The following is a 70,553-nucleotide window of genomic DNA, read 5'->3' as shown; positions in this document are numbered from 1 at the left end:
TTCTTCCGGCTGGTTAGCTCGATGATTTGATTATTACTCTGTTTTTCTTTTGCTTATCTGCATCGATTCAGGTACTACTCGACATGGGGACACGTGGCCACTCTCGCGGAGGAGATCAAGAAAGGCGCCGACTCCGTCCCTGGCGTCGAGGTCACCGTCTGGCGGGTGCCGGAGACGCTGCCGGAGGAGGTGCTGGGGAAGATGCACGCGGCGCCGGGGCGCGAGGACCACCCAGTCATAACGGCGTCCCAGCTGGCCGAGGCCGACGGCATCCTGTTCGGCTTCCCGACGCGGTTCGGCATGATGGCGGCGCAGATGAAAGCCTTCTTTGACTCCACCGGCGGCCTCTGGCAGGAGGGGTCCCTCGCCGGCAAGCCCGCGGGCGTCTTCCTCGCCACAGGTACACAGGGCGGCGGACAGGAGACCACGGCCCTCACGGCCATCACACAGCTGACGCACCACGGCATGCTCTTCGTGCCCGTCGGCTACACGCACGGCGCCGGCATGTTCGCCATGGACGAGGTCAAGGGCGGCAGCCCGTACGGAGCCGGCACCTTCGCCAGCAAAGATGGCAGCAGGACGCCCAGCGATGCCGAGCTCGCCTTGGCGGCGCACCAGGGGAAGTACTTCGCCGGCATCGCCAAGAAGCTCAAGGCCGTCTGAACATGACCTGCTCGGGATTGCACGTCGTGTGTGGATGATTTCCAGTTGCACAATTTGTTTATTTAGCAATTACTACACCGTACTGGCTGTTTTTTATCTTGTTTGGAAAGAATAATAATGCACATGGGTGAGTTCTGGTTCCTGTTGTCGATGGTGGCAGCGCTGGTTCACGGCAACATTGTCGAAGAAATAGTGCATGTGTCGCGGTTCATATTGGTCAATTCACTAATTCACTTAATATTGCAACTTGATAATCATCATGTTATATAGTCCGAACGAGCTGCCATGCTGTAGCACGGGACTAAGGGAGGCCATGTACATTCATACATTGTTGGATGAAGCTCAAAGGCAAGTGTCACATCCCTAGCTTCTCGTATTGCACTAGGCTAGCTTCATGTGTGCATCATGTTTGAATTTTGCAGAAAATTGAAATGGGAATTGCCTAAACCCTAGCATCAAAGGAATTCACTAAGTTCAACTAAAATATTCTCGGTGTTTCCAAATGGCTTTTAAAAATGTTCATCATTTCTGGAAAATGCTGGAAACAATAACCAGAGGTGCTGCACATTTTTCCATGACATATTTGGGCTCTGAATTAAATCATATAGTATTTTCATTTGGGCATTTAAATGCTATTAAATATTTTAAATGCTCAAATAATCATAACCTAAAATGTTTACTGTAGGATATATTCTCAACAGTGATCATGAGTAGTTTCATGATTTTTGGAAGTGTCTAAGTATTTTTAATAAAGCCCTAAAGACTACAGAATATTAGAAAACATAAACAAATAAAAAGAGAGAGAGAGGAAACCTCACTGTGCAGCCCACCGCCGTAGTGGCCTACTGGCCAAAGCCAGCCCAGCCCAACTTCTCTCCCCTGTCGTCTTCCTCCCCGCGCCAGTAGGACGCCGTGGGCGCGTGGGCGCCGCGCGCGCGCCAGCTCCTGCTTCCACCGTGACGCCGGCTCTTCTGGACGCGCCACGGAGACGCCCAGAGGTCTCTCTCCCCTCCCCCTCACCCGTGGTCTCTCCCCTCTCCTCTGTCTCACTCTCTCACGCAGACACCGAGCGTGCCCGTCGCCGCCGTTCGCTGCCACCGTGCCCAGAGCCGCGCCCTCACTTTTCAGCCATGCCCAAAGGCTCCGTCTCGTAACCCTCGACCTCCCCGCCGAGCCACGCATCGTCGGACGCCCTGTGACGACGCCTCCGAGCTCGTCACCGCCGCATCTGCCGCCAGACTTCGCCCGTCGATCTGCGTCGTCCAGTGCCTCCCCGAGCTCAACGACGGCGCCGTTCGAATCTCTGTGAGGCTCCGGTCCTTTTCCCCCTAACCACCTCGTCGATTTCATCATGTAGCCGCCGTCCTCATGAGCTCTGAAACTCGCCGCCGTCAGGCCACATCGCCGCCGCGGCCAGAGCTAGCTATGACCGCAACCAAGCACTGCAACATGCTTAGCACGCCGTCAGGAGCCTAGAACACTCAACCGTTGCTCCTGCCGTGCACTGCAGCGTCGTTTCGTCGGTCCCGTAGCTCCGGCCGCCGCTAACCTCAATGCCAGCGCTGCTTCCGGCCACCCCACGGCCTCCCGCGTGTTCCATTGGATGCGCGCGAGCGCTAGCTACCCATAGCACCCATCCGCGCGTCGAATGGACGCCGGAGCCGCGATTCTGGCGTGCCTCCGCCGTGGCCAGAGGTCACCGGCGGCTAAGCGCTGGCCTAACCCCGATTAGGCTAGTGCTAATGATGCCCTGTGCCATTGACATGCGGGCCCTCTGCTTAACTAACCGGCTAACCAAATAGTTTAAGGTTAATCTAATTACCGTGGGGCCACGTGTCAGTTTTGACTACGCTGACGTGTCCGTTGACCCGACCCCACCTGTCTGTGACACTAAATGTCACAGGGTCACTGACCAGTGGGTCCCGCCGGTCAGGTTTGACCCTGGCCAGCCCGTTGACTCGCTGACGCAGTGATGACGTCATGCTGACGCAGTAAAGGAATTTCTGGATTTATTTTTTATACAGGAAATTTCAGAAAATGCCCAAAACTTCTAAAATTCATAGAAATTAATCCGTAACTCCAAATGAAACAAATTATATATGAAAAATTATCAGAAAAATGCAATCTATCCATCTGTATCACTTTCATGCATGTCAAACTAAGTTATACCTGCTGTATAGGTGAAAATATGATAATGACATTTTAAATGCTAAATGTGGAGTTTGCATATGAACCCTTAGTTCATATGGACTTCATTTAAACTGTTGTTAGATGCATTAAGGTAAATCATAACATTCTTGACATGTCATGACCATGCATCATATTGTTGCATTGCATTGATTGTGTTTTCTCTCTGTTGCCGGTAATTGTCCCCTCTCGATAGCCGTAATTCCGACGATGAGTTCGATGACACCGATGAAGAACTATAATATCTTGAGAAGTGCCACGCAAGCAAACCCCCTTGTTCATTCCGATACAATCCCGCTCTCTCGCTCTGCTCTATTTTACTGCATTAGGACAACAACGATGCAACTGTTTCATGATGCGGTAGTTGAACCCCTTATCCTCTAAATGACCTGTCATTGCCACAGTAAATAGATGAAACCCACTACCATGAGTAGGAGTTGTTTGAGCCCTGATGTGCCTACTCATTCATGATTGTTTGTCATGCCTGCTATGCTTAGAGTTGTGTCAGGTCTGATTCATCGGGGATGAATTGGAATGGTGATGAACATGTCCTACTCTGTGTGAGCTAAGTGTGTGAACACGATTTGGTAAAGGTAGCGGTGAGAGGCCATGTAGGAGTACATGGTGGGTTGTCTCATTGAAGCCGTCCTCAGGAACTGAGTTCTGTGTTTGTACCATTGAAGCCATGATACAGTTACTACCACGCATTGGGCCCGAAACCAATGGACCCTCTCGGCTTCTTAATCACCCTTGTCCTCTGTCCAGGAGTTGCAAGTAGTTTCTGGTGTTTGTAGTATGCTGGAAGCCGTGGACAGCGCTGACCCAAGGGGTGGGCTGTGATGCGTCGGCACGTGGCACGGTGTACCGGGCGCCCATTTGGTGTCTCGGGAACCCTGCACACATCGTTCGGGGCCGTATGTGGAAACCTCGGCCAGACTCCCTGCGGATGGAACCTGAATAGGCGATAAACCATTACTAGAGACTTGAGTGTTTAGGTAGGCTGTGGCCGACACCCTTGCTGGGCTTCCGCTTGAAGGTTGCCGAGTACATGTCGTGTAAACGGCGGTAAGTGGTGAGAGCGTGTGTGACGAAGTACACCCCTGCAGGGTTAACATCATCTATTCGAATAGCCGTGTCCGCGGTAAAGGACTTCTGGGTTGCCTATAACAGTTCATAGACAAGTGAAAGTGGATACTCTAAAATACGCAAGATAAGCGTGAGTGCTATGGATGGCGTTCTCGTAGGGAGACGGGAGCGGATCCATAGTGGTGTATTGATATGGTGAATATGTGGACTCGTGTGCGCCACCTCAAAAGAGTTACTTGCAGTCGTAGTTAGGATAGCCACCGAGTCAAAGCTGGCTTGCTACAGTTAAACTCCACCACCCCCTTTCTTGATACCGATGCATATGTAGATAGTTCTGATGTAAGTCTTGCTGGGTACATTTGTACTCACGTTTGCTTATTTTATGTTTTGCAGAGAGACGTCAGTCTCGCTAGTAGTTCCGTGTGGACTTCGACGTTTAGCTTGATACCTCAGCTACGATCTTGTGCCCTCGGCAGGATCTAGTAAATAGTCAGGCTTCTCGGCCTTTTTCATTTGTAGATGTCTGTACTCAGACATGTTAAGCTTCCGCATGTGTTTGACTTGTATGCTCTGAATGTTGGGTCATGAGACCTATGTTTGTAATATCTCGCTCCTCGGAGCCTAATGAATAAATACTTGAGTCGTAGAGTTATGTTGTGATGCCATGTTGTATTTACACATATCGAGCATATTGTGTGTATGATTGAAATGCTTGGTATGTGTGGGATCCGACAACCTAGTTGTTTATCCTTGGTAGCCTCTCTTATGGGGAAATGTAGTCTTGTGCTTCCATGAGCCATAGTAGTCCGCTACAGCCCGGTTCACCGGAGTCCTGCTAGCCCAGCACTACTGCTCCGGAACACTTGACTGGCCGGCATGTGATTCACTTCGTTCCTGTGTCTGTCCCTTCGGGGAAATGTCACGCGGTGACATCCGGAGTCCTGCCTAGCCTGCTACAGCCCGGTTCACCGGAGTCCTGTTAGCCCAGTGCTACAGCCCGGATTCGCACGCTGCTGACCGACATGCTCGATGTTGATTCATTATGCCTGTCCCCGTAAGTTAGTGCCACTTTGGGTTCACGACTAGCCATGTCGGCCCGGTTTCTCTGTCTTATGGATGCTAGCGACACTATCATATACGTGAGCCAAAAGGCGCAAACGGTCCCGGGCCATGGTAAGGCGACACCGTGGGAATACCGTGCGTGAGGCCGCAAAGTGATATGAGGTGTTACAGGCTAGATCGGTGTGACTTAGAATCGGGGTCCTGACAGCGTTGGTATCAGAGCCTGACTGCCTGTAGGATTACCAAGCCAAACTGGTCGAAGTTGTGTCTAGAAATGCTTTAGTTATATAAGGGAATTGATTGTGGGAGGGAACGTAAGGCTCTTTTTACTCCTTTACCTTATGCCCTTCTGATCTGAGTCACCCTCTTCTCTTCTACGGGGATTAAGAACTAGGCCTCTCATCTTTCTATCAGGATCACGTGTTACTAATCCGTAGACTTATAGGATTGTTGGTTTCAAGCCTCAGTTCAGTCTCTACTACTTCCGTATGTTAACTGTTGATCTCGGAACCTTGATATTGTGCTTCTGAGTGGTTACGCCACCATTTTTGCAGGATGTCTCAAATCTTTTGAGCATTTACAGTCGTTATGCCGTCCGAGTCATCCCAGGCTCCTAAATAGTATGATGCATTTGCAAATCCTTTCCGTCCGTTCTCGATGTCCCTTTGGGGCAGTTCAACCACACTAATCGGTGAGTTGGGGTACTCTATTGCCTCGACATATATGTTGGAGCTATTATTATGACCCTAGGTGTTTTAGGGAGTCACTTAGTAATCTAGCAATGCTTGCATCCCCAGTGTGATGATTCTGGCCATTATTCTCGAAAGCATCCCGTGATGCCATTTAGTTAGTAGGTATTCTATTCCTGGGTTTGAACCCGAGATTCACTCCACTCACCTCCTGTTGATAGTATTTGCTAGCTCCCTTAAGATATTAGTAACCTTTGCGATAGTCCTCGAGGTCCGTGGTATCTCCTTCTTCCAAATACCATGAACTACTTATGGCAGAAGTTCTCTTGAACCAAAAGATCACAACCAGAGTGCTCTTGACGAGTTCTCCATTCAAATTGTGAATCTGCCAGTCCTTCCTCCTCTGCATGGGTTATCCGGAAGAAATATGTTGAATTTGTTCGACATACTAATCCATGCATCCACAACTCAGAAAATCATATGTTCTTTGAGTTGTCCCTCATTAGTTGTTCTCTGACCTCCGACTATCAATTTGTAGTCAGGAGCAGCCGTGCATTCGTGTTATCGGTGCCTATTATTCTTGTGGTCCGTCAAGCCATTCTAATCCGGAATGACTAGGAGAAACAAACTCCAGTACCTCATCCATTCCTTGGACTGGTCAAAGTAGTTGTATCTCGCGGATCAAAATGCCAATCCAGCTTTTGATTCTGTTCCCCGAAGTATTGCCCTCTTGATGTCAGGAATGTCATGAAAATTGCACCAACTCTTATGCATTCTTGACGCAGTGATACTCCTCGCCATCATCATTCATTTCTTGGTCCCGTGTTGTTGCAACCGGAATGCCGACAAGTGAACTATGATGTGTGAAATTTATACTCCTAGCAACTCCGTTGCTTGGTAGCAAATGGACAATATTCTCATTCTTAGCATGTTGGCTATTGAATCATCATTCTAAGGTTGATCGTGCTACCTAGTCCTTATTTTCGGTGCACTTTTCGATCAATGAGTTAGGATAGTGTCAGTCCTTGCTTATTCGGTCATATCGTCTTGCCCTCAAAAGCAAGATTGTTCTCGATCTTAATAACATGTCGGTGGTACGTGATTTTCCGAATATCTTCTCGGAAGTATCACCAGGTTGTCACCTGACTGCTGTGTTGAATTCGTGATCAAGTTGGTTTCCTGTAAACCACCCCTTCTCCAAGAATCCGTGTTGGATACCCCTGAGCTAGTTGGTCAAGCTAAACAACAACTTGGAGAGTTGGAAGATAAAAGCTTGCCAGCTTAGTTCATTTCAAGGGATATATTTGCGTGTGTTGAAGATAGATGATATCATCATCGATTGGTCCCTGTGATCAGTTGTTGGACCTATTGTCGTATCAAGACTTTGATTTGAGTATGGGCTATCATCAAATCAAATCAGAACCAACGATGTTCATAATGTTGTCTTACTCGTGGTTGATCCCTCAAGCATACACCATTATATCTTTTGGGTCTGACCAATGCTATCACTTGTTCACATAATTATGGAATTCCATCTCCATGGAAACCTGGATGAATTGTTGTTGAGCCCATCAGCAACACTGCTACCTTCTCCATGACTCGTGTTGAACATCCAGCTAGTATTGGAAACTTTATAAGCATTATCTTCGTGTTCCGTTCATGAAGCATATGTTGGATGAAAGAAGTGACTTACTCTAATTCATGTGCATTAGATGCAAGTTGCCGCCGTGAATTCGAGAAAGTTTGTTTTGCCTCCTCTGGAATCATCCCAAGTCAGTCATGCATATGTGCGAAGTATACCGTGGTTTGGAGACTTGCAACCTTCATTCTATATGTATCCCTAGCACACCAAGCCACTAACCGACTTGTTCAAGGAGAAGGAGTTCCTTCATAAGAGCTAATCCAGACTTATGAAAGAACTTCGATATCCTCGTTGATGGTTCCCAACCAGAACTCGATAGTGTTTCATTGTAAGACTATCATGTGGGCATGCTTGTCTGGGACAACGTGTTCACATGTTTGTAGCAGAACCAGCTCATGTTTTGGAGCTTACTACCGTAGTTCATTCCTCGAGAATCTTGCAATGTCTTCTCGTCGATTTGTGTTGCAAACTTTCTTTTCAGACATGCTGAGTCTGAAGTATCCTATCATCAATCGGATCTGAATCTCAGGCAGATATGATGGTTGGAATATTCCCAACGGTTGCATTTTGTTCCCAGCTTGCACCCCATCGTGCCAATTTTCCATGGGCTGCCCTTCTCAGCAGTTGCTGTCCAGGTCCATCTTCAAAGGTGGACTTACCATGAGTCCCATTCATTTCCGATGATAAGCAAAAATCATCCATTTCGTTGTCTTCAACAAGGTAGTCCACATCATCCATTTTAATCCGGATATGCCATTCCTTTGGACTCCGCCAAACGATCGATTGTGATTTCCTTAGGCTGGTATAAAGAATTTCAATGATCTTTGTATCAAAAGTAATTCTTCTTGCCACTTAAGGTAATAATTCTACGAGTCACCTTTCCCAAGGTGCCCCGTTATGGAGTCATGGCAATTAACTCCTCGCTGCTTTGGAACCCATGCACCATATTATCTAAGCGTGGGATTGTTGCCCACCAAGTCAAACCTCATCGTTTGTTCTTCCATCCCTCTCGATGTGTTTTGTGTCTCAACTCGAGATGTTTCAACATCTCATTCCGTGAGTTGATCGTGAGTTGCTCGATCTTTAAGAAGATCGATTCCTATAGAGTTTCTTCTGTCGTCATCATGTTGGATGAAGATCCCGAAAGCAAAGACGACAAGATCAATTTGAAGCAATGAGTCAACATCTTCAATGAGGGTATTGGATCGAGAAGATTGTGTTAGCTTTTGTGTCCCCTTTTCCTCTTACCCTACGCTTGAATCTCGGGACGAGATTCTTGTTTAGTGGGGGCGAGTTGTCACATCCCTAGCTTCTCGTATTGCACTAGGCTAGCTTCATGTGTGCATCATGTTTGAATTTTGCAGAAAATTGAAATGGGGATTGCCTAAACCCTAGCATCGAAGGAATTCACTAGGTTCAACTAAAATATTCTCGGTGTTTCCAAATGGCTTTTAAAAATGTTCATCATTTCTGGAAAATGCTGGAAACAATAACCAGAGGTGCTGCACATTTTTCCATGACATATTTGGGCTATTAATTAAATCATATAGTATTTGCATTTGGGCATTTAAATGCTATTAAATATTTTAAATGCTCAAATAATCATAAACTAAAATGTTTACTTTAGGATATATTCCCAACAGTGATCATGAGTAGTTTCATGATTTTTGGAAGTGTCTAAGTATTTTTAATAAAGCCCTAAAGACTACAGAATATTAGAAAACAGAAACAAATAACAAAAAAGAGAGAGGAAACCTCACTGTGCAGCCCACCGCCGTAGTGGCCTACTGGCAAAGCCAGCCCAGCCCAACTTCTCTCCCCTGTCGTCTTCCTCCCCGCGCCAGTAGGACGCCGTGGGCGCGTGGGCGCCGCGCGCGCGCCAGCTCCTGCTTCCACCGCGACGCCGGCTCTTCTGGACGCGCCACGGAGACGCCCAGAGGTCTCTCTCCCCTCCCCCTCACCCGTGGTCTCTCCCCTCTCCTCTGTCTCACTCTCTCACGCAGACACCGAGCGTGCCCGTCGCCGCCGTTCGCTGCCACCGTGCCCAGAGCCGTGCCCTCACTTTTCAGCCATGCCCAAAGGCTCCGTCTCGTCGCCCTCGACCTCCCCGCCGAGCCACGCATCGTCGGACGCCCTGTGACGACGCCTCCGAGCTCGTCACCGCCGCATCTGCCGCCAGACTTCGCCCGTCGATCTGCGTCGTCCAGTGCCTCCCCGAGCTCAACGACAGTGCCGTTCGAATCTCTGTGAGGCTCCGGTCCTTTCCCCCTAACCACCTCGTCGATTTCATCCTGTAGCCGCCGTCCTCATGAGCTCCGAAACTCGCCGCCGTCAGGCCACATCGCCGCCGCGGCCAGAGCTAGCTATGACCGCAACCAAGCACTGCAACACGCTTAGCACGCCGTCAGGAGCCTCAAACACTCAACCGTTGCTCCTGCCGTGCACTGCAGCGTCGTTTCATCGGTCCCGTAGCTCCGGCCGCCGCTAACCTCAACGCCAGCGCTGCTTCCGGCCACCCCATGGCCTCCCGCGTGTTCCATTGGATGTGCGCGAGCGCTAGCTACCCATAGCACCCATCCGCGCGTCGAATGGACGCCGGAGCCGCGATTCTGGCGTGCCTCCGCCGTGGCCAGAGGTCACCGGCGGCTAAGCGCTGGCCTAACCCCGATTAGGCTAGTGCTAATGATGCCCTGTGCCATTGATATGCGGGCCCTCTGCTTAACTAACCGGCTAACCAAATAGTTTAAGGTTAATCTAATTACCGTGGGGCCACGTGTCAGTTTTGACTACGCTGACGTGTCCGTTGACCCGACCCCACCTGTCTGTGACACTAAATGTCACAGGGTCACTGACCAGTGGGTCCCGCCGGTTAGGTTTGACCCTGGCCAGCCCGTTGACTCGCTGACGCAGTGATGACATCATGCTGACGCAGTAAAGGAATTTCTGGATTTATTTTTTATACAGGAAATTCCAGAAAATGCCCAAAACTTCTAAAATTCATAGAAATTAATCCGTAACTCCAAATGAAACAAATTATATATGAAAAATTATCAGAAAAATGCAATCTATCCATCTGTATCACTTTCATGCATGTCAAACTAAGTTATACCTGCTGTATAGGTGAAAACATGATAATGACATTTTAAATGCTAAATGTGGAGTTTGCATATGAACCCTTAGTTCATATGGACTTCATTTAAACTGTTGTTAGATGCATTAAGGTAAATCATAACATTCTTGACATGTCATGACCATGCATCATATTGTTGCATTGCATTGGTTGTGTTTTCTCTCTGTTACGGTAATTGTCCCCTCTCGATAGCCGTAATTCCGACGATGAGTTCGATGACACCGATGAAGAACTATAATATCTTCAGAAGTGCCAGGCAAGCAAACCCCCTTGTTCATTCCGATATAATCCCGCTCTCTCGCTCTGCTCTATTTACTGCATTAGGACAACAACGATGCAACTGTTTCATGCTGCGGTAGTTGAACCCCTTATCCTCTGCATGACCTATCATTGCCATAGTAAATAGATGAAACCCACTAGCATGAGTAGGAGTTGTTTGAGCCCTGATGTGCCTACTCATTCATGATTGTTTGTCATGCCTGCTATGCTTAGAGTTGTGTCAGGTCTGATTCATCGGGGATGAATTGGAATGGTGATGAACATGTCCTACTCTGTGTGAGCTAAGTGTGTGAACACGATTTGGTAAAGGTAGCGGTGAGAGGCCATGTAGGAGTACATGGTGGGTTGTCTCATTGAAGCCGTCCTCAGGAACTGAGTTCTGTGTTTGTGATCCATGATACAGTTACTACCACGCATTGGGCCCGAAACCAATGGACCCTCTCGGCTTCTTAATCACCCTTGTCCTCTGTCCAGGAGTTGCAAGTAGTTTCTGATGTTTGTAGTATGCTGGAGGCCGTGGACAGCGCTGACCCGAGGGGTGGGCTGTGATGCGGTAGGCACGTGGCACGATGTACCGGGCGCCCGTTTGGTGTCTCGGGAACCCTGCACACATCGTTCGGGGCCGTATGTGGAAACCTCGGCCGGACTCCCTGCGGATGGAACCTGAATAGGCGATAAACCATTACTAGAGACTTGAGTGTTTAGGTAGGCTGTGGCCGACACCCTCGCTGGGCTTCCGCTTGAAGGTTGCCGAGTACATGTCGTGTAAACGGCGGTAAGTGGTGAGAGCGTGTGTGACGAAGTACACCCCTGCAGGGTTAACATCATCTATTCGAATAGCCGTATCCGCGGTAAAGGATTTCTGGGTTGCCTATAACAGTTCATAGACAAGTGAAAGTGGATACTCTAAAATACGCAAGATAAGCGTGAGTGCTATGGATGGCGTTCTCGTAGGGAGACGGGAGCGGATCCATAGTGGTGTATTGATATGGTGAATATGTGGACTCGTGTGCGCCACCTCAAAAGAGTTACTTGCAGTCGTAGTTAGGATAGCCACCGAGTCAAAGCTGGCTTGCTGCAGTTAAACTCCACCACCCCCTTTGTTGATACCGATGCATATGTAGATAGTTCTGATGTAAGTCTTGTTGGGTACATTTGTACTCACGTTTGCTTATTTTATGTTTTGCAGAGAGACGTCAGTCTCGCTAGTAGTTCCGTGTGGACTTCGACGTTTAGCTTGATACCTCAGCTACGATCTTGTGCCCTCGGCAGGATCTAGTAAATAGTCAGGCTTCTCAGCCCTTTTCGTTTGTAGATGTCTGTACTCAGACATGTTAAGCTTCCGTATGTGTTTGACTTGTATGCTCTGAATGTTGGGTCATGAGACCTATGTTTGTAATATCTCGCTCCTCGGAGCCTAATGAATAAATACTTGAGTCGTAGAGTTATGTTGTGATGCCATGTTGTATTTACACATATCGAGCATATTGTGTGTATGATTGAAATGCTTGGTATGTGTGGGATCCGACAACCTAGTTGTTTATCCTTGGTAGCCTCTCTTATGGGGAAATGTAGTCTTGTGCTTCCATGAGCCATAGTAGTCCGCTACAGCCCGGTTCACCGGAGTCCTGCTAGCCCAGCACTACTGCTCCGGAACACTTGACTGGCCGGCATGTGATTCACTTCGTTCCTGTGTCTGTCCCTTCGGGGAAATGTCACGCGGTTGACATTCGGAGTCCTGCCTAGCCTGCTACAGCCCGGTTCACCGGAGTCCTGTTAGCCCAGTGCTACAGCCCGGATTCGCACGCTGCTGACCGACATGCTCGATGTTGATTCATGTATGCCTGTCCCCGTAAGTTAGTGCCACTTTGGGTTCACGACTAGCCATGTCGGCCCGGGTTCTCTGTCTTATGGATGCTAGCGACACTATCATATACGTGAGCCAAAAGGCGCAAACGGTCCCGGGCCATGGTAAGGCGATACCGTGGGAATACCGTGCGTGAGGCCGCAAAGTGATATGAGGTGTTACAGGCTAGATCGGTGTGACTTAGAATCGGGGTCCTGACAGCAAGCGTGTATGAGAGGACTTGTGTCGATTCTAATTCAAGTATCACTGAATTTGGAATTGATGAATTCGGAAAATTTACTAAACATTCAGTTATCTCAGATGTGATATTTACGTTTGAACTATTGTTGTACTGGAGATTTCTATAGGTTATTTATGAGTGAATTGTACTATTTTCTATAATTATTTTGAGTGTTGCGGACTTAAAAAAACAAAGGCAAACGTTCAAGGGATATAATTGGATGGCCGACTCTTCTGTCTGTATCCACCGACCAGCCCACGAGCAAACAATATGTCCTTTCTGAGAGTTGGTGTTGTTATTAGAGATAGGAAGAAGGGAGAGAAGCTAGGCCACCACTATTTGACCGGATTTAGTTCTTAAACGTATGCTCTCTCTGCTCTTATACCGTATTGCGGTGCCACCATTTGTCAAAAATCATATTTAAGTGTTTTATAAAATTCCAAAAAACGTATGGGTGTTCACAAGACATGTATCCACAAAATGTAAAATGTTCAATATTGAATCGATAACTGAGGCAATATATTTCAAACATAATCCACTCGGTTTCATGTTCTTGCATTTTCGAATTTTCCTTTTCCAAACAAGCCAGCCATAAAAGTAAGGCTCACACACCATGAACTACACAAGCCAACAGCAAACACGCACGCATGCAGCTGTCCCGCCTGAACCAGCACACCTTCCTCTCCCTCCTCAAAGCTGCCGCCGCCGCCGCCGCCTCTGCCTCCGTCTCCTCTCGCCGCCTCCCCAGCCTCCACGCCGTCTACATCAAGCTCGGATTCCTCGCCCACACGCGCGTCACCAATGGCTTCATCCAGGGTTACTGCGCCACGAGGCGAGTCACCGACGCGCGCAGGGTGTTCGACGAAATGCCGCGCCAGGACACCGTCTCCTTCAACTCCATGATCCACGGCTACGCGGTGTCGGGCGACGTTGCGTCGGCGTGCCGGCTCTTTGAGCAGGTCCCGGCGCCGACGCCCGTCACGTGGACGTCGATGGTCGCCGGGCTCTGCCGCGCCGGGGATGTCGGGTCGGCGAGGCGCGTCTTCGAGAAGATGCCGGAGAGGGACCTGGTCTCGTGGAACGCCATGATCTCTGGGCACGTCGGGAACAGGCAGCCCGTCGAGGCCCTCTGTCTCTTCGGGCGGATGATGGAGGAAGGGTTCACGCCCAACCGCGGGACGGTTGTCAGCGCGCTGTCAGCCTGCGCGAGCGCCGGTGCGTTGGAGACGGGGAAGTGGGTCCATGTGTTCGTAGAGAAGAACAGGCTCCGGTGGGATGAGTTCCTGGGGACGGCGCTTGTTGACATGTATGCCAAGTGTGGCGCTGTGGAGCTTGCGCTGGAGGTGTTCACCGGCCTGAGGGCAAGGAACACGTGTACCTGGAATGCCATGATCAATGGCTTGGCCATGAATGGCTACTCAGCGATGGCGTTGGACATGTTTCGCCAAATGGAGCTTGATGGGAGAGTGGTACCGGATGAAGTGACCTTTGTAGGAGTCCTCTTGGCATGCAGCCATGGTGGATCTGTGGATGCAGGTAGGGAGCATTTCAACATGATCTCCAATAAGTATGGCATAGGGTTAATCCTTGAGCATTATGCGTGCATGGTTGATCTCCTTGCCCGGTCTGGTCATCTACAAGAGGCACACAAGCTCATTACAGAGATGCCAATGAAGCCAGATGTTGTCATCTGGAGGGCATTGCTTGGTGGATGCCGGCTCCACAAGAATGTCAAGATGGCCGAAATTGTCATAACTGAAATGGAAGCGACCTGCAGTGGAGACCATGTGCTCCTGTCCAATCTGTATGCTGCAGTAGGGAGATGGAATGGCGTTGAAGATGTTCGGAGGACCATGAGAAGCAAGGGGATCGAGAAGATTCCTGGCTGCAGCTCGGTTGAGATGGATGGTTCCATCCATGAATTCATTTCAGGTGACAAGTCACATCCATCATATGATGACATTCATGCAAAACTGATTGAGATTGGTGGAAGGATGCAACAGCAAGGTCATGTCACAGAGACCACTGAGGTGTTCTATGACATTGAAGATGAAGAGAAAGAGCAGGCGCTTGGACATCACAGTGAGAAGCTTGCAATAGCGTTTGGGCTCATTGGAGGACCTCCAGATGCTACAATCAGAATTGTCAAAAATATTCGCTTTTGTATGGATTGCCACAAGTTTGCTAAGCTAGTGTCCAAGATTTATCAACGGGAAATTGTGGTTCGTGATAGAGCCAGGTTCCATCATTTTAGAGGGGGAACTTGTTCTTGCAATGATTTTTGGTAGAAGAGAATCAGTTAAACTCTAGCATAGTGGCAGTGGTATACAGTATGTCTTTCTCAGTGTGAGTTTCTGCTTTGCTAATTCCTGTTTACTCTTTAGTAGGATATGATCATGCACAGTTGTGTGAGTCAACGTGTGTAGTCTGGGGATAAGTTCAAAATTCTTGATAACGGACCTGAATAAGTCGAGAAACATCATGAACTCCAAACGAACTAATGAAAGCGTTCATTTGTTCATTTGCACGCATGTGAAAAAAGTATTGATGAGGACAAGGAACTATTTTCAACACTATTTATCTTGAATTTACTATTGTTGCGGGTCTCTTGAAACTTTAGAAGTTCTTGTTTTTCAGTTTAAATTCCATAAAAATAAATAAAGAATACTTAGGTTATACAACTCACGCGTAGCATTATGTAAAGTAGCAGTAGGGGAGGGCCCTATTGATAAATATATACTAGAAAAAGTGTTATATGGTAAATATGTACAACACAACTCAACTTGACATTTCTCAAAAAAAAAAAAAAACAAGTCAACTTGACTGAATGTCTTGATGAAACTGCCGAAGGGGTTAAGAAAGGCTAGAAATACCAGACTATTCTCTTTGGATGTGTTAATACCTCTTATTAGCAACATTGCACAAAAATCTGCAGAAGCATCAGTGGTGGAACTTTGCACATCATAATTGTCAATTTAGTCCTTGTAACTGCATTATGTCCTTGAAAACCTCTGAAAATATTACAAGCAAGGCACCCCCCATAACAAATGAGAGGGTTAATTTTCCTCCTGGGACTATTGGGGATATAGGAGCTTCCAAGTCATTTGAGTATCTCTCTGACCAAGACATAGCTGCAGGGAAAACTCCAAAGAGTACTAGAACTGAAAAGAATACATGCAAGGGTCAGTTCATTCCTTCAAGTAACAAATCTAATATTTCCACAATCAGTAAACTATATGAATATTCTGCAGTTCCTATTCATAAAAGGTTACTGCTGTAGAGATGATAGCAATCCATATGAATGTTCTGCATTTCTGTATCCGTATATTATTTTGTGGCTGCAGTCTGCAAGGAGTCCCAAATTTCTCCTTTGGATTAGAGATACTGTAAAAGCATCCTTACCTCCATAAGTTCCTGCAAAGTCCAATGCCTTGAAAAATATCTCTGGATCAAGCAGTGACAGAACAAGTGGAGGGAACAAAGTTACAAGGTATGTCAGAGGTTTGTTCTGTCCACTTGGTAGTTTGAGCACTGCAAAGTTTTATAGAAGAGGCAAAAAAGAGAAGGATAGTGAATTAATAACAGTAAGCTGCAGTCCCAGAAATTTTACTACTGTTTTGCTACCTTCATGTCTATCTCGCATAAAATTGGCGAGGTTCTACTCTAGACCTCTTCCTAGCTTAAAAATATGATTGCTCTGGAGTCTGGACTGAAGAAGATACTTACAGTCTGCGATGAAGTCTGTGAGTCCCAGAACAAATCCGATGTATGATGTGCCTATTGCCAGAAATGAGAATGCCTCAACAATAGGCTGCAAACAATAAGGTGTTTCAAATCAATCCCAATTTATAGCACATCATAAGAACATTTTGAAAAATACTTACCCCCACTGTACCATTGCTTGACCTAAGTTGTTGTAACGGATCAGTAATAGTCCCACTTTCTGCAAACCCCGGGATTGTCCCCAGGATGACAGCATCCCATACGAGAAACAGAGCAAGGGGTATGGCAGTACCTAATACAATGGCCTTCCTGCAAGATTCAGTAAGATTGTCATATGCCTCTGGAAGTCACCAACTTAGGATATAGTGGCGTGATCGCAACATAAATATGTCTGCCCCTTTTAGTTGAGAATTTTTTCTTGTTCTTCAAGATCTTGTGTTTTCTCGAAAGAAGGCACATTATTGTTCTCTTTTTAATGTCACAAGTCACAACTGCTGTACTTATGCAGGTAGTGTCAGATTTATCTTCACAACCTTACCTTACTTTTGACAGGTCTCCCTCCAAATTTGTGCAGAGAACAGGAACTACATTCTGTTCAGGAAAATACTCAGTCAAATGCCAAGAAGATTATTTTTTTGAAGTGAGTATGGTAAGCAAGAATACAAGATTACCTGATATACAAATGAAAGAGCAATTATTGGTATACTTTGGGGAGCAGCAGCAAAATTCGTTTCGAGAAGAGAACTCCACTGTATGTTTCCACTTGCCACCACCTGTGAAGGTTACACCCATTTGTTCAGCGTCTATACTCTGTTTGTAGGATGTTGCTTACGCGAAAGAAATTTCCTAGTGGTTTGCTCATGTTATCTTTGTCAGCGGACATGAGTTTTTTTCTCTACTCGAACCATTACTGAATACTAAAAAAGTAGCAATATTTCCTATCAAACAGGACCTGTTTATCTGTAAGCATATTGGATTTTGGATCTACACACTTGCACTCACGTAGCTCACTGTACGTGCAGAGTTGGACTATCTTAGAATTTCATCTCACTAATAGGATATTTTGCAACCAAAATTAGTAGTTCCTAAGTTATTTCAGGAAATGCAGTCATGTTTCATTCTCTTTGTCGACTGCTAGGAGCCTAGGATTATCAAGGTTCCAAATATTTATGATGGATTAATGTAAAACAACACTTACCACAAGAACTGTGAAGGATGCTATGATACTGAACACCAAAAAACCATTCACGGCACCAATGACTCGCTGACTGCAGCCATCGAGAAGATTAGTTTTGGTACTTATAATCTCTACCATGTTATATGATAAATTGCCTAAGTAATTGTGGACATCAGGACAAAAAATTCTATAATAAATATTTCTAAGTAGCAAACTGCCCATCTTTTGAGAACCTTAATAATGACATGTGCATTTGTTTTGATATCGAGAATGAAGTTAACCCTTGATGGTCAAAAAGTAAGAAGTAGTAGTCTTGAAGCTACACTGGACGTGGTCAGGAGCTCCCATAACATTATTTGGGATATTTTGCGGTGAACCCTGAAGTTAAGCAGCATAGAACTCGGAAAAGGAGACATCTGCTTGGTCATTGTTTTTTTCTATTACAGGAAGTGTATCGCATAATATGATGCAGTAACATTTTTCAATTACCTTCCGAAGTAACATAGTCCGCCAAAAGCCAGTGAAAACAGGGTAGCACTCTCCAATCTGTAAACATACTCATGTCATCAATGGCTGATGAAAAGAAATTATTGAATGGTGACTGAAATGCATGGTGATGACTAATGACCCTTAGTAACTGCTAAGTAGAACCTGCATGTAGGAAAATATTTATGTGAATTGTAAGTACCAACTAGTGTAGTTTCCATAGGAGTTATTTATCAGATAATGCAAGTTCCTGATATTTTGTTTTTCCGGGGTTATAACACAAGGGTCAAACATATGATAGACACTAGAGCGCTATACACGACTAGTAAGAGGGATACAACATTGTTACGACAAAGATGGAGAAAATGAATATTGAAAGTGAAGATCAAGAAAAGAGGTCATACAATGGTATGCCCAGTGAGTTTGTTAAGATCTCTGAAGAGCGTGCCACATATGCAACAAGAAGTGCATAATGTATAAACAAATATGAAAAGCTGCAGGCACATAGAAATTATGGTCAGAATTTCTCCAGTCAAAAAATATGAACTTGTAACTGAGTGTCATTACATAGGATTATGAATCCCATTGTGATGCTTAGCTCAATGTTTATTATGATTCGGAGTTCTTATACATAAATAAACCTCAGCCGTATTGAATTTATCATACCAAACTGTTCTCACTCCAGCTGTCCCTAGAGTGCGCTTGGCCATTGAAACCTGAAAAAAAGGCGCCTTCAGACAGCATGCTCGCTACTTTCAAACCAAGCAAGATACAAAATATACAAGGAACGAAATACATATCATAGATGGCTAGATGCAACACCCCACCAGTTATTGAGTACTTTCTCATATTTGGAGTGTGTTTGATTCTCTTTTGCCAGTCTTAATAGATGGACTTTGTGTTCAGGTAAAATATGTCCAAGCACTTCATATGCCACTTTTTAGTTGCAGATTCATTTTAGTTGCCTCTAATAGAAATATTTATCAGGAAATCAGCAAATGGGATGGCACGTTAACTACCAGGGAGACACTTCCAGATCCTAGTTCACACATTGTATTGACATTTACTTCAGCAACTAACAGCCCTGTTACAACCTGGAGAAAGTGGTGGCAAACAAAAACTGTCAGTGTAGACAAGTAAGCGAATTAGACAAAATATTGGGTGAAACTATCAAACCCTCCCGTATCAAGGTGACACACACAAGAAGTAAATATTCTTTACGATGAGAATTTATCCAAGAACGCGCAATGCAAAAGGGTTTTACCTTTGAGAGGCTTCTCTGACTGCATGTCACCTCTAATATGTCGGGTTTGATAGTTTACCCTGTCAATGACATTCTATTACCATATATGTCCAGCAGAAAACGCATGTGACTGCTGAGGCCAAGAATCCAGCTTCTTGTGTGACGGCAGGGATCGCAAGGATACCTGCCCCGACCTATGGCATCAACGTAGATGAAAAGGAAGGTTAGTTATGTAAATTTAATAAACCTTTGCTCACTCCGAACTATTCCTGAAATATATGTTTACTCCATAGGGATGTCTCAAGTAGTTCCTAACATTTGTGAAATAAGGCCACTGTGGGTTGAGTTTTGTCTCAAAGTTGCTGAAGCTTCAAGGTGCGTAGCAAGCATTATTCCTCATGAATTTTCTGGTTTGCAACATTAGATTCATGAGACAGGGTTGTTATCGCAATGTTTTATCTGATCATCTGTCGCATGTTTTTTTTTCAGTGATTCTCGACAGGCGCATTGCATTTTAACATAGCCTTACCTGCGGCCTAGTACGCAATCTGACATAAAAATTTCAGGTCTTGCATTTTACATCAAAGGCGGCAAGAAGGAAGACGGAACCGGTGATACATCGAAGGCAGTAAGAAGGAAGACGCAATCTTACATTTCAACTTACCGTTGTGCCGGCCACAAGGAAGACGGAACCGGTGATACTCCCTAGCATATCCAAGCGAAAAACAGAGACACAATCCTGTCAGCTGCGCCTCAAAGGCAAAATATATGCGAAAGAAAGCTCAGCAAAGCAACGGACAGCATGATCCGAGCGTGGTCACCTGGCTCGTGCTTCATGGTTGCCTTGTTGACATTTGAGAAGAGGCGCTCCAGCTGCGGAGGCGAGCTACCCGGCGATCGCCCCTCGGCAGACTGGGAACGGCATTGCTGCAGCCTCCTCCTCCTGGCCTCCCCTGTCCTGCTAACCGCCGGTGTTCTTGCGGAGAAAGATCGTGAGATGGACGATGCCGGCCGTGAGCCCAGTACAGGGCAGCACTGGAGAGCGGCTGCTGCCATTGCTGCCGCTGCCGCTGCTGCTGCTTCCTCTCAGTAGAGGTAGGCTTGGAGCTTTCCTTTTTCCTTTTCCTTTTTCTGTTATCCTCCGGTTGTTATTGGTGGGGATTTGTGTGGCCCAGGTGTCCAGGCTGAAAAGTTCTGGTACTGTGGCGCAATGCCAGTCCAAGAGCTGTGTGAGTGTTTGTGGATCAGCTCTGTGTGGAAGGAATGAAGCAGAACTGTCACTTGCCCAAACTTTTTGTTGCTCCATGTGCGTATGCTTAAGGAAAGATCCATGATCTGTTGATGGTTTTTAAACTTTCAGTTGCTTTGCTTGTACGTTTGGTTATTTTTTAATAAAATAGAAGCTTTATTAGCCAACATCGATCTGCGCCAATTATAGATGCACACTAGCTTCGTCGAGCTGTGAAAAAAGAACCACGCTATAAATCTGACGTCGGATTTTAAACATGGCAAATCGAACTTTTTTGTGACAAATTATGTGTCGCGAGCATGACAATTCCCTTCAGCTAGCATGGCAAATCCTGACATGTTTAGTTTTTTGCCAGGATTTGTCGTGCTTGCTGAACGTAATTTGCCCAAAAAAACTTCCGGTTTACCATGCTTAAAAATCCGGCGTCAATTTTTTAGCATTTCGGAAAAAATGCACCAATCAATTTTTTTAATGGAGGAAATTGCACAAATACACAACTTTTGGGGCGGAGTTAACACAAAACCACAACTCTAGGGGATTTTAACAGAAAACCATGACTCTAGGACTAATTGGTAACAAAAAGCACAACTCTAGGGGATTTTTTTAACAATAAAGTAAAAATGATGTCAAAATGCCAAAGAGAAACGACCAATTACCTCAAGCATGAAAAAAATATCATGGCCTGCAAATGCATGTTACTACACAAGAAGTCTCCTGAAATCTTAGTGAGCCACCTCCAATATTCTCGAAACAAGAAGAAGCAAATCCATCTCCAATGCTGGTTTGCTTGGCTTTTGGGATTCGATCATAGGACGGGACGAAATGGTGGCAACGGCGACACTGGAGGGTGTTGTTGTCCCCCTTTTGGAGGTGCTACCATGGACTTTCTCTGTGCCCTTCTTCGAGCACCGGAGAAACCCTAGGCCTGATTCACCGAATCGGATGACAACGAAGGCGCGATGTCGTCCCCTTCGTAAAGGCGCTGCCTTGATTGCTCGCGGCGGGCCTGATGTTTACGTTGGAGGTATTGGATGTCGTGCTTGGTTTGGGTTGCTTCTCAGGGCGTGGGCATCCAGGGTGCAATGTATGACATCGTCAACGCTTCCTCCATGGCTTCTCCCTCGGCCCGGCCTGGTCCTGCAACCCACTTGCCGACTCCTCTAGGCGCTTAACGTGTGGGGGTACGTTGATGCAGTCAGTCCTAGAGTCATTGTGGCCCGAAGCAGGTGCCTCACATTGGCCATGGCATGGTCTAGCCGTCTAGGTGTCATGTGTCTTGTCTCCCCGCCTTCCTTGGCTGGAGTTCTGGCTAGACGGTTTATCGTCGTGTTGCATCCCTTGTTCGGCTCTTCCCACACCTAGTGTGGTGCCCCCTTTCTCTCTCCTCTATGTTACTTGTGCTCTCTTATCTATAAATGAAATTATATGCAATCTTTGTGAAAAAAGTCAGTTCACTGACCACGCCACAAAACTAGTAGGCCCAGCCCTAAGACGGCTTCTCTGGGGATCCCCTGACCGAAGCCTGGCGCCTTGGTCTAACGAGTGAGGCCAGCCTCATTGGTTTTTTTTTTTGCGTAAGAGGGGCCTAGCTCGTTAGACCTACTCCTGAAAAAGCCCGTTAGATCTGGGTTTTCACCCTTGTTTCAAGATGGGAAGAATACCTCATCGACGCATCAAGGAAAGCCACGGTGCTTGCAAACATCATTGTTGGTGCATAATGCTGAACTATCAGAGGTGTACACATTTCAGGCGTGGACAAACCATATCGATCAAAGATTGCCTAGGGGCCGCATGTACTCGTGTGTAAGGTAGGTGCTTGGAGGAGATAAGTATGGGCATGTTAACTTCGGAATCATATCATAATTAGAGGATATTTACATAGTTTGGCCAGAGATAGGATCGGTGTTGAAAATTGAGATTATTTGGCGAGGAGATGCCCCCCGAAGACCCTCGTCGAAGAGTCGGGCCATTATTGCAAGACCTACCTTTTGTAGATGCAATCGAGCTCTTATACTCGGTGAACCCCTTTATCAATATATATGTTATGTTATACTTCAAATTCAAGTATAAAGAGAAAGGCTAACTTCTGACGAGCGAGCGAAGCGAGGCCCGTCTCCGGTAGGCTTGGGCCAACGGATAAGTATCGACCTAGGTCACATGTGTTATATATACCTCTTGTGAGCCGCCGCACGGGATAAGTTGATCAGTTGTAAATCCCCGACGTTTGTAACCTCCCCCGATATAGTGAAGATTTGCTGGCTGGTACCCGTGTTTTTTCCCCTTTGTGTTGGAGGGGTTTTCCACCTTAAATCTCGTGTCTCCTACTTGTTTTCGTTCTTCGTCGTGTTGATTTTCCCGTCGTATCTCTAACAATATCTTAGCAACAAAATGTAGGGTTATTACCCATCTCGTGACCCTGAACTTGGGTATGACTGGTAAATTCATTACAACTTTTTTTGAACAATCACAGGGGGAGAGAGGAACCCCACCTGAATATATTAGTCAAAGGTGCCCGAGGTAAGTTGCAGGTTACATTATAGGTTACAGCGAGAGGAGAGGTACAAGCGCCAAGACACGACAACCTCCCTACTAACGTGGTCCCAATCTGAAGGACCAAAGCGTAAAATCGGAGATAATGTTCCGAATAGTATCTAGGGGGGGAGTGTATCTCGTTACGGAAAACACGAGCGTTTCTGGAATCCCAGAGCTTCCAGAGGACGGCGATGGCGACGGTAGGCCAAATGTTGATGTCGAGGCCTACCGGAGTAGGAGTATCCTAGATGAGGTTGATGCGGTTAGGGGCTGGAGTCTTAGGAGGGACCAGGCCTGGGCCGCGCATGGGCAGAGTAGAGCGAGGTGCGTCGCGTCCTCAAAAGACAAGTCACGGCGAGGGAAATACAATCCCGAGGTAATGGTCTTGCGATGTAAGTTCGCCATTGTGCCTAGCCTGTTGCGACAGAGGAGCCAGATGAAGATCCTCACCTTGATTGGTGCCTTGGATCCCCAAATGTGCCTTGCATTGAGGTCAAGCTCATGGTCGGAGGAGAGCAAAGAGTAGGCGCACCTCGAGGTGAACAAGGAGTCGTGGGTGAGGAGCCTGTCGTCGGGCGCGTTGCTTGTGGTAACATCCTGCAACAAAGACAAAACAGACGCAAGCTCGGCAGAAACCACATTGATTAGGCGGTTCCGCAGAGTAGCGAGTAAACCATTATGCATGACATGAGATACCAGGACAGAGGGAGCAGCAGAGTGAGAGAAAAGGTGGGGGTAGTTTTCTGCAAGCGGAGTCGGCAGAAGCCAAGTATCGAGCCAGAAGAAAGTGGAAGTGCCATTGTTAGTAAGGACGAATGGAATTTTACGAAGGTGGCATAGCTGTTGGTTAACGATTTTCCAGAGGTAGTGGGGGTTTGGGGGCCTAGATGTGAAGTTGAGAGAGTAATGTTGAAAGAACCAGTTGACCCAAGGTAGGTCGGGTTTTTGAAGAAGTTTGAAGGCAAATTTCATGAGACGAAGGCAGTTGTTTTGGAGAGCCAAATTTTTGATACCAAGCCTGCTTGCCGTTTTGGGAGTGCAAATATTTTTCCAAGCGATAAGACATTTAGCCCCAGAGCAATTTTCATCGGCTGCCCAAAAGAAGGATATACGGATGGAGTCTAGGCTTTTGATAGTCTTCTTGGGCAGCCTGAAGACAGACATAAAGTGAGTGGTGAGGGCGTCTAGAGTGGAGGAGATGAGGGTTAAGTCTGGCTCCGCCGGAGAGCAGTTTGGCTGCCCAGCCGGAGAGGTAAATTGCCGGGTCCCGGCCGGATGTAGCTTTCGGCTGGTTCACAAACTTGTGGCACCTATCAACCAACCGGTACATTTGATTTACATTGTTGTCATATTTTATTTTGGAAGCCTAAGTTGACTTGTAAACCTTAGGATTGCCTTAAAAATACCGCAACAAAAGGTGATAGAAAATTGTTGCTTAGGACTGCTTAGGTGCCAGCAGAAGTATCTAGCGTTCCCACTCCTTTTACATGTAGCATAGTTTGACAACCCATATGATCATGAAGATTATGTACTACTAATAATTTTGACAATATGATGTGCAGTGTACACTATCTATAGATTTGCAACCGTACAGCATTCATCCCACATATAGAGAATCAAAACGGCAAATTTAACAAATTCTACCATGAATAGCACATGATTCGGAACTTGGTGGGAATAATAAACCGAGGTTCGAGTTTTGAAGACGAACTATATACGCCACGGCGTGTAATTCATATTCTGTTGGTCAAGCCGAGGACTAGCAGTTCACCGTGCCCTTGCATATTTTGGACGGATGGAGTATCTGTTTCTGAAAGTATCATGATCGTAAAGATGACGAGGTCGTGAGTGCTGTGGTCGTGCATCTAGTGGTAGCCCAGCGTGCGTGGCCACGGTGACGACTGACAACACACACGGCCAAGTCCGTCCAGACCGCCCGCCCAGGGATCTCGAACTCCAAGCGCTTGTGCAGGGACGAAGCCGCATTCCTCACCAACCACTTCATCAGTAAGCAAGTGGTACTCCGTATTTCAGTTCTCCTAATTATACTAATTTCAGTAAACAATTGGAGTGGTGTTTTTCCTGAATCGGCAGTTCCAGATCCCATCAGCGTTGCCGTTTACGGCGAGAAAATAAGCTTATCTTCACACCAAATCGCACACTGACAGACTGCCAGTCTGACGCGCACTTTAATTTTACAGTGAAAATTTCAGATCGGATACAAACAGCCCAGATTTGTTGCGCTCCTCATCCCTTCCAGATGGGACAACTTGCCCTTAATGGACACCCACACCCACACACAAAAAAATCTCTCTCTTCCTCGTGCAGATCCGTCCGCAAGTTGCAGACGTAGGCAGCGGTAGCGGAGCAGAGAGCGCATCGAGACGGACGGCATGGCATGGACAACTGCGGTTCGTCTCGTCCTCACGTGTCGCCGTGTCAGCGGCAGCCACCTCCTCCCCAGCCACACAAAAAATGGCGAGCTTTTACCGCCTCGGGCTCGCCGCTCTGCCCGTGTGGCCGCCCGGGGAAGAAGCGTTCCGCCCGTCGCCCGCCCGGATCCACAAAGCATGGGGGAAGGGAGGCAACGGCCCAGAAAGGCCGCCTTTTTTAGCCCCTCCCGTCACCGCGGCTCACAGGTGCCGCTGCCCGTGCCCGCCCTCCGTCGTTAACGTCACCCTCACGCCCCTCATCATCTCCTGGCACCTTCTCCCCCTCCCTCCCGTACCTCCGTCCATGCTCTCGCTCTCCTGAGCCTCCTCCCTCCTTGTGTTTGCTGGTGATCCCCTCCCCGTCCGTGGCCGCCATTGGCGCCGTCCGTGCTCGCCCAAGGTAAGCCTCGCCCGCTCCCTCCCTCCCCTGTTTCTCGGTTCGTCGGCAGGCAGAGCCTCGGTGAGTGAGCGAGCGAGTGAGTGGTGTTCTCAACTTCTGATTCGTTCCTGCGTTCGCCTCTGAGCTGCTGGCTCTTGGCAACCTTGGCCATGGCGGCGCCGGGATTGGGGGAAATGGTAGAATGCGGGGGGATTCGGCGATTCTCCGAATCTGGTCCACGTCTTCCCGTCGCGAAACGAAAAAAAGATGCACAGTACTGAGTACTACTGATTCTCGAATCTCTCTACGACGCTGATAAGATATTCGGAGGAATGGGGAGCGGGAGGGCCGGAATCACGGAAGCATTAACAATGAGTGCGTGGGGATCCCTTGGATCCGTGATTCGTCTCCGAGGGAAAAATGGCGGATTCATCCTTACGCTACCAAATCTTTAAGCCATCTTTTCTTCCCACTGACGCATTCAGCTCCTGACCTTGCTGCGCTTGTGTGTCTGCCTGCCTGCTCTGAAGAGATGGCGAAAGTGACCCTGATCTTCAAGCTACCGTACTACACGGAATGGGGGCAGAGCCTCATCATCGCCGGCTCCGCGCCGGCGCTCGGGTCCTGGAACGTCAAGCAGGGGCTGGCCCTGAGCCCGGTTCACGAGGGGAACGCGCTGGTCTGGTGCGGCCAGGTTTCAGTCCCGGCTGTCTTCACCTGTGAGTACAGCTACCATGTGGTGGACGACCACAAGAACGTTCTCAGACGGGAGGCCGGGGAGAAGAAGAAGCTAGTGGTGCCGGAGGGCGTCAAGGACGGCGACGTCGTCGAGGTCCGCGACTGGTGGCAGGTACTGATTGGAACTTCCATGTGTTCATTCAACCGCCCTCTTGCTTGCTGGTATATATTTGCATTCTGTACAAATATTAGCCACATTGGCAGCACACATTAAGCTTATCAACTTAGCTGAATGCTATGTATCTTTTGTTGATATATGTTGCTTGCTGCTTATATGACCATTTGGCAACGCTGTTCGTCAGACTAGTCCTAGAAGCTTGTTGTTCCTAAAAATTGCCGTTTATGATTGGTCGTCGTCTGGATTCAGGATGCTTCTGAAGCTCTTTTCCTCCGAAGTGCGTTCAAGAACGTCATTTTCAGCGCAACTGATAATGCTAAAAGGCAACTGCAGTCTCCTTCCCTCAGCAAAACTTTGGATCCTGAAGGTAATATTTTTAAACTGAACGTCTCAAACCAATGGAATCAACTGGCACCGGAGAAGCCAATCAACACATACCTGATTAAAAAAAATATATACTAGCTAAATGCTCGTGCGTTGCTACAGAATTTATGTCTGTTGTATATTATTCATTGTTTAAATGCTTGTGCCGCCATAGTCTGTGAGTTCGTGCAAAATGAAGAACTATTATCTGAAAATCTACATCAATGGAAACAACCATACGTGCTCCGTGCTAATTTGTATTAACTTAAGAGGTAAACGAACCGCCACCCAGCTTAGATCTTTATAAGAGTAAAGATACTGCTAGGAGCCCGTGTGTTGCTACGGGTCGACAATAAATTTAGTTGAAAGATTACTGGAAACCTGTTAAAGTATTTAAAATAATCATGCAAAGTCCAGTTGGATTGATTGTCAAGCCACTGGCTCCAAACAATAAAAGGTCATCGTAATTTGTTGAAGAAAAATGCTATGAACATTAGTTTTTGCAGATTGCCTTATTGGCAATGCTTGAAACATTGGGATCTCTACAGGAATCAAGATAAATGCAAGGATAATTTTTTTTAGAGTTTAGGACTGCCGTTTGATGCAGATCTGATGGTTGGTATAGTCCGAGTTGAGTGGACTGCCGCCACAATAATAAACAGCCACTGCAATTTTTTGAAGAAAAATGGTATGAACATTAGTTTTTGCAGATTGCTTATTGGCAATGCTTGCAACATTGGCATCTCTACAGGAATCAAGATAAATACAAGGACACAAAAATAGGGTCTAGGACTGCCGTTTGGTGCAGATCTGGTGGTTGGTATAGTCCAAGATGAACGGACCGCCGCCATCGGTTTTGATCTTTACAAGAGTAAAGATTTGCTGAATAATAAAGAATGTAGCATAAGCTCTTTCCATGCTAAATACATGTTAAGTAAAACATTCTTTTCCTTCCTACTTTATAGTATTTGTAGAACGTTCCAGGTGATGTCTCGCGCTTGTAATATTTTTTACTATTTAAAGGAAATTTTCTATTTAGTCTTTACCAATGGAGTATCTGAAAATAAACAAAGAAATGAACTAATTCTGCTTTGATGGTTAGATACAACATTAGCATTGAGCTGTGCCCTCAGCAAAACCTTATCGTACTTGGTGTGTGTGTGTGGCGTGGACTTGTTTATTACCTTGTTTGGCTCTGGTGGTTTGCTTTATATATAAAGCGGGGCGAAAGCCTTTTTCGTTACAACATTAGCATTATTTGAATTTGTCTTCTATGATCTTTGTTGAACAGATATTGTCGTGCAATTTATTATCAGTTGTCCTCGGCTAGCAGCTGGCTCTACTGTAAGTATTATTCATGCACTTTTGTTTCCGTTTATAAGCTACGATTAGTTGTACTTAGCACCCTTATCGCATCATAGTTCAATGAGTTATACTTACTTGCTGGTGTCCTAACTATTGCCAATCACAAAACTTCAGGTTGTCGTCACAGGAAGTAACCTCGCGGTAGGAAATTGGAAAGCTCAAAATGGCCTCAAGCTCAACTATGTTGGAGATTCCATTTGGAAAGCCTACTGTGTGTTGCGGAAGTCTGAGTTCCCAGTAAAATATCCTTGTGCAAAAAACTATTTTCTTAGTTAGTATTTTTGTATTATTTGTTGTACCGACACTAATGTGTTGTCCTTAATAATATTCCACATATAAGTACTGTCAAGTTAGTGAAGCAGGAGTCTCTTCATTGGAGTTTGGCCCAAACAGAGAGGTTGATGTGGATTTATCATCACCCAAGCCATCCAGACACATCTTATTATCTGATGGCTCCCTCCGGGTAACGTCTGCATTCATAATGAGTCATCCACTAAGAATGTTCTAGCAATTCATATATTCCTTGCCAGAAAGCTTGGTAGGTACATGCTACTATTTAGTTCCCGCAACTGTTTACCATGCTATGGTGCATTAGGAAATGAACCATATTCAGATAGAACCCTGCCACGCCGTGCTTAGGCAAGAAAGCTGAGGATGTAGTATGCATCATACACGGACTAATTTATCATTTGTTTTATCAGGAAGCACCATGGAGGGGTGCTGGTGTTGCCGTACCGATGTTCTCAATCAGGTCAAATGAGGATCTTGGTGTTGGAGAATTCCCAGATCTTAAACTTCTTGTTGACTGGGCAGTAAATTCGGGTTTTCATCTTGTTCAGCTCCTTCCTATCAATGATACTTCTGTTAACAAGATGTGGTGGGATTCATATCCATATAGGTACTACTAAGATACACTGCTTCATCCTCCCTTGTGCTTTCGCTTGAAGTATGAAAGACACATTTCTGAAGAGAAAATAATGTCCTACACGTTCTTATTTACAGCTCACTCTCCGTATTTGCGTTGCACCCCTTGTACCTGAGAGTGCAGGCGCTTTCAGATGCTATTCCAGCAGATGTTAAGGTCTAACTTTGTGTGCCTTTCATATTAACTCTTATACTAGTCTTTTTTGGCTTCTCGTTTCACTGATCTCTTCAATTCTGAATCACCTGATCCGGTACTCAATTTTGCATATTGTCACAGGAAGAGATTACGAAGGCAAAGAAGGAGTTGGACAAAAAGGTAAATGTATTTTCACGTGTATAAAGTATCATTTATTTTCTGTCATCACTGCAAATGTAAAGCTCTGAATATGCTTTGCATTTGTGCTGGATGCACTTCTTGTCCTTGCTGCTCTTTTGCTATGCTTGCTCTTTAAATCAGATCATCCACTGTATTTGAAAAACTTCAAAAAGTTTGACTTTGCTCATGGAACCCAAATGGTTCTTGGAGTTTTTTGCAGATCTAACATTTTCCCCTAATGTTCAAATAGGACGTCGACTATGAGGCAGCGTTGTCCACGAAACTCAGAATTGCCCAAAAAATATTTAATTTAGAAAAGGATAAAGTGCTAAATTCAGCTCCGTTCAAGCAGTTCTTATCTGAAAATGAGGTATAACTACTGGCATTTCATATTTTTTTAGTCCACTTATTTCAAACTACATTTGATTGCTTTCATACCATGTTTCAATAGGAATGGTTGAAGCCATATGCTGCATTTTGCTTTCTTCGGGATTTCTTCGAGACATCAGATCACAGCCAGTGGGGTCGGTTTTCTCAGTTTTCCAAGGAGAAGGTATTGGAAATGATATGCTAATAATCCCATATTTCCTGCATAGCTTCCTAATGACATTCTGTTTAGTAAATTCTGCGATTTGGTCTAGTTCTTTCTGAGAGCGCATATGGAAAATACACAGCTAATAAGAGATGTCTCTTTATGCAATTTCTTGCAGCTTGACAAGCTAGTCGTAGCAGATGCTTTGCACCACGATATTATACGCTTCCACTACTATGTCCAATATCATCTATTTACACAAGTAAGTATTGGCCGTTGTCATTCAGAACTCTATAAATGTGTATATATTTGTGGACATTCATTCTCATTCCCTCCTTATTAGTTATCAGATGCAGCTACATATGCAAGGAAGAACAAGGTTATTCTGAAAGGAGATTTACCTATTGGTGTTGATAGGAACAGCGTGGATACTTGGGTAAACCCTACATTATTTCGCATGAATACCGCTACTGGTGCACCTCCAGATTACTTTGCCAAAAGTGGACAAAATTGGGGTTTTCCTACATATAACTGGGAGGAGATGTCAAAGGATAATTATGGGTGGTGGCGAGCTCGTCTGACACAGGTTATTAACAGCACTGTTTTATTTTTTTCCCTGTCTGGCAGTCACCTTTGCTTGCCATTACTCATCTGCTATTAGCATGTTGCAGCTATCAAAATTCTTCACAGCGTATAGGATAGACCATATTTTGGGTTTCTTTAGGATCTGGGAGCTTCCAGATCATGCTGCCACAGGTCTATGTGGAAAATTTAGACCTTCAATTCCTCTTAGTCAGGTTTGTTTCTTATCCGTTTTAAAAGAAACAAAAGGGACCAGAGAAAACCTCTATAGTAGTTTATCTGACTTGTTTCTGAGTTCACTTACAGGAGGAGCTTCTAGGTGATGGTATCTGGGATTTTGATCGGATGAGCCGCCCATATATTCGTCAGGACATGCTGGAGGTAACCATATTCAAACCGATGTTCCGGAATTGTTTCAGTAAAGATGAGGGTGCCAGCAGCATGACGTTTTTATCATGTTTCAGGAGAAGTTTGGATCTCTTTGGACAATTGTTGCAGCCAACTTTCTGCACGAGTATCAGAAACACTGCTATGAGGTAATGCAAAGCAGTTATATTCTCCTTTTATAACAGTTGGACATATGGGCTACTTGAGTCTGCATGTCAAACTATTATTGATAACAACATATTATTAGTTTAGTAATTATTACAAGCATATCTATTTCTCAATCTAAGGCATGTGAAGTTTTTCCTGATGTTCTTTTACATGCCATTGCTTCCTTTAATTTCACTTGTCTTTGACTGGTTCATTCATGCATATAGTTCAAAGAGGAATGCAACACCGAGAAAAAGATTATTACAAAGATTAAAACCAGTCCCGAAAAATCACTCTGGCTGGAGAAAGAAGACAGTATTCAGCGTGGTCTGTTCGATCTTCTACAGGTAATTCAGCCTTCTGTCGTGCACACACTGTATCCTCATGTTAATATTTTTCTCCTAACATCCGCCTCCTTTTTCTTCTATCAAATTTTGACTATTATTTTTGAAAACATATTAAAGTAGATCTGTTTGTTTGTTCTGCAGAATATAGTCCTCATCAGAGATCCTGAGGACTCCACAAAGTACTATCCCCGTTTTAACCTGGAAGATACTTCAAGTTTTAGGGACTTAGATGAACATAGGTAATATTATTTTTCACAGTTATACGTGCTTCTGGTTGATCTGTAAAGTTTCTTCAGGCTTGTTGATATTGATTAAGTATTTAGTGCAACAGACTAACGGCGTATGAGCATTGTGATGTTGTACTTAGTTGTAATTTTTATCTTCATCGTACTGCTATAACCTCTTAGTTGCATAGTCATGGTTCATATTATGCATTTCCTCAAGGAAAATGAATTATATCTTTAGTAGGCAGTTTGCTATCAAGATAATCAAAATAGTGTGCAACCAACTTTAGTTTCTTGCTTATAGTACGCTCTTGATTTTAACATTATGTCCTAACCAAATCTGTATTTATTGACTATTTCATCTTCTCATCGATGTTTTTTTACAGCAAAAATGTCCTTAGAAGATTATACCATGACTATTATTTCGTTCGCCAAGAAAATCTTTGGCGACAAAATGCACTGAAGACTCTACCTGTTCTATTGGACTGTTCGGATATGTTGGCATGCGGGGAAGATCTTGGCCTTATCCCTGCTTGTGTTCACCCTGTATGGCATCTTTCCTGGACATGCTAAAAAATAACTATTGTTTTGTGCTGACTATGTTCTTAAAATAACAGTAAGATATTTATCCAGGTTATGCTAGAACTCGCGTTGATTGGATTGCGTATCCAGAGAATGCCTAGCGAACCAGGCTTGGAATTTGATATTCCGTCCAAGTACAGCTATATGACGGTGTGTTTCACTCTTTTGCCAGTATTACACTCTAATTTTTTAGAAGAAAATTTACAGTATTATGTTCTGATTTTTTAAGACAAAATTTAAAGTAATAGTTGGAAATATAAGTAAAAGTATGCTACATCAGATGATAAATTGTGCTGGATGACCTTCCAGGTTTGTGCTCCCTCATGTCATGATTGCTCCACATTACGTGCTTGGTGGGAAGGAGATGAAGGGACAAGAAGTCGTTTTTACAAGACTGTAATTGGCAGCGACAAAGAGGCCCCATCTCGTTGCACCCCAGAAGTAGTGAACTTCATTCTTCAGCAGCATTTCGATGCACCGTCAATGTGGGCAATCTTTCCGCTACAGGTATAGGACTTCAACTTGTACCATATACTCCATCCAGTAAAAACATGTCGTTTGGACATAATTTTGGCTAAACTTTTACAGCATTGACAGCCAATAAATTTCAAAATATTGGATTGGATTTGTCTCAAAATTTATTTTCAAATGTCAACATTTTTTGGGTTTTATAATTATATTGCAGTACAAATTAATTATCAAAGTTATCTTTTGGAGACTATCAGATGTCCAAACATCATATTTTTAAGTACTGGAGGGGGTACTATGATTGGGTTTTTAACAGAAACAAGTACATGAATATACTTGGGGTTTCTTCTTTACCAGGATCTGCTCGCTCTGAAAGACAAATACACCGCAAGACCAGCAGCGGAGGAAACAATCAACGATCCCACTAACCCGAGGCACTATTGGAGATTCCGTAAGTTCATTTTTTCCGAAGGCTATTCCTGACACAATGCCTCTTTTTCGTGCAAATACAATATACTCCTACTACCTGTTTCGTGATTTGTCTGGTTTTAGTGGCAAGGTTGAAACATTTTTACAGTTCAGTATGTGTTCCTGCCAGTGTCTACTTAACCATTTGATGTGGAGCTATACACATCACTGGAGGTGGCACGGCGGACCAATTTAATATCTGGGGACAAAAGCATCATCAAAATGCTGTCCCATCAACTTCAGACGAATATATAACACCCGGGAGAACTTGTAGGACACTATCGTTTTCGAACGATTTGTCAGCGTAGCCTTTCTAAGCTAAAGCGACACCTTTGAAGCCTCGCATGCGATTTGTGTTCCCATTGTGTATATTTAACCCCGGAAAGCGTATCTTTCCCCCCCCCCTTGGATCTAACTTCTTCTCCCAAAATACATCTGCTGCAGGCCTACATGTGTCACTGGAGTCCATACTGGAGGACAAGGACATCCAGGCGAGCATCAAGAACCTCGTCACAAGCAGCGGGAGGTCATTCCCTGGCAAGAAAACGGACAAGGCCTAGTCGACCGGCAAATCGTAGGAACAACAAAGGACCGCGAAGAACGGTCAGTCGTCGCCGAGCGGGATCATGATCACGAGAAATATATATATAGGATAATAAGGTGGTGTATTGCCGCCATGTCCGTTGAGCTGATGTTTGTTTCAGCTAGAGAAATCGTTACGCCCGCTCATAATTTTTCGACGCTATGGAAAATAATAACTACTGGTATATCACTCTATATCAAACCGGCTTGTGAAATAAATGGTTGCGCCCCGGTTTTTTGTCGTCAAGATCTCCCATCGTGTCTAGCCTTCGCATGTTTTCTTTTTCTGCATATTTTCTACTTACGTGTGATTCAAGGCCCTGAAATGGAGTCCCTGATGGATGTACTCCCTCCGTACCAAAATATAAGACGTTTTTGCAGTTCATTCATTTTGAACTGCAAAAACGTCTTACATTTTGATACAGAGGTAGTACATGATTTGCAATTTGCTCTCTGAGAAAGCTGTTTCTTCTTCGTATAGTCTTGTTGTGAGCCGTGACCTCTGAAGTCTGAACCTGGGTTCTGGCTTAGATGCGGTTCCATTTTCTTTGGTGCGGAGCGAAAGGGAAAACAGAAACGTCACCTTGTTGCTTTGCATCATGGCCCCATTTATTATTCTATTGAAAAAAGGTTTAGCTTTTGAAGCTTAGGTTTAGTTAGGTTGTGCCAGATGCCAAATTATCACTGAAACATTTAGCGAAAAGCGTCGCTGGCTTTTTGAAGGTTAGGGTCGCACTCATCTTGCCTGTGCGATAAGCATGGCTGGCCGTGCGTAGTTAGTTTAACTGTTCCCTTCCATACCGGCATGGCATATTGGTGGATGTTCTTGCTTGCTTGCCCTTTCTTGGTAGCACGGTGGCACCGCAAGGTGCGGCAGCACTAGGGCTTCTACATGACTTTTATTTGTGGACAGGTGCCATCTTTTGCCGCCGGCCGTTTGATGGCAACAGCGCAAACTTCGGAAATTGAAATTGACGCGAGTAGTGTATCTTGCTCTGCTCGCTGGCTCAGCAAGCACTTGGTCCGGAGAGACGTGACCCTATGTATGAGACTACTCATAGTGAGAGTAATATAGGTAGTAAGATTAGCCACAATGGGTAGTAACATAGAGTAGTAACATGCTCATGTTACTACTCTATGTTACTATATTTATATTGGGGAGTAACATATGTGTGGTAATATGCAATACTTCATTTATTATGCTATAGACTCATGTTGCCTTGATATGTGTGATGTTACTAATACTAGTAGTAACTAGCTATGTTACTACATCCATCTCTTTCTTCATTTATTGCTTGCCACATCATCTATTTTTTCTAGATATGTGTGATATTACTATCTATGTTAGTCTCAGACTAGCCACAATAGGTAGTAACATAGACTAGTAACATGTCGATGTTACTAGTCTATGTTACTACCTCTATAGTGGAGAGTAACATATGTGTGGTATGCAACCCTTCATTTATTAGGCTATAGACACATCTTGCCTTGATATGTGTGATGTTACTACTACTACTAGTAACTAGCTATGTTACCACTTTCCTCTCTTTCTTCATTTATTACTTGCCACATCATCTATTTTATTTAGATATGTGTGGGTAGTCTCACTGTGGGTAGTCTAACATCACACATATCTAGATAAAATAGATGACGTGGCAAACAATAAATGAAGAAAGAGAGGCATGTGGTAACATAGCTAGTTACTAGTAGTATGAGTAACATCACACATATCAAGGCAAGATGAGTCTATAGCCTAATAAATGAATTGTTGCATGTTACCATACATATGTTACTCCTCACTATAGAGGTAGTAGCATAAAGTAGTAACATGTCTATGTTACTACTCTATGTTACTACCCATTGTGGCTAGTCTGACAAGGGGGAATGCAAGCGGGACGGGCTGGCGGACAATACCATGACATAAATGTAGTACTCTCTATAACATCACTAGTTAATTTTTTTTGCGATGGAACATCACTAGTTAATTGTCCGTGTGTTCCAACGGGCTCATACATTTGTGATCAGCTCAACGCTAATTATATGTGACATATGGCTTACACTCATCATACTCTAGATTTTGATAAGATATTTAATTTGAATGCAAGAAAAGGTTTTATTTAGTTGAGGTTTTGATAAGATTTGATTTGATTTGAGTATTCTAGGGGGAGGAAAAGTTCCCTAGAGTCTGCCTTTTCCTCCGACGGCGCCGCCGGAGTCCAGCCAACAAATCTAGCGTTGCGAATAGCGATCTCGGCCGGCGACTCGCAAGGCCAGGCTCTCGGGAACAAGTCCGTGGTGCTGCATGGCGGACCTGGAAGCCCGGGAAGCTGGGGGCGGTAAGCAGGGAGAGCAAGTCGTAGTAGGGTTTAGGGTTAATGAGGGGGTTGACGGAGGATAGCGGAAGGAGTCTGGGGCAGTGATACGTCTTCAACGTATCAATAATTTTTGATTGCTCCATGCTATATTATATTCTGTTTTGGACATTATTGGGCTTTATTATTCACTTTTATATTATTTTTGGACTAACCTATTAACCGGAGGCCCAACCCAGAATTGCTGTTTTTTTTGCCTATTTCAGAGTTTCGCAGAAAAAGAATATCAAACGGAGTCCAAACGGAATGAAACCTTCGGGAACGTGATTTTCGGAACGAACATGATCCAGAGGACTTGGACCCTATGTCAAGAAACAAAAGAGGAGGCCACGAGGTAGGGGGCGCGCCTACCCCCCCAGGCGCGCCCTCCACCCTCGTGGCCCCCTGTTGCTCCACCGACGTACTCCTTCCTCCTATATATACCTACGTACCCCCAAACGATCAGAAACGGAGCCAAAAACCTAATTCCACCGCCGCAACCTTCTGTACCCACGAGATCCCATCTTGGGGCCTGTTCCGGAGCTCCGCCGGAGGGGGCATCGATCACGGAGGGCTTCTACATCAACACCATAGCCTCTCCGATGATGTGTGAGTAGTTTACCTCAAACCTTCGGGTCCATAGTTATTAGCTAGATGGCTTCTTCTCTCTTTTTGGATCTCAATACAATGTTCTCCCCCTCTCTTGTGAAGATCTATTCGATGTAATCTTCTTTTGCGGTGTGTTTGTTGAGACCGATGAATTGTGGGTTTATGATCAAGTTTATCTATGAACAATATTTGAATCTTCTCTGAATTCTTTTATGTATGATTGGTTATCTTTGCAAGTCTCTTCGAATTATCAGTTTGGTTTGGCCTACTAGATTGGTTTTTCTTGCAATGGGAGAAGTGCTTAGCTTTGGGTTCAATCTTGCGGTGTCCTTTCCCAGTGACAGCAGGGGCAGCAAGGCACGTATTGTATTGTTGCCATCGAGGATAACAAGATGGGGTTTTTATCATATTGCATGAATTTATCCCTCTACATCATGTCATCTTGCTTAAAGCGTTACTCTGTTCTTATGAACTTAATACTCTAGATGCATGCTGGATAGCGGTCGATGTGTGGAGTAATAGTAGTAGATGCAGGCAGGAGTCGGTCTACTTGTCTTGGATATGATGCCTATATACATGATCATACCTAGATATTCTCATAACTATGCTCAATTCTGTCAATTGCTCAACAGTAATTTGTTCACCCACCGTAAAAATACTTATGCTCTTGAGAGAACCACTAGTGAAACCTATGGCCCCTGGGTCTATCTTCATCATATTAATCTTCCAACACTTAGTTATTTCCATTGCTTTTTACTTTGCTTTTATTTTACTTTGCATCTTTATCATAAAATACCAAAAATAGTATCCTATCATATCTATCAGATCTCACTCTCATAAGTGACCGTGTAGGGATTGACAACCCCTTATCACGTTGGTTGCGAGGATTTATTTGTTTTGTGTAGGTGCGAGGGACTCGCGCGTAGCCTCCTACTGGATTGATACCTTGGTTCTAAAAAACCGAGGGAAATACTTGCGCTACTTTGCTGCATCACCCTTTCCTCTTCAAGGGAAAACCAACGCAGTGCTCAAGAGGTAGCAAGAAGGATTTCTGGCGCCGTTGCCGGGAGGTCTACGCAAAAGTCAACATACCAAGTATCCATCACAAACCCTTATCTCCCGCATTACATTATTTGCCATTTGCCTCTCGTTTTCCTCTCCCCCACTTCACCCTTGCCGTTTTATTCGCCCTCTCTTTTTCGTTCGCCTCTTTTCCGCTTGCTTCTCGTTTGCTCGTGTGTTGGATTGCTTGTTTGTCACGATGGCTCAAGATAATACCAAATTATGTGACTTTACCAATACCAACAACAATGATTTCCTTAGCACTCCGATTTCTCCTCTTACCGATACTGAATCTTGTGAAATCAATACTGCTTTGTTGAATCTTGTCATGAAAGATCAATTCGCCGGCCTTCCTAGCGAAGATGCCGCTACTCATCTAAATAGCTTCATTGATTTGTGTGATATGCAAAAGAAGAAAGATGTTGACAATGATATTGTTAAGTTGAAGCTATTTCCTTTTTCACTTAGAGATCGTGCTAAAGCTTGGTTTTCGTCTTTGCCTAAAAATAGTATTGATTGTTGGAATAAGTGCAAAGATGCTTTTATCTCTAAGTATTTTCCTCCCGCTAAGATTATCTCTCTTAGAAACGATATCACGAATTTTAAGCAACTTGATCATGAACATGTTGCACAAGCTTGGGAGAGGATGAAATTAATGATACGTAATTGCCCTACACATGGTTTGAATTTGTGGATGATTATACAAATTTTTTATGCCGGATTGAATTTTGCTTCTAGAAATCTTTTAGATTCGGCCGCGGGAGGCACTTTTATGGAAATCACTTTAGGAGAAGCTACTAAATTCCTAGATAATATTATGGTTAATTATTCTCAATGGCACACTGAAAGATCTACTAATAAAAAAGTGCATGCGATAGAAGAAATTAATGTTTTGAGTGGAAAGATGGATGAACTTATGAAATTATTTGCTACTAAGAGTGTTTCTTCTGATCCTAATGATATGCGCTTGCCTACTTTGATTGAGAATAATAATGAATCTATGGATGTTAATTTTGTTGGTAGGAATAATTTTGGTAACAACGCGTATAGAGGAAACTTTAATCCTAGGCCTTACCCTAGTAATTCCTCTAATAATTATGGTAATTCCTACAACAATTCTTATGAAAATTTTAATAAGATGCCCTCTGAATTTGATACTAGTGTTAAAGAGTTTATGAATTCGCAAAAGAATTTCAATGCTTTGCTTGAAGAGAAATTGCTTAAAGTTGATGAATTACCTACGAACGTTGATAGAATTTCTCTTGATGTTGATTCATTAAAACTTAGATCTATTCCTCCTAAGCATGATATCAATGAGTCTCTCAAAGCCATGAGAATTTCCATTGATGAGTGCAAAGAAAGAACCGCTAGGATGCGTGCTAAGAAAGATTGCTTTATAAAAGCGTGTTCTTCTAATTTCTATGAAAATAAAGATGAAGATCTAAAAGTTATTGATGTGTCCCCTATTAAATTTTTGTTTTGCAATATGAATCTTGATAATGATGGGACTGAATATGATCCACCTTTACCTAGAAGTCGATTCGGAGTTTTTAGATCTTGACGCTAAAATTGATAAAAGTGGGATTGAAGAGATCAAAACTCTAGATGTTAATGAACCCACTATTTTGGATTTCAAGGAATTTAATTATGATAATTGCTCTTTGATAGATTGTATTTCCTTGTTGCAATCCGTGCTAAATTCTCCTCATGCTTATAGTCAAAATAAAGCTTTTTCCAAACATATCGTTGATGCTTTGATGCAATCTTATGAAGAAAAACTTGAGTTGGAAGTTTCTATCCCTAGAAAACTTTATGATGAGTGGGAACCTACTATTAAAATTAACATTAAAGATCATGAATGCTATGCTTTGTGTGATTTGGGTGCTAGTGTTTCCACGATTCCAAAAACTTTGTGCGATTTGCTAGGTTTCCGTGATTTTGATGATTGCTCTTTAAACTTGCACCTTGCGGATTTCACTATTAAGAAACCTATGAGAAGAATTAATGATGTTCTTATTGTTGCAAATAGGAACTATGTGCCCGTAGATTTTATCGTTCTTGATATAGATTGCAATTCTTCATGTCCTATTATTCTTGGTAGACCTTTCCTTAGAACGATTGGTGCAATTATTGATATGAAGGAAGGGAATATTAGATTCCAATTTCCATTGAAGAAAGGCATGGAACACTTCCCTAGGAAGAAAATAAAACTACCATATGAATCTATTATGAGAGCCACTTATGGATTGCCTACCAAAGATGGCAATACCTAGATCTATCCTTGCTTTTATGCCTAGCTAGGGGCGTTAAACGATAGCGCTTGTTGGGAGGCAACCCAATTTTATTTTTAGTTTTTTGATTTTTGCTTCTATTTAGGAATAAATATTTTATCTAGCCTATGGTTAGATGTGTTTTTATGTTTTAATTAGTGTTTGTGCCAAGTTAAACCTATAGAATCTTCTTGGATGATAGTTATTTGATCTTGCTGTAATTTCCAAAAACTTTCTGTTCATGAAAATAATTGTTAAAAATCACCAGAACGTGATAAAATATTGATTCCAATTGCTTCTGATCAATAAACAAATTTTCTAGGTCGTCCTATTTTGGCTGATGTTTTGGAGTTCCAGAAGTTTGCGTTAGTTACAGATTACTACAGACTGTTCTGTTTTTGACAGATTCTGCTTTTCGTGTGTTGTTTGCTTATTTTGATGAATCTATGGCTAGTAAAAGAGTTTATAAACCATAGAGAAGTTGGAATACAGTAGGTTTAACACCAATATAAATAAAGAATGAGTTACAGTACCTTGAAGTGGTCTTTTGTTTTCTTTCGCTAACGGAGCTCACGAGATTTTCTGTTAAGTTTTGTGTTGTGAAGTTTTCAAGTTTTGGGTGAAAGATTTGATGGATTATGGAACAAGGAGTGGCAAGAGCCTAAGCTTGGGGATGCCCATGGCACCCCCAAGATAATCTAAGGACACCAAAAAGCCAAAGCTTGGGGATGCCCCGGAAGGCATCCCCTCTTTCGTCTACTTCCATCGGTAACTTTACTTGGAGCTATATTTTTATTCACCACATGATATGTGTTTTGCTTGGAGCGTCTTGTATGATTTGAGTCTTTGCTTTTTAGTTTACCATAATCATATTTTCTGTACACAGCTTTTGAGAGAGACACACATGATTTGGAAATTATTAGAATACTCTATGTGCTTCACTTATATCTTTTGAGTTATATAGTTTTTGCTCTAGTACTTCACTTATATCTTTTAGAGCACGGTGGTGGATTTGTTTTATAGAAACTATTGATCTCTCATGCTTCACTTAGATTATTTTGAGAGTCTTAAATAGCATGGTAATTTGCTTAAATAATCCTAATATGCTTGGTATTCAAGATTAGTAAAAGAAAAAACTTTCTTATGAGTGTGTTGAATACTAAGAAAAGTTTGATGCTTGATAATTGTTTTGAGGTATAAAGATGGTGATATTAGAGTTATGCTAGTTGAGTAGTTGTGAATTTGAGAGATACTTGTGTTAAAGTTTGTGATTCCCGTAGCATGCACGTATGGTCAACCGTTATGTGATGAAGTCGGAGCATAATTTATTTATTGATTGTCTTCCTTATGAGTGGCGGTCGGGGACGAGCGATGGTATTTTCCTACCAATCTATCCCCCTAGGAGCATGCGTGTAATACTTTGCTTTGATAACTTGTAGATTTTTGCAATAAGTATATGAGTTCTTTATGACTTCTGTTGAGTCCATGGATTATACGCACTTTCTTCCTTCCACCATTGCTAGCATCTCTAATACCGCGCACTTTTCGCTGGTATCATACACCCACCATAAACCTTCCTCAAAACAACCACCATACCTACCTATCATGGCATTTCCATAGCCATTCCGAGATATATTGCCATGCAACTTACCACCATTCCGTTTACTATGACACGCTCCATCATTGTCATATTGCTTTGCATGATCATGTAGTTGACATCGTATTTGTGGCAAAGCCACCATTCATAATTCCTTCATACATGTCACTCTTGATTCATTGCATATCCCGGTACACCGCCGGAGCATTCACATAGAGTCATATTTTGTTCTAAGTTTTGAGTTGTAATTGCTGAAGTTGTAAGTAAATAAAAGTGTGATGATCATCATTTTTTAGAGCATTGTCCCAAGTGAGGAAAGGATGATGGAGACTATGATTCCCCCACAAGTCGGGATGAGACTCCGGACGAAAAAAAGAGGCCATAAAAAAAGAGAAAAAGGCCCAAATAAAAAATGAGAGAAAAAGAGAGAAGGGACAATGCTACTATCTTTTTACCACACTTGTGCTTCAAAGTAGCACCATGGTCTTCATGATAGAGAGTCTCCTATGATATCACTTTCATATACTAGTGGGAATTTTTCATTATAGAACTTGGCCCTAGGTCTTCGTGAGCAAGTGATTTGGATGCACACCCACTTAGTTTCTTTTGTTGAGCTTTCATACACTTATAGCTCTAGTGCATCTGTTGCATGGCAATCCCTACTCACTCACATTGATATCTATTGATGGGCATCTCCATAGCCCGTTGATATGCCTAGTTGATGTGAGACTATCTTCTCCTTTTTGTCTTCTCCACAACCACCATTCTATTCCACATATAGTGCTATGTCCATGGCTCACGCTCATGTATTGCGTGAAGATTGAAAAAGTTTGAGAACACCAAAAGTATGAAACAATTGCTTGGCTTGTCATCGGGGTTGTGCATGATTTAAATACTTTGTGTGGTGAAGATAGAGCATAGCTGGACTATATGATTTTGTAGGGATACCTTTCTTTGGCCAAGTTATTTTGAGAAGACATAATTGCTTAGTTAGTATGCTTGAAGTATTATTATTTTTATGTCAATATTAAACTGTTGTCTTGAATCTTTCGGATCTGAATATTCATACCACAATTAAGAAGAATTACATTGAAATTATGCCAAGTAGCATTCCACATCAAAAATTCTGTTTTTCTCATTTACCTACTCGAGGACGAGCAGGAATTAAGCTTGGGGATGCTTGATACGTCTCCAACGTATCTAAATTTTTTGATTGCTCCATGTTATATTATATTCTGTTTTGGACATTATTGGGCTTTATTAGTCACTTTTATATTATTTTTGGGACTAACCTATTAACCGGAGGCCCAGCCCAGAATTGTTGTTTTTTGCCTATTTCAGAGTTTCGCAGAAAAAGAATATCAAACGGAGTCCAAACGGAATGAAACCTTCGAGAACGTGATTTTCGGAATGAACATGATCCAGAGGACTTGGACCCTACGTCAAGAAACAAAAGAGGAGGCCACGAGGTAGGGGGCGCGCCTACCCCCCAGGCGCGCCCTCCACCCTCATGGGCCCCCTGTTGCTCCACCGACGTACTCCTTCCTCCTATATATACCTACGTACCCCCAAACGATCAGAAACGGAGCCAAAAACCTAATTCCACCGCCGCAACCTTCTGTACCCACGAGATCCCATCTTGGGGCCTGTTCCGGAGCTCCGCTGGAGGGGGCATCGATCACGGAGGGCTTCTACATCAACACCATAGCCTCTCCGATGATGTGTGAGTAGTTTACCTCAGACCTTCGGGTCCATAGTTACCAGCTAGATGGCTTCTTCTCTCTTTTTGGATCTCAATACAATGTTCTCCCCCTCTCTCGTGGAGATCTATTCGATGTAATCTTCTTTTGCGGTGTGTTTGTTGAGACCGATGAATTGTGCGTTTATGATCAAGTTTATCTATGAACAATATTTGAATCTTCTCTGAATTCTTTTATGTATGTTGGTTATCTTTGCAAGTCTCTTCGAATTATCAGTTTGGTTTGGCCTACTAGATTGGTTTTTCTTGCAATGGGAGAAGTGCTTAGCTTTGGGTTCAATCTTGCGGTGTCCTTTCCCAGTGACAGCAGGGGCAGCAAGGCACGTATTGTATTGTTGCCATCGAGGATAACAAGATGGGGTTTTTATCATATTGCATGAATTTATCCCTCTACATCATGTCATCTTGCTTAAAGCGTTACTCTGTTCTTATGAACTTAATACTCTATATGCATGCTAGATAGCGGTCGATGTGTGGAGTAATAGTAGTACATGCAGGCAGGAGTCGGTCTACTTGTCTTGGACATGATGCCTATATACATGATCATACCTAGATATTCTCATAACTATGCTCAATTCTGTCAATTGCTCAAAAGTAATTTGTTCACCCACCGTAAAATACTTATGCTCTTGAGAGAAGCCACTAGTGAAACCTATGACCCCGGGGTCTATCTTCATCATATTAATCTTCCAACACTTAGTTATTTCCGTTGCTTTTTACTTTGCTTTTATTTTACTTTGCATCTTTATCATAAAAATACCAAAAATATTATCCTATCATATCTATCAGATCTCACTCTCGTAAGTGACCATGTAGGGATTGACAACCCCTTATCGCATTGGTTGCGAGGATTTATTTGTTTTGTGTAGGTGCGAGGGACTCGCGCGTAGCCTCCTACTGGATTGATACCTTGGTTCTCAAAAACTGAGGGAAATACTTACGCTACTTTGCTGCATCACCCTTTCCTCTTCAAGGGAAAACCAACGCAGTGCTCAAGAGGTAGCAGGCACCCACTGCCACGGATGGGGGAGGATCTACGGAGAAGGCGGGGGTTGAAGCTGAAGCTGTAGATCGGGAGGAGGATGCTAATGGATGGGATCAATTTGGTCCTGATCCTGAGCTGGAAGACGTCTTTGAGGGCCTTAACCTTCATGGTGAGGAAGAGGAGGATCTAGATCTATCAGGGGAAGTAGATGAGTTAATTAAGGATGTACGATGGTTGTGCTTGTTTCGGGTTCATACTATGAGGCCGTTCATCCATGCGGCGTTGCTAAATTCAATGAGGAACGCATGGGCTTGTGCCCAAGGAGTTACCTTCAATATCAAAGGGCCGAATCTGTTCTTGGCTCAGTGTCACTGCCTGGGCGATTGGAAGCGGGTCATGGAGGGAGGCCCATGGCAATTTCGAAGGGATCTGGTTGTCATCGTGGAATATGATTGTTTTACTAATGTTTCTGAATATGCTCTGGATATGTATCCCATTTGGGCGAGGATCAAAGGGCTGCCGAATGGTCTTACAAGAAACAGGGAGTTAGCTGAGAAAGTAGCAAAGAAGGTGGGAGAGTCGCCGTTCACGGTGGTAGTTAATGAGGGGAGGATCAACCCCTCTAGTCATTTAAGGGTCAGGGTTTTTGTGAATGTTCAGAAACCATTGGTGAGGTTTGTGAGTATTACTCTTAAAGAGATGAAAAGGTACCCAGTCACTTATGAGAAGCTGCCGGATTTCTGCTACTTCTGTGGCTGTATGGGGCATGTGGTAGAGGAGTGCGGGGACTGGATCCATGACCCCGCTGATTGTGAATGAGGGGACTGGCTGCATTGGAGCGGTGAGCCGGCCATGACAGGAGGTGGTGAAGGGCGTGGAAGAGGTCGGACGGCAGCGGGCCAAGGCTTGGGAGGGGCGAGATGGGCTGGTAGAGGTGTAGGGGGTTCAGGAGGAAGGGGAGGAGCAGAAGTGCAGCCGGCAAGGAAAGAAGATGATGCTGGACAAAGGGCGGGGGATGGTGAGCATGCCGAGCCAGGAGCAATCAATATTGGTGATGATGATGTTCGCATGGCCCGCAAGGGACTTATGGGGGCTGACGGAGTTGCTATGGTGCGAGGGCAACCAGTGCCAAACCTTGTTGGCAAAGTCCCGAATACGGTTCTTTTGCTGGAGGGAGGGAGTGGAACTGGGGCTAATGAAGCGCCTCCCTCGTCGTCTACACCTGGCAAGGTGCCCATTGTGAAGAGAAGGAAGCAAGGGGAAGAGGGGGTTGATGGTGACACAACTATGACTGATGAGGCGGCCTCCTTCGAGGGGGACTGCCGAGCCCAATGAATGTCATAAGCTAGAACTGCCGGGGAGGGGGGAACACCCGGACAGTTCGTGAGTTAGCGACTATCTGCCAGTCGCATTCCCCCAGTTTGGTGTTTTTGTGTGAAACAAGACAGAGGGCTGATAAAATGAAAAAGGTGCATGGGAGGATTGGTTTGAAGGGTTTTGCTGGAGTTGATAGTAATGGTATGAGTGGTGGTTTGGCGTTATTTTGGCATGAGAACTCTGAGGTGGAGGTTTCTTTTTGATAGAACTATGAGGTGGAGGTTCTGGACAAAGAGGAGCACTATATTGACGCACTCGTCCGTGTTCAGGAGGGGGCTGCTCAATGGAGGATCACATGTATTTATGTCGAACCCCGAGTAGAGAACAGGCATATCATGTGGTCAAAAATCGAGCAACTAAAAGTCTTGAATGACCTGCCTTGGATTGTTGTTGGCGATTTCAATGAGGCCATGTGGGATTTTGAGCACCTATCTGCTACACCGCGTGGAGAGTCACAAATGGTTGCTTTTCGAGATACTTTGGAGATTTGTGGCCTAGTTGACCTAGGCTTTGTTGGGGTTCCCTTCACATATGATAACAAGAGGGGAGGAGGAGGCAATGTGAAGGTACGGTTGGACAGGGCAGTTGCCACTAATGCATGGAGGAACTTGTTTGCGTATGCATCGGTTTTGCATGTTCCCTCGCCATGTTCAGACGACGTGGCTATTGTCTTAAAGGGATCGGTCGATCCGGGGCCGGACGATGGGAAGCAGAGGAGGTACGAGTTGTTTTGGGAGAGAGATATGTCGCTGCCGGAGGTGATCAAAGAGGCATGGGAAGCAGTGGGGGTTGTGCATAATATGTCACAGCTGGGGGATGCGCTGTCTAAAACAATGTCAGATCTCAGGCTATGGAGCAAAAAATTTGGCAATATCACCCGGGAGTTAGCAAAATCGCGCACTCAGCTAGAGGAGTTGATGAATATGAATGCTGATCTTCAAGATATTTCAAGAGTGACTGATAAAATGAACGAGCTTTTGTACCAGGAGGAGATGCTTTGGTTGCAATGATCACGTATCACGTGGTTGAAGGAAGGGGATAGGAACACAAAATATTTCCAGAGTAAAGCAATCTGGAGGGCGAGGAAGAACAAAATTTGAGAGCTTACGGATAGCGTCGGAGTAGTTCACTCCGATCTTGCCTCGATGGGGGAGCTGGCTAACGATTATTTTCATGATATATTTACAGCTGATTCCTCTCTCAATGCTGCTCCTATCCTAGAACTAATTGATTCGGTAGTGACCGAAGAGGACAATACAAAATTATGTGCGCCTTTCACAGATAAAGAGATTTCGGATGCCTTGTTCCAAATTGGTCCACTAAAAGCTCCGGGTTCGGATGGCTTCCCTGCTAGATTCTTTCAGCGGAATTGGAGCACTCTCAGGGATGGAGTTTTGGCAGCGGTGAGGGATTTTTTTAGTACGAGTATCATGCCGGAGGGGGTAAATTCTACCTCTATTGTACTTATTCCCAAAGTTCCCAACCCGGTAAAAAATACGGATTACGGACCTATTAGCCCGTGTAATGTTATCTATAAGGTCATCTCAAAGTGCCTAGTGAATAGGATGAGGCCTATGCTGGATGATCTCATATCTCCTGAACAAAGTGCTTTTATTCCGGGGAGGATGATTACGGACAATGCACTAGTAGCTTTTGAGTGTATCCACCACATCAAGCAGGAAAAGGATCCTACAAAAAGTTTCTGTGCTTACAAATTGGACCTATCAAAAGCATATGATAGAGTGGATTGGGTCTTCTTGAGGCAAATGATGCAAAAGTTGGGTTTCTCTTAGTGATGGGTTGACTGGATAATGTCGTGTGTCACGTCGGTGAGATACTCTGTCAAACTTAATGGAACCCTCTTGGATTCTTTTACGCCGACGCGTGGGCTTCGACAAGGAGACCCGCTTTCACCCTTTCTATTTCTGCTTGTGGCAGATGGTCTGTCAGCTTTACTAAAAAGCAAAGTGGCTACGGGTGATATCACGCCAGTGAAGGTTTCTAGAAGAGGACCGGGCGTTTCACATTTACTGTTTGCTGATGATACGTTGCTGTTTTTGAGGCTTCGTGAGAGCAAGCAGAGAAGGTTAAAGTAGTGCTGGATATGTATGGTAGAGCGACGAGCCAGAGCCTAAACTTCAACAAGTGCTCCATCCTTTTTGGTGAAGCTTGTCCCGTCGCGGTTCAGGAGGAAGTAAGGACAGTACTACAGATTACAAACCTTCACTTCGAGGAAAAGTATTTGGGACTACCGACACCGGAGGGTCGGATGTCTAAAGGGCGATTTTAGAATTTGCAGACGCGTGTCACAAAACGATTGATACAGTGGGGTGATGGCCTCTTGGCGCAGCCGAGGAGAGAGGTGCTGATTAAGTTGGTTGCTCAAGCACTCCCAACTTACATTATGGGCGTCTTCAAGTTACGTTCTCGGTTTGTGATGATCTTACACGCATGCTGCGGAATTTTTATTGGGGGTCGGCAAAGGGTAAGAGGAAGGTACATTGGAATGGTTGGGACCATCTCATGCAGCCCAAGGACAGGGGAGGTATTGGTTTTCGCGATTTCTGAATGTTTAACCAAGCCCTACTGGCTAGGCAGGCGTGGAGGTTGCTAACCAAGCCGGACAGCCTTTGTGCTAGGGTTTTAAAAGCGAGATATTATCCAGAGGGCAAGTTGGAAGATACAGTTTTTGTTGGGAATGGTTCATCATCTTGGCAGGCTATATGCCATGGTTTGGAGCTGCTGAAGAAGGGGCTGCTTTGGAGAGTTGGGGACGGGGCAAGTATAAGGGTTTGGCGGGACAGTTGGATCCCGTGACCCTTCTCCTACAAGCCGATTTCCCCACAAGGGCGATGCCGCATTCGGTTCGTCTCTGGACTACTAAACACTAATGGATCATGGAATGTTGAGCTTCTTCGGGAATACTTTGTTGCTGCAGATGTGCATGAAATAATGAAGATTCGAGCCTCACCTAGACTGGAGGGAGACGTGATCGCATGGGGACCCGGTAGGCATGGCATTTTTACAGTTAAATCAGCTTACGAGTTGGCTTTCGACGAGGCTCACCGCAGTACCGCGGCTGCGTCCAGCTCTTCGCCATCGGGAAGCCGCACATGCTGGGACTGCATTTGGAAGTGCGATGCCCCTCCTACTGTGAAGCATTTTGCTTGGCGCTTAACTAATGATGCACTTCCCGCGTGGCAGAGGAAGCACCGAATTGGGCTTGAAATTGCAGGCATTTGCCCGGTGTGTGGGACAGAAGAGGAAGATAATTTCCATCCCTTTGTTCATTGTCAGTTCGGGCATGACCTGTTTTTGGCCATGGCCAAGCTGTGGAGGCTCCCGGATATTACATCAATACAAAACAATGGGAAAGAATGGTTGTTCCATGTTCTGAGCCCTCTTACTGATCTTGAATGCACCATGATACTGATGATCTTTTGGAGGAGCTAGTACGTTCGGAATGAGCTGGTACATGCTAAGCCTACCCCGCCTATGGAAGCCTCGATAAGATTTCTGCGTAGCTATTTGGAGTCGTTGATCGGCATCAAGCAAAATCCACAAGCTGACCCAGCCAAAGGTAAAGCATATTGAAAGAACATGCGGTGCCCCCATGTTTGGTTTTGCTAATTAATGACAATCTCTATGGACTAATGGTTGCCTTGAGTTATATTTGAAGGATTTTTCCATAGGCATTTCTTGAAGTCCATGTGTTGGTTTCAACGAGTTTATGAGTTGACCAAGGTGCTATTAAGAAATTATTCTAAGATTGGTCATGTGAGTGTTGAGCTTATTGCAAGCATGTCTTGAAGAAGAAGATTGTGTGATCATTCATGTTTACCTTCAAGACATCATCCAAATGAAGAGAGTTGGAAAGATTCAAGGTTGATCAAGAATAAGTCAAGAGTGAATCAAGTTGATCAACTCGCAAAGCGTAGAAGATGTACCGAGAGTGATCAAGTGATCTCATGGTATGGTAAGCATTGTCCATTGCGCTTTGTGTACTAACCCATGGTCTATGTGAGAGTTCTATGTGGGGTTAGGTACATGTTCATGGGCTTGCGTCAAGAGGAAGATATCACTCAACCCATGGAGAGGATGACATCAAGTGGTGATCGTCATCAAGATTGTCATGTGCAAGTTCAAGTGGAGCATCACGAAGAGATCAAGTGCTTGAAGCTTGCCATCCATTGTGGTTTCAATGAACTTGTGAAGATGTGCCGAAGAGTGGCTCACCCATAGTGGAGTATGGGGGAGAAATCATCTAGTCTTCATCGAGCCAATGCAATCAAGAAAGGTGGTCCAACCTGAGGGAGTCAAGATCGTCATCATCTAGCTCAAGTGGACCATGTGCAAGGCAAAGGTTTGCCCTTGATAGGTTTTCTATTTTACCGGTCTCATGGTGGTAGTTGGGAGACCGGGTTATAAGATCGATTGTCGTACTATCAAGGGGGGCTCTCGATGAGTAGCTTGATCGTATCATTCGTAGAGAGCTCAAACCATTGCATCCTTGCATCATATTTCTTGGTTCTTGGTTGGTTATCTTTGTGAGTCTTAGAGCTTATGGTCATCTTGATGACAAGCTCGAGTTCTTCAAAAACTGTTTTCTTATGCATCTTCTTTTGTGTTTTCGGTGTTGGAGTTTTTACCGGTCTTAATTGAGAAAGGGTTCTCACCATTTTATTTTGGGTATTTTCTAAATTTCAATTTCTTGATATTTATATCAATATTGTGTTTGCTCTTGTCTTTAGCTTTCCAACAAACTTGATTTCGTCGAATCCGGAGCTCGTATGCGAAAGTTGTGGCTGTTTTGATCTTACCTGTTTTACATAGAGAGGTTGTACCTCCCCTTAGAGCGGTTGTACCGGTTGACCGGTACAACCGGTGTTTGGAGCGGTTGTACCGCTCCAGAATTGGTCCGAATGTTGTACCTGGCCATGTGCCGCTCTACCACCGACTAGTTTTTGTTTTGGAGCGGTTCTTGGGCGGTTGTTGACCGGTTGTACCGGTTAGTTTAGTTTAACCGGTACTACCAGTTCCCCGGGCTGTTGTACCGCTTAGGCCTTTTCCCTACAGGTTGGTTTTTCCTCTACTTTGACCGGTTGTACCGGTCTTACAGTTTTCTGCACATAACGGGCAGATTCGTAGGGACCTATAAAAGGGGGTCTTCTTCCCCATTGAACCTTATCCTTTGAGCTCGTGTTCTTCCCCCATTGTTGACCTTCTTCGAGCTTGCTATCTCCCAATCCCTCCATGGATTCTTGCTAGTTTTTGGGGGAAAAGAGAGAGGAGATCTAGATCCACATTTCCACCAATCACTTTCTCCTCTATGTGAGGGGAACCCCTTGGATCTAGATCTTGGAGTTCTTGGTGTTCTCCTTCTTGTTCTTCCTCTCATTTTACTCCCTAGCATTAGTTGCTTTGGTGGGATTTGGGAGAGAACGACTTGGGCACTCCATGTGCCCTTGCCATTGCATTTGGTGCATAGGTTTGAGTTCTCCACGGTGATACATGGAAGTCACAAGTTGAGAAGCTTATTACTCTTGGGTGCTTGGTACCCTTGAGCTTGTTCCTCTTGGGTGCTTGGGCGCCCTAGACGGTTGGTGGTGTTCGGAGCTCAATCATTGTGGTGTAAAGCTCCAGGCAAGCGTCGGGGTCTCCAATTAGATTGTGGAGATCACCCCAAGTAATTTGACGGGTTTCGTTGACCGCCCCCAAGGGTTGCCAAAGTGTACGGGTTCGGTGACCGCCCCCAAGGGTTGCCATTTGTACGGGTTTGGTGACTGCCCTCAAGGGTCTCTTAGTGGAATCACGACATCTTGCATTGTGCGAGGGCGTGAGGAGATTACGGTGGCCCTACTGGCATCTTGGGGAGCATTGTGCCTCCACACCGCTCCAAACGGAGATTGGCATCCGCAAGGGTGTGAACTTCGGGATACATCGTCGTCTCCACGTGCCTCAGTTATCTCTTACCCGAGCCCTTTACTTATGCACTTTACTTTGTGATAGACATATTGTTTCTTGTCATATATCTTGCTATCACTTAGTTGTTTATCTTGCTTAGCATAAGTTGTTGGTGCACATAGGTGAGCCTAGTTGTTGTAGGTTTTGTGCTTGACAAATTAACCGCTAGGTTTATTCCGCATTTGTTCAAGCCTAAACTGTAATTATTTTAAAGCGCCTATTCACCCGAAATTAACCGCTAGGCGACATCCACGATCTTTCAATTGGTATCAGAGCCTTATCTCTCTTTGTTAGGCTTAACCGCCTAGAGAGTAAAGATTTTGACTAGGGGATTAGGATTCTCTGACACTCTTAGTTTCGATGGCACAAATTTTGATGTTTGGGTAATTTGCTTAATCTCTTTAGGGTCATGGACCCAAATTTAGAGCGAATTGTAGATATGGGTTGTTCTCCTCCATAGGATCCCCAAAGATTATCTTTAGAGGATGAGAAAAACTCTTATCTCAATGCTCAAGCTTCTAATGTGCTTTTCGATGCTTTGAGCAATGTAGTTATATTTCAACTCATGCCATTCCGGGATGCTCATGAGTTGTGGACAAAGCTTCAAGATAAATATGGCGTGTCCAAGATTTGTGGGGATCATTGTTCTCCCTCCACCTCCGGCCGTATTGTGTTCTCAACTTCTTCTACTTCACCTACATGTGGTTTTCCACAAGGTAATGAAATGGTGAGTAGTGTTGGTCATTGCAATGATGATAGTATGCTTATTGTGGATGATCCTTCATCACTATCTTATTGCAATGCATCTTCTTTGCACTTTAACACTTCGAGCACCCTACATGTTTCTCATGCTTGTGTTGATAGTCCGTGCATATCTTGTAGAAATTGCTTGACTAAATCTCATGATGATATGCTTGCTATATCTTGTGGCCATGATAAAAATACTTGTATTTCCTCGAGTTGTTGTGCTAACAATGTAGAGGAAACCCAACACTCCATGGAACAAGATGTGCTTTTAAATGGTGCTTCAAGGGATCCTACATCCGGTTTGCCTTATGGCCAAGGCTTCAAAGGTATCTCCTACCTTGAACCCCAATATGTCTCTTGTTGATGATGTTGATGCTAATAATGATGAGGGTAATGATGAAGAGAATGATAATGTTGCCTCCTTAAAAATTAAGGGGGAAATTATTTTTAAAGCTCTTCATAAGAATAAAATTGCTCGTTCCAACTTCATGGAAATCATGTCTATTGCTATTGAGGGCAAGAAATATATCGAGGAGTTGGAATCTCATCTAGAGGAGCTTGAGGTCACCATTGAAAAAATGGAAGGTCATGAGCGTGATTACGCTAATGAGATCGCAGACCTCTCTGAAGCTCTTGAACTTGAACAAACCACCAAGGAATATCTTGAGGAGACTTTTGCTCTAGAATTATCTAGAGTGAAGGAATCTCATGATAGAGCTCTTGAGGTGGCCAATGATTTTGAAACTAAAAATTGGAAGCTTGAAGTTGCGCATGCTAAACTTCTTGAGGACTTTGGGCACCTCGAAAATGGCTCAAGGGTCATTAAGAGTGAGCTCATCAAACTCATCGAGTCTCATGCACAACTTAAAGCTTCATATTCAAAAGAGCTTGCCAGGTTGCCTTCTCCTCTTGCTATTATTGTTGATGCTTGTGCTACTAACTCTATTACTTGTGAAGCATCCATTTTGAAGGAGAATGTTGAGCTTCGGGCTCAACTTGAGTTGCTATCTAGCAATTATGGGAAACTGGAAGAAAACCATGAAAAGCTCTCAAGCTCTCATGATGATCTTCTAGTATCCCATAATGTGCTAAAGATAGCTCATGAGGCCATGATTGCTAAGGTAACATCTAGTGAGCCTCATGTGGATACTAGCACTACTTTTAGTCAAAATGCTATATTGCCTTGTGCTAGTCCTCATAATTCATCTATGCATAACATTGGCACATCTTGTGATGAATTGCTTTCTTTGCCTTTTTGCTCTAACGATGAAGCTTATACTTCCTCTAGTGATTGTGTTGATACTAACCATGTAGAGGAAATCAAAGAGCTCAAGGCCCAAGTCACTTCTTTGAAGAAAGACTTGGAAAAGTGTCATGAAGGGAAATCCACACTCAACAATATCTTGAGTGTGCAAAAATCCCCCAATGACAAAGGTGGACTTGGATTCAACTCCAATAAGAAGAAGTCCAAGATGAACAAGAAGAAGGACCAAGAACAAGTCAAGAATTCGGCCAAGATTGTTTGCTTCAAGTGCAAAATTGAAGGGCATCATGTTAGATCTTGCCCATTGAAGAAGAAGGACATTAGTGACAAGCAACAAGGGAAGCGGCAACAAGTTCAATCTCATGCTCAACCACAAGTTGAAGAAAGGCCTCTTCCCAAGAATACTTAAGCTAATGCTTCTCAAGTTGAGAACTCAAGTGAGAAGAAAGTGAAGAGTAGACGTTGCTACTTATGTCGTGAGAAAGGTCACCTCGCTTCTTCATGCACTTGTGGTAACTCATCCAACCCAATTATTATTGATGATATCTATTCTCTTGGGAAAGATAAGGTTGGCAATGTGTTTGCCAAGTTTGTTGGTACTCAAAGTGGTGTCAGGCAAAGAACCATTTGGGTAGCCAAGCCTATTGTGACTAACCTCTTAGGACCCAACTTGGTTGGGGACCAACTAGCTCAAACTTGATCAATAGGTGTCTACGGAGGGCATTGGAGACTTGGCTACATTATGAAGAATTAAGGGGATTTTCATCATTCATATTGCCTCAAGCCAAGTCATTCGGATTATCAAGTTTCTATCTTGTATCCAATGTTCCTCCTTGCAGTAACTCGTGCTTAAAGTGTTTACATTGATAGTTACTTGCCCCTTTGCATGTTTGGTTTTGTTCCTTGCATGTGTTTGTATATGTTGTGCTTCCAACTTGATTATCTTGAGCAATCAAGTATGTGTGTGTTGGTTTGCACATCATGTACGTGTGTGTCATGCATTGAGCCTTTTGCATCTTGTTTATATCTTAATTGGCTCGTGTGAGATATTAATGGAACATCCCATTTTGGGGGAGTGATGTGCTTTGTGCACCTCACGGTCCCACAAATGTGTGTACATGAGGAATACCACCTACTATTGATATTGCAAGCTTATCTAGTCACTATGTGGTATGTCTTCTCATGAGAAATTCAAATTCTAAATAGTCCATTAATTATCTCTTGTTGGATCCTCTTATTGCCTCTTGTTAAGTTTTTATTGGTATCACATTATGGGGGAGTAATATGCTATGCGCATATTACAAGCCTAGAAAATGTGTACATTTGAGATATTGTCACCTAGAATTGATATTGTAAATTATCTTGTTCCTAGGTGGCATGTTAGCTCTACAAGTTACAATTTTCTTGTGTTTGGTGTGAAGATGATGTTGGATATCCTTGCTATCTACCAACGGAATTATTTCCAAATACGTGTCTTTTGACAATTTGTACTCACTTATGTGTGGTAGAAATTATTGATCATCTTTACATTGGCCTTCGCTTTTATTTGCCTTATCTCTTGCCTAGGATTGTGTCAACTCCCATTGTATTCCATACCACTTGTGGATCTTGTTATTTCCTTGAGATTGTCTAGTGTTTGTATAGATATAGTGAAAGTGGTGATCCCATCTTGTGCCTTTTGTATTCAAGTGCAAATTCTCTATAATGCAAAATGCTTGGGGGAGCTATCCTATTTTTCTTAGAACGCCCACCTTGTGATCCTTATCAAGTGCGTGTTGGTGGAATGCAAACCGTTTCTTTTTGGTACTTTGTGCCATCACGAAACTTTGTAGAGCACTTGGTTTGTTTGGAACCATTCTCTCTTTTGGGAGTTTGACATCATTCTTTTTGAGTGTGCCAATGGATATCTCATTCCTTGATGTATCGGTTACTGATATCTTCCAAGTGATGGTTTGTCCTTTTGGTATCCTTTTCACTTGGTATTCCTTTTTCATTTGGTGTTGGTTCTTGAAAGTCTTTAGCATGCATATTTACTTCATGTATTTTCTTTGGCATGCTTTCTTTCTCTGACCCAATATATAGGGGGAACTCCACCAAGTCTCAAATTGGATGAGATGTGCATGAAATTCATGTCCATATATATGCACATATTTACGTGGAGTTTGTCCTATGTATATTGGTGTTTCTAACTCTTTGGTCCCAATGAGTTTGGGTACCATTTTGTTTGTGTTATTGGTCTAGGAATAATTGGAGATGCATTGGATGCTCGGCTCAATCACAAGGGAGGTGGTGTCACCATGTGCTTATTGGAGTCAAGCTAGGATGCTGAATGAACTACTATCTACTACCTTCAATTGGTTTCTACTACATCCTTCCAATGTTAACTCGGTAACAAATTTCTTCATATACTTCATGCACACATTTCTTGCTTCAACCTTGTGTAGGTTGCATCTTGGCATGATATTCATTCCATCTTGTGATACTTGTTTCCTTTATCAAAGCATCTCAACGATGATCTCATGTTGCTAGTTGTGATGTCTTTAGTGGTTGTGTGGTAGGAATTCATTTATATACAATAAGACCATATCTAGCCATGTGCTATGCTTCCAAGCAAATATCTTATTGGTATATGTATGACTTCCTTTTGGATATCTTGTTCCTTCGTGTTGTAACTATTTTGGGTGTACATCCTTCTTTTTAGATATATATCATCATGATTTCGTCTACCTAGAACCTTATACACTTGAGAGAAATTACATCTCTAGATGATATCCTTTCTTTCACGTCCACCTTGTCTTTCTTATGTTATTTCTTTGGTGGCTCCGTGAAAGCTTTTGCCTTGAGTGCGTGTCTTATCTCGTTGCATCTTGATGGACTCTTGTGTGGTGAAGATTATTTTCCTCATGCTTGTCCTTATGAGGCTTTTGCCATCTTAATTGGTATCCCTCGTCTTGATGAGGCTTTCTTCTTCTATCTTCACCATGGGTTGTCGCAAGCTTTGTTGTTTTCTTTTTAGTGAGCTTGTGAACCCATTTGCTAGTTGGGTGTGTGTGGGGAGGAATGTCATGCACCGTGTATCTCATTTATCCAAGAGTATGTTGATGCTTAATGCTCATCCTTATTTTAGTCTTCTCAAGTGCTTTGCCATGACTCACACACATCATTTTGGTTGAGCCTATTCTTAAGTTGCCTCTTTTACATGCTTCTCAACCATGTGTTTGTTGCAAGTGCTAGGCTTTGTTTCCTATATGCTCACTTTCACTTGTTGTGAGTTTCTATTGATTTTGGGGGAGCTATGATCCTATTTTGTGCACTTTGTATCCTAATTCAAAAATTCTTATATGTGCACAAATCATGGGGAGATTCTCTATTTTCTTTAGATCACTCCTTTGCTCATATCATAATATCCTTTATTCATGTGGCTCGTAGGATCTTTGGTCTAGTTGGTTCAATTGGTATCTTTTGATAGCTTACTTCAATTGGTATCTTTTGATTGCTTGATTGCTTGTTTCTCCCTTTGTTATGTCTTTGTGGCATATCTTTCTTTTGCAATCTTTGAGCCTCAATATAGTTTGTCTTCCTCCAAGTATTTATCGTTGGATATGTGTATTGCATTCCACTCTCTTGTGGAGAAAGACAAAATTTATGGAGAAACACAATTTATATTGGCCTTCTAATAAGCTTTTCTCCCATTTTGGCAATCGATGCCAATGGGGGAGAAGTTTCAGAGAGTTTTGTGGAGAAGTTTAGAGAGTCATCTTTTCTTGCTTTGGTTGTGTTCCCAAGCGTTTGCATCTCTTACGCATGCATTATTGGTTGTTGCATTGCATGGTGATGCATAATTCCTTATATAAACTCTCTTGAGAGTGATTGTCATCAATTAACAAAATGGGGGAGATTGAAAGAACATGCGGCCCCCATGTTTGGTTTTGCTAAGTAATGACAATCTCTATGGACTAATGGTTGCCTTGAGTTATATTTGAAGGATTTGTCCATATGCATTTCTTGAAGTCCGTGTGTTGGTTTCAAGGAGTTTATGAGTTGACCAAGGTGCTATTAAGAAATTATTCTAAGATTGGTCATGTGAGTGTTGAGCTTATTTCAAGCATGTCTTGAAGAAGAAGATTGTGTGATCATTCATGTTTACCTTCAAGACATCATCCAAATGAAGAGAGTTGGAAAGATTCAAGGTTGATCAAGAATAAGTCAAGAGTGAATCAAGTTGATCAACTCACAAAGCATAGAAGATGTACCGAGAGGGATCAAGTGGTACCATGGTATGGTAAGCATTGTCCATTGCGCTTTGTGTACTAACCGATGGTCTATGTGAGAGTTCTATGTGGGGTTAGGTACGTGTTCATGGGCTTGCGTCTAGAGGAAGATATCACTCAACCCATGGAGAGGATGACATCAAGTGGTGATCGTCATCAAGATTGTCGTGTGCAAGTTCAAGTGGAGCATCACGAAGAGATCAAGTGCTTGAAGCTTTCCATCCATTGTGGTATCAGACTTGTGAAGGTGTGCCGAAGAGTGGCTCACCCATAGAGAAGTATGGGGGAGCAATCATCTAGTCTTCATCAAGCCAATGCAATCAAGAAAGGTGCTCCAACTTGAGGGAGTCAAGATCGTCATCATCTAGCTCAAGTGGACCATGTGCAAGGCAAAGGTTTGCCCTTGATAGGTTTTCTATTTTACCGGTCTCATGGTGGTAGTTGGGAGACCGGGTTATAGGATCGATTGTCGTACTATCAAGGCGGGCTCTCGATGAGTAGCTTGCTCGTATCATTCGTAGAGAGCTCAAACCATTGCATCCTTGCATCATCTTTCTTGGTTCTTGGTTGGTTAGCTTTGTGAGTCTTAGAGCTTATGGTCATCTTGATGACAAGCTCGAGTTCTTCGAAAACCGTTTTCTTATGCATCTTCTTTTGTGTTTTCGGTGTTGGAGTTTTTACCGGTCTTAATTGAGAAAGGGTTCTCACCATTTTATTTTGGGTATTTTCTCAATTGCAATTTCTTGATATTTATATCAAGATTGTGTTTTCTCTTGTCTTTAGCTTTCCAACGAACTTGATTTCGTCGAATTCGGAGCTCGTATGCGAAAGTTGTGGCTATTTTGATCTTACCTGTTTTACATAGAGAGGTTGTACTGCTCCTTAGAGCGGTTGTACCGGTTGACCGGTACAACCAGTGTTTGGAGCGGTTGTACCGCTCCATAATTGGTCCGAAGGTTGTACCGGCCATTTACCGCTCTACCACTGGACTAATTTCTGTTTTGTAGCGGTTCTTGGGCGGTTGTTGACCGGTTGTACCGGTTAGTTTAGTTTAACCGGTACTACCGGTTCCCCGGGCTGTTGTACCGCTTAGGCCTTTTTCCTACAGGTTGGTTTTTCCTCTACTTTGACCGGTTGTACCGGTCTTACAGTTTTCTGCACATAACGGGCAGATTCGTGGGGACCTATAAAAGGGGGTCTTCTTCCCCATTGAACCTTATCCTTTGAGCTCGTGTTCTTCCCCCATTGTTGACCTTCTTTGAGCTTGCTATCTCTCATTCCCTCCATGGATTATTGCTAGTTTGGGGGGGAAAGAGAGAGGAGATATAGATCCATATTTTCACCAATCACTTTCTCCTCTATGTGAGGGGAACCGTGTCGGTGTCAAAACCGGCGGATCTCGGGTAGGGGGTCCCGAACTGTGCGTCTAAGGCGGATGGTAACCGGAGGCGGGGGACACGATGTTTACCCAGGTTCGGGCCCTCTCGATGGAGGTAATACCCTACTTCCTACTTGATTGATCTTGATGATATGAGTATTACAGGAGTTGATCTACCACGAGATCGTAGAGGCTAAACCCTAAAAGCGAGCCTATGGTATGATTGTTGTTGTCCTACGGACTAAACCCTCCGGTTTATATAGACACCGGAGGGGCTAGGGTTACACAGAGTCGGTTACAAGGGAGGAGATCTACATATCCGTATTGCCAAGCTTGCCTTCCACGCCAAGGAGAGTCCCATCCGGACACGGGTCGAAGTCTTCAATCTTGTATCTTCATAGTCCAACAGTCCGGCCAAAGGATATAGTCCGGCTGTCCGAGGACCCCCTAATCCAGGACTCCCTCAGTAGCCCCCGAACCAGGCTTCAATGGCGATGAGTCCGGCGCGCAGATTGTCTTCGGCATTGCAAGGCGGGTTCTTCTTCAAATTCTAAATACTTGTTTGAGTAGTGTCCGACTTCCCATAAATGTTGCACTCCTTGGCTTCCGCGCCTAATAATGGATATTCTCCACGCGTCGAGCGAATGCGAGAAGTCGGGGCATTTTTACAATTGCCACCCTAGCCATGTGGGTAAATCGTCTATTAAAGAGACGGGATTATCAGATCCAGATCACATCATCCTCCCACAGCGAGTATCCATCGGAGCGCGCCCGAAAAAATCCATTCCAACATGGCCGGTCATCGCAGCTCCTCCTCTCGCTCCCGTAGCCCTAAGCCCGGCAATTGGAAGAAGTGTTCCGTCCCTCACAACCAATTAGTAGAGTTACAGACCCAGGGGTTTCTCCCTCCAGCATATATGGTCCCCGTTCGAGCCGGGCTCGCCACCTATAACGGCGGGGAGCAAGCGGAGATCTTTCCCAGCCCATCCATGGGGGAGCGGGTATGCCTTGTCCCTTACTTATTAAGAGGGCTTGGATTTCCAATTCATCCGTTCCTCCGCGGGCTCCTGGAGATCTATGGCCTCCAGCTGCATAATTTCACTCCCGCCTCCATATTACACATTGCTGGCTATGTCGCCCTTTGCGAGCTGTTTCTGGGCTGCGAAGCTCATTTCGAGCTATGGAAGAGGTTATTCTGCCTCGTACCCCGTACACAGGAGGGGTCACTGTACCAAATGGGCGGAGCCGAAATATGGCGCATCGCCGGGACCAGATACCTGTCCGGTACTCCGAAGAAGACATCCGAGGACTGGCCCTCGGAGTGGTTTTATATGGAGGACGTCCCCCTTCCGGGCCTATTCGGATGGGCCTCCCTGAGTTCGACAACGCTCCCCTGAAGAAACGCAGCAGCTGGCGCCCTCGGAGCCCTCAGGAGGAAGATAACGGAGAAGTCCTTTACCCGATGGGCCGGATAAAAATACTGGCTCAATCAGGATTGACAATAATCGAGGTTATGTCAATATGTATAATGCGGGGGGTACAGCCACTTCAATATCGAGGGCACCCCATGTGGCACTTTAACGGGGAAGATGATGCCACCCGCTGCGGGCGTAAGGGACCGGACTCAGTTGCTGCTCTAGCAAAAATTCTGTCCGATTTGTACAAGGGAGAGGAAGAGGAGTTCATCCGCATTAAGCCACGGGATGGATTCTCCATGTACAACCCTCCAAGCTGGGTGAGCTGTCACTTTTTACTCCCAGCCTTCCCGCATTCTTTGTCATAAGTACTTACCTAGCCGTTTCATGGCAGGAACTGCGAAAAGCTGTAAGGGAGGTCAATAGCCCGCCTCCACAACCGGAGGACCCTGACCGGGCCCTCGATCCCGGACTCGAAGAGGATCCGGACATATTTGTGGAGCTGATCGACAGGACATTCTATCAATTGAGCTGCGATGATGCCATGGTGGCCATCATAGCCGACTATCCTGGGCTACTCCCTGCATCGCATGTAAGTAAAACCGGAGTCCCAACTTCGAGAAGGATCCCCTTTTATGCACTTCACCTACCGTAAACATATGGTGTCTTACAGGGAAGGCCCTCGGGACGCCATGCCGAACCCGCAGTGACTCGCCAACAAGGGGCACCGAAGCCGGGTAGGCTAAAAAGGAAGGCGGTCAGGACTGAGACGCCGGCGCAGAGGTATGATACAGAACCTTGCTCCGTGGTTGTTGTCTTTTAAAATATAATAACGTCCACGTTTCCTAGTAGGAAAAACGCTCGCCGGACTATATTCGGAGAGGTTGCCGATCACGCCTCCACCAGTCGGGCTCCAGGGCCGGACATAGAGGCGGAAGCTAATACAGGGCGAATGCCGATTGCTCCTCCTACACAGGATGCGGATAGACTATCCGCTACAAATTCCGAAGTGGAGAGCGCCATGAATCACAGGCGTCGCCGGGCCGTACTCCGTGACGCTTGTTTCTCCCAGGATGCGTTTGATGCCTTCAACTCAGGAGACGCGTACATCCGTGCTGCTCAAAATGGTCTTGCCAGAGCCACGGACCAGTATGTAAAGGATATACGGGTAAGAAAATCTGATGATTATATATATCAGTGTAGCCCCTGAGACTTGAAACAGTTGACACAACTGATTTAAGGATCATTATGTGTGCAGGTTCTTACAGAGAAGAATACCCAATTGTCTCAAGAGCTGGAAGAGTGCAAAGCCCAGCTACGGGCCGCAATTGCCACGCTAAAGGAGTCCGGGAAGGCCCCCTCTGGTAACACTTGTTTCCATTGCAAAGAATGACAGGTACCAGATAGTATGTGGCATGCATGCAAATATAATCAATAGATGCTGCAAATGACTCCGGAGTGAATCCGGAGGCCGTGCCGGGGGATGCGCAACGTGCTAATCGTCAGCTAAATGCTGGCGAGCGCATGCTTACATGGGTTAGGCAGGAGAAAAACGATCTCCAAGACGCCAATATCCAGCTGGGCGTGGAACTGAAGGATGTTCGGGCCCAGCTTGCTGACTCCGTAAAGGAGAATAAGAGGCTTCGACGTGGCATTTTCAGTAAGTGCTTGAACGAACTTTTTAAAGAGTTCGGCGAAGAAACCGTCTAACAGATTTATATCTGTAGGTATGCTGACGGGTCGTCCCGAGGAGGAGATGCCCAGGTCCACGGGTGATCTTCTGCCAGAGCTCTCACAACTGCACGAACAAGTTCGGCAGGTGATGTAGGGCATTGCCCAAGCCTTGTGGCCATCCATCTCCCTGCCAGGGGGCATGGGGGAGCTTGTAGAGAAGCTCAAGGGAGCGCGGCGGCGCTTCCGATTATGGAAGATATCAGCATGCCGACAAGGTGCGAGGGAGGCCTGGGCCATGGTGAAGACACGGTATACCAAGGCTGACCCTAACCACATGGCCGAGGTCAGACCTATGGGGCCTGATGGGAAAGAGATCCCCGTCAGTTTGGTGTATGACCAAGTAGAATTAGTCGCAAAGTATTCCCAACAGGATTGTAGGCTAGTGTGACGCCCGGGTAATTAAGCTACAGTTAAACTTTGTGAATGATGCCACGTCACCTCGATTACTGTTGCTAATATTGCATTAGTTTGAAACCGATTCAAATTCAAATTCAAAATCAAGCGAACAGCAAAAGTTTTCAAACGCTAAAACAAAAATGTTCTAAATGTGTCGGATAAATCATAGGTAATTGTGGTGGCGAAACCAAACTTTGACAAAGTGTTTAAAGGCTCTACAATAATTAAAATAATAGGTAAAACAATTAAGTAAATACCTTTTATAGTTAATATAACATTTAACTAATTTAATTTGGCACTAAACTTTCTATGGCCCTGGTCTAACTTGATATGCTAATCTAGGTGCTAAATGTGTGTTTTAAAAAACTAAAATAATTAGATTCTAAACTATAAACAGAAAAAGTAAAGTAAAACAAAAACAAAACAAAGCAAAAAAACGAAGCAAGACCCCCCCTCCCCTGGGCCCTTCGGCCCAGCAGGGCCCCAGGCCATTAGGCTGGCCCAGCCGCGCCCCTGCATAACCCCCCACCCCATAACCCTAGCCCACTACACCCCGGTTCCCCCACGATTCCCCACTCCCTCAATCTCTCCCATGCCTCTCTCCCCTTCCCCATCTGGATCGGGGAAGAGGAGCCAGATCCCGCGCCGCCCCGCGCCCCTGACACCGGCGCCCGTCCCCGGCGCCACCCCGACGCCCCACCTCGTCGCTCGCTGGACAGCCCCGCCCCGCCTCTCCATCGCCGGACCGCCCCGTTCCCCCGCCTCTGCTTCACCCAGCGCCGTCGGACGTCCTCCCCGACCTCCTCCCCGCGGCTCTCCACCGTGCCTCGCCGCCTCCGCTCCCCGTCAACGGTCGTGAGTCGCCGTTCCGCTCCTCCTCCCCTCCTCGCGGTCGCCGCGCACCGTGCGCCCACACCCGCGCCGGCCGCACCCATCACTGCCGTGCGCACCCGCTCCCTCTGGCTCCGGCGACCCGCGCCCCTGCCCCCACCACTCGCTACAGCCGCCACCCGCTGCTGCTCCGGTCGCCGTCGCACGGCTCCTGGCCGCCGGCGCTCGCACCCGCACGCCCTGGGATCCGCTCCACTGCATCCCCGGTTAGCCCGCGCCTGGTAGCCCTGGTGGCTCAGATGAGCCACCGACAAACGGGGCCCAGCCCTAGAATGATAAAGAAAGAGAGATTTAAAAAAAGAATTAAAAAAGAATAAATAAATAAATAATAAAATATTAATTAATTAACGAATTAATTAACTTAATTAATCTTAGTTAGGGTGACCTAATTACTAATGAAACTAATTAACCTGTTTAATTAGTCTTAGTCAATGACAGTAGGACCCACGCGTCAGTTTGACCCAGTCAACTGACTGGTTGACTGCTGATGTCGTGCTGACATCATGCTGACATCAGAAATGTATTTTAGTATTAAATTAATTCCGTTAATTCTAAAAAATGATTTAAAAACTTTAAAAAATAATATAAAAAAACTATAGCTCGGATGGAAAAACTTTATACATGAAAGTTGCTCAGAACGACGAGACGAATCCGGATATGCAGCCCGTTCGTCCTCCACACATCCCTAGCATAGCAAACTCGCAATTTTTCCTCTCCGGCCCGTTTGTCCGAAAACGCAAAACGCCGGGAATACATTCCCGGATGTTTCCCCCCTTCGCCGGTATCACCTAATACCACGTTAGGGCACACCTAGTCCCGCTCATTGCCATGTTATGCTTTGTGATGCTTTGATTGCTCTGTTATTTATTGTGTTCCCCCTCAGTTACTTCTTTCCGGTAGACCCCGAGACTGCCGGTGACCCCAGTTTGACTACGGTGTTGACGACCCCTCCTTGCCAGAACAACCAGGCAACCCCCCCCCCCCTTGATCACCAGATGTCGCCTATTCTTCTCTATACTGCTTGCATTAGAAGAGTGTAGCATGTTACTGCTTTCGGTTAATCCTATTCTGCTGCATAGCCTGTCACTACAGTTGTTACCCTTACCTGCTATCCTACTGCTTAGTATAGGATGCTAGTGTTCCATCAGTGGCCCTACACTCTTGTCCGTCTGCCATGCTATTCTACTGGGCCGTGATCACTTCGGGAGGTGATCACGGGTATATACTATATACTTTATATACATGACACATGTGGTGACTAAAGTCGGGTCAGCTCGTTGAGTACCCGCAAGTGATTCTGATGAGGGGGCTGAAAGGACAGGTGGCTCCATCCCGATAGAGGTGGGCCTGGGTTCCTGACGGCCCCCGACTGTTACTTTGTGGCGGAGCGACAGGGCAGGTTGAGACCACCTAGGAGAGAGGTGGGCCTGGCCCTGGTCGGCGTCCGCGGTTACTTCAAAATAATTCGCTTAACGAGTTCTTGGTATTTGATCCGAGTCTGGCCATTTGGTCTATACGCACTAACCAACTACGCGGGAACAGTTATGGGCACTCGACGTCGTGGTATCAGCCGAAGCCTTCTTGACATCAGCGATGGAGCGGCACACGCCGGATTGGACTGGAACGCCTGCTAGGCTAGGTCTGCTTCCGGCCGCCCACGCAACATGGAGGTGTGCAATGGGCGATGGGCCCAGGCCCCTGCGCCATAGGATTTAGACCGGCGTGCTGACCTCTCTGTTGTGCCTAGGTGGGGCTGCGACCTGTTGATCTTCCGAGGCTGGGCATGACCCAAAAAAGTGTGTCCGGCCAAATGGGATCGAGCGTGTTGGGTTATGTGGTGCACCCCTGCAGGGAAGTTTATCTATTCGAATAGTCGTGTCCCTCGGTAAAAGGACGACCCGGAGTTGTACCTTGACCTTATGACAACTAGAACTGGATACTTAATAAAACACACCCTTCCAAGTGCCAGATATAACCCGGTGATCGCTCTCTAACAGGGCGACGAGGAGGGGATCGCCGGGTAGGTTTATGCTATACGATGCTACTTGGTGAACTTACCATCTACTCTCTCCTACATGCTGCAAGATGGAGGTGGCCAGAAGCGTAGTCGTCGACAGGATTAGCTATCCCCCTCTTATTCTGGCATTCTGCAGTTCATTCCACCGATATGGCCCTTTACACATATGCCCATGCATATGTAGTGTAGCTCCTTGCTTGCGAGTACTTTGGATGAGTACTCACGGTTGCTTTTCTCCCTCTTTTCCCCCATTCCCTTCTACCTGGTTGTCGCAACCAGATGCTGGAGCCCAGGAGCCAGACGCCACCGCCGCCGACGACTCCTACTACACCGGAGGTGCCTACTACTACGTGCAGGCCGCTGACGACGACCAGGAGTAGTTAGGAGGATCCCAGGCAGGAGGCCTGCGCCTCTTTTGATCTGTATCCCAGTTTGTGCTAGCCTTCTTAAGGCAAACTTGTTTAACTTATGTCTGTACTCAGATATTGTTGCTTCCGCTGACTCGTCTATGATCGAGCACTTGTATTCGAGCCCTCGAGGCCCCTGGCTTGTATTATGATGCTTGTATGACTTATTTATGTTTTAGAGTTGTGTTGTGATATCTTTCCGTGAGTCCCTGATCTTGATCGTACACGTTTGCGTGCATGATTAGTGTACGGTCAAATCGGGGGCGTCACAAGTTGGTATCAGAGCCGACTGCCTGTAGGAACCCCCCTTTCCAACTCCTTGGCCGAAGTCGAGTCTAGTCATTGAAAAACTTTTACTAACATGGCTGTGTGGCTTACGGGCCCACGTCGCCATTGGGTGGTATTAGGATCTTTTACTCCTTGTCTATACTCTGGGACTCTGATCTCTCTTCTATTCGGGTTAAGTGAATTTTGCTAAATCTAACATTAGGATCTCGTTATCACTTTCACCCGGAGAGCCCCGTATTACTGATGATCGTCTGCTGCACGTGAGGACCCTGAAGACACTCTCCGCTGTTAACCCGAGAACTTGTGTTCATCGCTTTTGCAATTCCCTTCCATCGATAAACTCCTATGGATAACCACGTATACTCGCCATTCATACAATGTTTCCCAGTTGATCTTGTTATTACAAGATACCCCAAAATTCTGTCTGTTGTTCCGAGAATCCTTTGAGCTTACTGCCTTGCTGTTCTTTGTCACCTGAATACCGCTACGGATAATTCTCGCACTTACCGAGTATCCGCTCACCCCCAGTTGATTCAAGTATTTCACAAAAGTGTTGAAAATACCATTCGATCTTCCGAAAATCCTCAGGAGCCTTTTTGCTCTTGAAATTCTTGCTTACTTGCATTATGATTAATCTTAAGTCTCGTAATCTTATTGGCGTCTCTTGTCATTATCATTTTGAGTCCGTTGATTCAATTTGTTGCGAATGCTCGCAATCCTCAGTCGAAATCCTAGAATTCATCCTCCCGGATCAGACGTCATTTTAAACATGAACTGGTTCTCGACCAACCGAATTGCCGTCGGTTGTACCTTTAAGTCTACTCAACTTATTCATCCTTAATCAGAGCATCTGCTTCTGATTCTTCATTTTGGAAACCATAAATTCTTTATATTAAGCATCAGATAATCAGGTGATTCTTGAATCTGATGCCTCTACATTCTTTCTTCCTCTGAGTGAGTACCGATACTCACATTAGCTCCGTTGCGGATCGCCCGATCCATTGTTGCATTGTTATCCGACAGTGTCATTCATATTCAATCACCTTGTGAGTTATTCTCCTGATACATAGTGCCTTTGGTAAAATTGTATCCTCTGCTTGGCCAACCATGCTTTGCTTTCGAGCTTGTGTATTTACTTTTGAAACTTGTGGTATATGTTTCTAATATGCCCCGATGGGTTGAACCTACGCCTTCCCTAATCCGTGTGAACCCGAAAGATTTCACGGGTCATACTTATCTGGTATTGCATCAGGTAAAAACTTTCAACAACTAATGTCATTTTCGAATACGAGAGGTGAATGAAAGGTTATGCGTTGAACAAGTGGGAGTCGACCTTGAACCTTTGTGTTCATGCCCATGGACACGATGTAGATCCTATCATGGAAGCTTCTTGTAATAATAACTATTTCCTTGATATAATATCCATTGGTATCGGTGAATTGATCCTTTGCAATTGTGGTTCCGACCATATGTTCTTCTTTGATCCCATTTCTCGGGCAAGTTTAAGTACTTGTCTTCTGCAGATCATTTCACGTGTCCACCCTCTACTCTGCTCTATTGTCGAGTATTACACTATGGCATCTCGAGAATATCATGGAACTGCATAACTTCTTATGGGTTCTTCACCAACTGTTCCGATTCCTATTTTCCTGGGTTCTGGGTTGTTGTCAACTGAGAACACCAAATAGTGAACCGAGTCCGCACTACGGTTCATGAACTTTTAGAAATCTTCTTTACTTATGGGTTTGTAGCCGATCACGTCATTCCTAGCCTGTTTGGCTATATCATTATCGTGATGATTTTAACTGTGCTACCTGGTCCTTATTCCCGGAGCACCACTTCCGATGATGAGCTAAGCTTACGTCGATTTTCCTCGTCGTATCATTTAGCCTTGAACAGCAAGCTTGATTTCGAGTTTGTGTCGTACCCCTGGTTCCAATAACCTTTCACTTCATCATTCCTTTGACTTGATGTCATCGCCGATCGATTACATCTTCATGAAATCTCGCTACAAATGTGTCGTGAACATCATCAACATTCTGAGCTCTTCCAAGATATCTATCGAATTCTGGATGAGAAATACCATCCTTGCCCTCGATGATTTGTTTTATCATCGACCATTTTATTGCCTTCCATTCAACACAAACTTGTTCGTCTTTTGTGTTATACCTTGAGTTGCATGCTATCCAACATTTGTTCTTCTTTATCTTTGAGTATTACCATCTTTTATGACAAGGATGTGGTGAGAATTTCACCACCTCTTAAGAATTCTTGATACAGTGTTGCTTCTCGCCATCACCATTCTTCTTGGTCCCCGTGTTGCTTCCAACCGTAATACCAACAAGTGAACGATGCTGCTTGGATTCTATACTCCTAGCAACTCTATTGCTTTGGAGTTAATGGTCGACAATTCCTTCTTAGACTATTATTTATTGAATCACCATTCTAGCATTGATCATGCTACCTAAGCCCATATCTCGCGTGCACCTTTCAACCAATGTTTAATTGTGTATGTTTTCCTCGAGCATACATCAATATAACATTTGATCTGACAAATGTTTTCTCTTTGTTCTCATAATTGTGGGAATCCGTCTTTTTGGAAACCTCGATGAATTGTCGCTGAGTCCATCAGCCACCTCTTCATCCTCTCTTTGGTTTAAATGATGAACTCTTGTGTCGGGACTCGCCCCCATAGTTCATTTCCCAAAAATCTTACATGGTCATCTCGTCAATTTGTGTTGCACCTTTTCTTATCAGGCATCCTAAGTCGGAGGTATCCTGACATCAATCGGATCTGAACCTCGGTCAGATATGATGGTTGGAACATCTTTCCAAGAGTTATAACATTGGTCTTTATATGACTCGGTAAGGTGATGTCATGCCTAGCACACCTGACCGGAGGACCTATTGTTATAATTTTCCTTTTAGCAAGGCTATCCATTCTTCCATGAGGAAATTGTAAAACTTATTCTACAAGTTGTCCTGATGGATCCTTCGTATATCCGAAGTCTGACCTTTGCTTGAAGACCATGTCAATGCTATCTCGAAGCATGTCTATGGTACTCTGATCATTGATGAGAACATTTTAAGCACCATGCTAAATTTCCTTTAACAATTATTCAAACACCGTTGACTGGGTAATGTCATGAACTTCCTCTCCTGTTACCTAAATGGTTTTCTACGTTATATCCTGTCATGGATATCATGCTTTGTTTGTCTTTGGGAAGGATATACCCCTGAAATATGTGTTTAAACACATTTTCCTTTACATTGTTCTGATTAATCTGATAATCACATTTTCCATTCCATTGTCTTGTTTAACCTTTCTTGTGGTCTATATGATCTAAGCAGTAATATTCTCCTGCTTATGTAAACACCTCGTCGTACAACCTAGTCAGTAAGACCCTGTTACTATTGTTGATGACATTCCGGTAACCACCGATGGACGAGAACTTTGCCTATTGGTCCGCCTCGTTCAACGAGCAGGAAAATGGTTCTCTTTGTCCCTCGCCCTTGGTACCAACGTTGTTGCCAACATAAATGGCAGGCTACCCTCTGACATACCTTACTATCGTGACCGTG

At 44.7% G+C, this 70,553-nt stretch overlaps 5 protein-coding genes and 1 long non-coding RNA gene across 7 annotated transcripts in view; 5 read left to right on the top strand and 1 right to left on the bottom strand.

Annotated features, from left to right (window-relative positions):
• LOC109768307 (quinone-oxidoreductase QR2-like) overlaps positions 1 to 848 on the top strand; it is a 1,036-nt gene extending 188 nt beyond the window's left edge. The window contains exon 2 of the mRNA XM_020327038.4: positions 72 to 848. Coding sequence (XP_020182627.1) covers positions 72 to 663 — 592 coding nt within the window. The 3' untranslated portion in view covers positions 664 to 848. The remainder of the gene's footprint in view (positions 1 to 71) is intronic.
• A 12,457-nt stretch (positions 849 to 13,305) lies between these two features.
• LOC109768304 (pentatricopeptide repeat-containing protein At4g21065-like) lies at positions 13,306 to 15,487 on the top strand. Its single transcript, XM_020327033.4, has one exon. It carries the CDS (start codon positions 13,473 to 13,475, stop codon positions 15,111 to 15,113), a length of 1,641 nt encoding a protein of 546 aa, XP_020182622.1. The 5' UTR covers positions 13,306 to 13,472; the 3' UTR covers positions 15,114 to 15,487.
• Positions 15,488 to 15,519: 32 nt separating this feature from the next.
• On the bottom strand, positions 15,520 to 20,741 carry LOC109768305 (uncharacterized). Its single transcript, XM_020327035.4, has 14 exons — positions 20,276 to 20,741; positions 20,119 to 20,159; positions 19,556 to 19,648; positions 19,231 to 19,305; positions 18,878 to 18,927; positions 18,616 to 18,705; positions 18,215 to 18,271; positions 17,747 to 17,816; positions 17,220 to 17,321; positions 17,087 to 17,139; positions 16,710 to 16,857; positions 16,552 to 16,636; positions 16,228 to 16,356; positions 15,520 to 15,986 (listed from the first exon to the last, which is right to left on the bottom strand). Exons 1-14 carry the CDS (start codon positions 20,508 to 20,510, stop codon positions 15,796 to 15,798), a joined length of 1,419 nt encoding a protein of 472 aa, XP_020182624.3. The 5' UTR covers positions 20,511 to 20,741; the 3' UTR covers positions 15,520 to 15,795.
• Positions 19,570 to 20,194, top strand: LOC141041541 (uncharacterized). Its single transcript, XR_012201856.1, has 3 exons — positions 19,570 to 19,677; positions 19,748 to 19,829; positions 20,021 to 20,194. It is a non-coding gene; the product is annotated as an uncharacterized lncRNA (long non-coding RNA).
• Positions 20,742 to 25,581: 4,840 nt separating the features above from the next.
• Positions 25,582 to 34,436, top strand: LOC109768306 (4-alpha-glucanotransferase DPE2). 2 transcript variants are annotated; one of them, XM_020327036.4, is made up of 23 exons: positions 25,582 to 26,067; positions 26,577 to 26,896; positions 27,152 to 27,269; positions 28,557 to 28,609; positions 28,745 to 28,872; positions 28,964 to 29,093; positions 29,332 to 29,528; positions 29,633 to 29,711; positions 29,832 to 29,870; positions 30,121 to 30,240; positions 30,322 to 30,423; positions 30,581 to 30,664; positions 30,746 to 30,988; positions 31,074 to 31,199; positions 31,291 to 31,365; positions 31,449 to 31,520; positions 31,746 to 31,865; positions 32,007 to 32,104; positions 32,476 to 32,635; positions 32,723 to 32,821; positions 32,981 to 33,178; positions 33,497 to 33,590; positions 34,052 to 34,436. In XM_020327036.4, exons 2-23 carry the CDS (start codon positions 26,579 to 26,581, stop codon positions 34,165 to 34,167), a joined length of 2,769 nt encoding a protein of 922 aa, XP_020182625.1. In that variant the 5' UTR covers positions 25,582 to 26,067; positions 26,577 to 26,578; the 3' UTR covers positions 34,168 to 34,436. The 2 variants fall into 2 exon arrangements, with proteins under 2 accessions (XP_020182625.1, XP_073364122.1); XM_073508021.1 differs by having other exon boundaries at positions 25,669 to 26,067; positions 28,745 to 28,876; positions 28,968 to 29,093.
• A 12,173-nt stretch (positions 34,437 to 46,609) lies between these two features.
• On the top strand, positions 46,610 to 47,209 carry LOC141040759 (uncharacterized). The gene has a single exon (XM_073506877.1). It carries the CDS (start codon positions 46,610 to 46,612, stop codon positions 47,207 to 47,209), a length of 600 nt encoding a protein of 199 aa, XP_073362978.1.
• The last annotated feature ends 23,344 nt before the right edge of the window (positions 47,210 to 70,553 follow it).

This window comes from Aegilops tauschii, chromosome 2 (genome assembly GCF_002575655.3).
Source record: "Aegilops tauschii subsp. strangulata cultivar AL8/78 chromosome 2, Aet v6.0, whole genome shotgun sequence".
Classification (NCBI taxonomy): Eukaryota; Viridiplantae; Streptophyta; class Magnoliopsida; order Poales; family Poaceae; genus Aegilops; species Aegilops tauschii.
This window is presented reverse-complemented; position numbering and strand designations above follow the sequence as displayed.

Coding starts and splice junctions, on each gene's coding strand:
- LOC109768304 (XM_020327033.4), top strand. CDS start 13,473: ATGCAGCTGTCCCGCCTGAACCAGCACACCTTCCTCTCCCTCCTCAAA.
- LOC109768305 (XM_020327035.4), bottom strand. CDS start 20,510: ATGGCAGCAGCCGCTCTCCAGTGCTGCCCTGTACTGGGCTCACGGCCG. Junction 17,322..17,746: donor CATCCTTCACAGTTCTTGTG/GTAAGTGTTGTT, acceptor TAACCTTCACAG/GTGGTGGCAAGTGGAAACAT. Junction 15,987..16,227: donor CTTTGCAGGAACTTATGGAG/GTAAGGATGCTT, acceptor TATTCTTTTCAG/TTCTAGTACTCTTTGGAGTT.
- LOC109768306 (XM_020327036.4), top strand. CDS start 26,579: ATGGCGAAAGTGACCCTGATCTTCAAGCTACCGTACTACACGGAATGG. Junction 27,270..28,556: donor CAAAACTTTGGATCCTGAAG/GTAATATTTTTA, acceptor TTTGTTGAACAG/ATATTGTCGTGCAATTTATT. Junction 28,610..28,744: donor GGCTAGCAGCTGGCTCTACT/GTAAGTATTATT, acceptor ACAAAACTTCAG/GTTGTCGTCACAGGAAGTAA.
- LOC141040759 (XM_073506877.1), top strand. CDS start 46,610: ATGTGGGATTTTGAGCACCTATCTGCTACACCGCGTGGAGAGTCACAA.